The sequence below is a fragment of the Epargyreus clarus genome, unplaced genomic scaffold (assembly GCF_041222505.1).
Source record: "Epargyreus clarus isolate Ecla_fem2 unplaced genomic scaffold, WU_Ecla_fem_2.2 ptg000019l, whole genome shotgun sequence".
Lineage (NCBI taxonomy): Eukaryota > Metazoa > Arthropoda > Insecta > Lepidoptera > Hesperiidae > Epargyreus > Epargyreus clarus.
The window spans coordinates 5,701,238-5,771,008 of NW_027332227.1; the positions used below are offsets into that span (position 1 = coordinate 5,701,238).

General features: G+C 35.7%; 2 protein-coding genes across 2 annotated transcripts; both read right to left on the minus strand.

Moving 5' to 3' along the window:
- Nucleotides 1-11,947: 11,947 nt before the first annotated feature.
- Nucleotides 11,948-16,683, minus strand: LOC140750206 (uncharacterized). The gene has a single exon (XM_073083619.1). The coding sequence runs from the start codon at nt 16,258-16,260 to the stop codon at nt 15,178-15,180; it is 1,083 nt and encodes a 360-aa protein (XP_072939720.1). The 5' UTR covers nt 16,261-16,683; the 3' UTR covers nt 11,948-15,177.
- On the minus strand, nt 16,661-47,240 carry LOC140750295 (RYamide receptor-like). Its single transcript, XM_073083739.1, has 6 exons — nt 46,658-47,240; nt 45,924-46,122; nt 44,295-44,363; nt 40,585-40,743; nt 33,368-33,455; nt 16,661-16,800 (listed from the first exon to the last, which is right to left on the minus strand). Exons 1-6 carry the CDS (start codon nt 47,167-47,169, stop codon nt 16,661-16,663), a joined length of 1,167 nt encoding a protein of 388 aa, XP_072939840.1. The 5' UTR covers nt 47,170-47,240.
- Between the last annotated feature and the right edge of the window lie 22,531 nt (nt 47,241-69,771).

Sequence of the window (69,771 nt, forward strand, 5' to 3'; positions counted from 1 at the left end):
AGCGATACACATACCACACTTTCTTTCGGGTGTTCACCAAGGTATGAGCCAGTATGAGGAAATACATTTTTTATTTATAATATAGAAGTAGCAGACGAGCATGCAGTCCACCTGATGGTAAGTGGCTACTGTCGCTGGACATCTGTAATCAACCCCAGATAGGATTAGATATTCCTACCTGAGGTCGGCCACAGATGCGCCGCTACCCCTGAGGACTAAGCTGGAACGCCTCGGAAAAGTCTGTCTCCTTTACCACACCCTTCAAACCGGAACACAGCGGCGCCTAACACGCTGTTATTAGGTAGAAATAGGTGTGGCGGTGGTGCCGCCGGAGTCGAACCACAAAGGGTTCTACCACCTTCAACAACATGAAGGTAGTAGAACTATTTGTGGTTCGAAAAAATCATAAAAAAATATTTTTGTGTCCATTGGTTATTTTTATACCCAAGCTGTTTCAGCACTAGTATTCCGAAACTATTCACATAAATATTTAGTTTAGCGTGTGCTATCTGTAATACTCATAGAATCATAAATCATTGTAACATAAACTTTGAAAGATTTAGCTATAAACAGTATCTTTCTTATTCTTGCCCTTTTAGTTCATAACTTATATTTGAAATACATTCCTGTCCTATTAATGTCCCACAGCTGGGCTTGGGTCTCCTCTCAAAGTAAAATGGGTTTTAGCCATAACTGGCTGCTGTTACCTCAAAACCTTTTTAAATTTACTGTAGTAATTTATTATCAGACATTGGTTCAAATGCCACATAAAAGTTATAACAGGAATAACTATAGGTAAAATATGGCATTTTATATATATAACACTAGCTGACCCGGTAAACGTTGTGTTGCCATATAAATAAAAAAAATGTTAAGGGTGAACAACCCTATTCACTTATGGGTATGAAAAATAGATAGTAGCCGATTCTCAGACCTACTGAATATGCATATAAATTTGGTGAAAATCGGTAAAGCCGTTTCGGAGGACTACTGTAACTAACATTGTGACACAAGAATTTCATACATAAGATTTTCATACGAGAAGCTAACGCTACTCTTTTTTCATAATAAAAGATAAAGGGAAAATGGAACGGCGTGTAAATAAGTACCTAGTTACTGTCCTATATTTCAAATTGTTAAGGGGTGAAGGTAAATCACCTGAGCATCGTATATCTACATATATGAGTGAGTGGAGAATTATTTTATTTACTTATACTGGCTTAACCATTACAGAACTAAGCGGTCATACACATGTACCAGAAAACATCAAGCGAAACAAAATCGGTCCGCAGTAGTTACATGTGAATAACATCGCTGCAGGTCCTTGTACGAGTAGCTGTTTTGTGGTGACTACAAAAACGTGTTAAAGTATACGTATATTAACGTGTCATATTATAAAGTTATAATTGTAACTACATCGTAAGAACGCTATATGGTTGCTGTAGCTTTTACACTTTTGATCTGAGGGGCTAAATGTGGTAAAACTATATATATTTCCATAGAATTTGCGCCCCCACGCAATTACCTTGTAATGCGGTTGTGTTACTTGTGAATAGCGACTATGGCTCAGTAACCGATGTAGAATTGAATCGTTCTCAATACGTTCAACAAATAAATCCAAGACAGCTATCAACGTAGGTAAATATCTCAAAGACGGGAACGTAAATGGAAATTAGTACGCAACTATGATTAAGAATCTTGATTGGATGTTCTTGTTTGATCCACATAAAAGTGTTCTTTGATCCAGTAAACGACATATATATGAACACGTACAAATATAGAGATAAGAGAGTGATCGTTACTATTATGAAGGTGGTAGAACCCTTTGTGGTTCGACTCCGGTGGCACCACCGCCACACATATTTCTGCCTCACAACGGCTGTGTTAAGCGCTGCTATGTTCTGGATTGAAGGGTGCGGTACGGGAGGCATATTTTTCGTTTCATTTCAGTTTAGTCCTCAGGGGTAGCGGCGCATCTGTGGTCGACTTAAGGTAAGGACATCTAATCCTATCTGGGGTTGCTTACAGACGTCTATGGGCAGCAGTAGCCACTTTCCGTCAGCTGGACTGCATGCCCGTCTGCTACTCATATTATAAAAAAAGGTTAAAGTTACTTCAAATACAATATGATGTCGCATCCTTCCGTCCATCATCATCCATCCGTTGAGAAATTTAAATCTACGCTGTGTAAGCTGTGTATTATAACAAAAAAATAAAAGTTTAGCTGGAGATATAGAGGATATATATCTTTGCTAATATGAAGAATATGCTAGAAAGATTAAGAGAAGAGACAACTCTATAAGCTCAGGGTATTTTGAATTCCATCATCATATCTCATCACATATCTCATCACATATCTCATCTCATCATGGCATCATCATATTTCACGACACGACATCGCATCGTATCAGGATTTCTTATCGTACATCGCGTCTTATATTGAAATAGGAATATAACATCTTCGTAGAATACATTGAAAATGAAAGACGTGAGTACTTGAATAATATAGTGATAGAAATCATTAATTAAAATTGTATTCATAGATCCGAATAGGTTCGCTTAAACCCCACTTAAATAATTAAAAGGGTTAGGTATTATTTGTAATTAGTTGTAATAAGGGAAAATGTATCCGGATATATTAATGATAACTCCCGCTACATAATCTGTACCTTATTATATAATCGCTTAATAATATTTAAACTAAAATATTCCTATTGAAATATTCGCATAAATGCCTACCGTGAATCCTGATTTAGGTCTCCGGCAGATTTGCGACTGGATTAATGGACGATTTGGCAAGGTGCAGCGATAAATGCTGTATCCATACTTTCGAACAGCTACTTTGGGCTCTCGATGCAGCAACTGACCGCGAAAATGAAGCGCCAGGAAGCATCGCGATCGTCGAAGCACAACCGTCGATGGTAAAAGTAGCACATCTGTATCCTTACCAGGAGTTTTTACGTTTTGACAAAATGAGTGTTTCGGTATTTGTTTACGTATTTGCCTATAAAATTTCCAATCAGCGGATTGTGTCAGAACTTGGAAATAGTTTGGGCCAATACGTAAACAAATACCAAAACAGTCATATTTGTCAAAACGTAAAAACTCATGGTAAGGGTGGTACTGATATTTAACCGTATTAATTCTTGTCATGCTTGTGACAGTGCCGCTACGTTTTCTTTTGAATACTGAATATATTTAATCTTCGCATTACACTCAAAGAACGCTGAATATTGATCATGTAATCCGATATCCCCATATTTCTTGAACAGTAATCTGGTATTCTACCGCCATTTGCCTCAAGAATAAATGTTAATGGCGTGGTTTCAGCGGGGAATTGAACGTCGCATGCCATTTTACAGCTATATTGTAATGCTAGAAAACTATTCAAATTGTATTATTAATTTTAATTTTATTTTCTTTATTTTATGTCATTTTGATGAGGACACTATTTTTATAATAATGACGTACATTGTAAGACTTTATGAGTTAGCGTAAAAATGTGTTTTGACGTTTGAGTTGTATTTTTGAGCGGGAAATAAAAATGTTGTTAGTTTTTTGAAGAATGGTAAAAGGAAATAACAAGTGCTACATAGAATGTAATTATTAAATGATATGAAAATAGAATTTACACAATATAGGCAGCCAGACAACCCTATCGGCACTGCAGTCCGATCTAATAAACTCTAAGCTAAGCTTACGTATATGGACCAGTTAGATTATGTCTTTAATATAATAGGTGATCGACCGAGCTACGCTCAAGATTGTAGCATAAAATGTAATTATACTGTGTCTTGAGAGCCTCAGTTTAGCTAGGGATAAAATAAAAATTGTTCAAGTGCGATTCGAACCCACATTGAGGATTCCGTACAACTAATTACTATTTTTTTAATTTCCTGTGAAAATTTGAACTGGACTTTGAACGATTCAATAGATAAAGCCAAAAAAGTTGAAAAGTAGCGATTCTTGGTACGGCTTGGTACCCATTTTTTAAAGTTTATTTTTAATTTCTGAATTCCTTGTTATAGCGGACACCGTACATACATACTTTGTAAATTTAAATGTCTATCTTTTACGGTTTAAGATATAGACCTTTGTGACAGACGGGCAGACAGCGGAGGTTTAGCGGGTTCCTTTTTACCATTTGGAACCCTAAAAACCAATTTAGATACAGGTTATATTACGGTTCTTACAACTACCATTACTTTAATACTTTCCAGCTTTAAGAGCTATTTCTAAATTTACAAAAACCTCTACCATTAGAATTATTTGGAGATCAGAATATTTACTTTTCATCATATTTTACTCGTGTGTGAAATTGTAATCTTAACATATTTTTGAAATCTCAAAGTGATTATTTTAACATTTGTAATTTATACTGAACCTTTTTATATCGTGGAAGTTGCAAACGAGCTTGCAGTCCAGCTGATTTATAAATGGCTACAGCTGTCCCCGTATAGTTGAGTTTATCCCAGCTAAGGTCAGTCCTACCTGAGGTCAGTCGTAGATGCTCTTCATTACTCTGAGGTTTAAGTTTAACCTTCTCGTCTCCCTTACCACACCCTTTTACTCAGAATATAGAAGCGATTAATACTGTTTTTGTAGGACAGAAATATAACAGAAATATAAAAACCGAATATTTTGAGTCTTTATATAGGTACTTAGGCAAAGACGAAACAGTTTAATATTTTTTTTGTTTTTATTAGTTATCTATCGTTTAGTTAGGTTATCGTTTAGTTGCCATTTCTGAGCTTTTGTATATATAAATATAAAATACTAGGGTTTTAATTACTGAGCGATGTTCATTATTGTCCATGTAATAAATACGGGAATTAATTAATCGAGTTACGGAAGCTGTCAAAACTTTTGTTAACTTGTACTTTTCTTTGGCATTTTAAATTGAAGCTGTTAATTGAAGTTTCGGCCGGAGTTGTTTGAAAATTGGACAATTAATTATTTTGTACGAAAATTGGTAAAATGGTTCAGTGTTTGTTTATTATATTTTATAACCTTTGAGTATAAAAAAACGTTCTTTTTAGTTGTTACGAATATGTTACTTCAGGCTAAGGGTTTAACTTTTCAGATGAGAGATATACTTGAGAAATTCTACAAAATTTTATGCTTAAATCTTACGGAGCGTTTTTCTTCCACTTTCGTGTGCGGACGCGGTAATGCGTAAAATTGGTGTAAAACTACATATCGTTGACAACTACATATCGTTAGCCTACATTCGGATATTCTATGCGTGAGCGTTTTTCAAAATAAAAACAGCTGTTTAGCGTCCACGTGCGACGGACGCTTCGTGAGGTCTCACGTTTTTAAAATAATATGTAAAGTCTCACTTAATCTTAAACACCATAAAAGCAAGAATATAAAAAAAACAATATACTTTATTTGCAAAATCATGAAATTTTTTGGTTGTAATGTAGTAAATAAGTTGGGATAAATTGTCGACGTAACGCCATTAAAGGATTTTTTCATATATACAAAAATGAATAAACAATTCTCGTGTTATTTAAAAGTGTTTGTACATTAGCTTATATGCCGTTGTTTTTCCAAGTAGGTTCTTAATTTTGTTCAACAACTTGATTCTCAGATTCAGCTTTGGGAACGTTTTGCGAATCTATGTAAATGGGCTACATTTTTTTATGCTCCATTATTTTTTATTTGAGAAACTTTATCAATCTCTTTTTGGTCTTAGAAGTTTGTATGTAAATGAGTCACACGGTCTCAAAAACGAGACACTTGACTACGTATATCACTAGCACTTGCCGAGCAAGAGAATAAAATATTTTGATCTTTGTAATTTTGATCTGTCCAGTGTACATTTGCGTTAAAAAGAGAATCTAATAGAGATAATCTAATCTAATCTAATGTAATAGAGAGAATCTAATGTAATCTCATATATTAAAATCTAGTAAGCCGTTTGGGCTCTATGTCATCTATGTCATATCTGGGTCATCAGTTTCTGTTCTATTAATATATCTGAGGTAAGTTGTAGATTTGTATTGGGTGTAAATACTAGGGATTACATATTCTTCTACTTTATATTTATAAACAAAAATGGAAGCATGTTTTTGTATAAAATTTTATCATACTTACATACATACTGACTTGTATAAATATACAACTTGTAAGAATATCTATGAAATTTTGTTAAAGAAAAGATCAAAAGCAGTTATGGTAATGGCAGACGGGACTTTGAAGAATTATTCGACGATCATATCATATCATGAAAATAAAAAAGAAAAACGAAAATAAAAGTTTAAGTTAAAGATATTAAATAGTAATAATTTAAAAGTACTTATACCAATAATTATACAAGGAAAAAAAAACGGCTGGTTGAAAATAATTTACTGAAAAGGGAAGTAGCCTATGTTACTTTCACAATTTAGACGAATCCAACGACACCCCATAAATATCCGTCAAGTCGTTTGGGCCGTAGGGCGTGCCAAAAAATGGAACATACATATATACATGTATATGTTACAGTCAAAGTGATCAAATAGCTATTATATATCATGACTGGTTAATATGTATAATAACTGCGGTCAACCACTCTGAAGGTGGTAGAACCCTTTGTGGTTCGACTCCGGCCGCACCATCGCCACACCTATTTCTGCCTAATAACAGCAGTTTTAGGCGCTGCTGTGTACCGTTTTGAAGGGTGTGGTAAGGGAGACATACTTTTCCGAGGCGTTCCAGCTTAGTCCTCAGGGGTAGCAGCGCATCTGTGGCCGACCTCAGGTAGGAATATCTAATCTTACCTGGGGTTGATTACAGATGTCCATGGTAGTAGCCACATACCATCAGGTGGACTGCATGCTCGTCTGCTACTCCTATATTATAAAAAAATACTAATCTGTCAAGACAATGTGTAAAATTAATCACTTCATCCGGCTGTTATATATAATGGCAGGGTCCAGTTAGTCAAAGTAATAAATATGTTATTGTAAAAGCTCAAAGTACGGTAAATCATAAGAATAACTGAAATTATTAATTATGAATTATACTGTATCAACATCATCTTGTTACAGTAAGGAATTATATAGTTTAGGTCCGAATTATCGTGAATTGGACTTACCCGCTCGTGGGGTAAGCTTTACCTATGCTTCTTTTATTACTTTATCCAAGTCTTTGAAAATGTTATATATAATGGCTGGTCAATGTGATTAATTCCGTGTTATTTACCACTTTGACCAAATTGAGTAGATATTATAGGTACATAATGGCTAGATATTATGTATAATATCAAAATTTATCACTTTGGCTACATATACCCAGGTACGCTCGTAAAAAGTTATGGTCGGATAAAAACTATTACAACTTTACACTTCAGGTTTCAAAGACCTTGTTATGCTGGTTGTGCAATTATTTATTCAGTCATAGCTTAAGCCGAGCTTCGTGGACAACTTTGCTTACAATTTGTCTGTGACCAGTTTAAGTGTAACTGTCACGACGGTTGGATACAAATTCTTCAAGTTTATTTCGTCCAGTTCAGTGAAATATTGTGCAGATCTATTTGTAGATTTCTAGATATTAACTGATCTATAGCTAAGCGGGGTCTTATTTGGTTGGGAGTTGGATTGACAGTTATCTTACGGTAAATTTCAGACGAGTTTCATGTTAAATCATCGGTTCCAATGTTTGGGTAGATGGGGCAGGGTTGTAGCTAAGTCATCGCTACCCTGGCAAGAATGGAATTGTTCAACCTGTTTGATTGTCCCGGTCATCTTGAAAGGTTGAAGTTATGCGCACTTTAGAAGATTTAAAGCTTAATCTTTTGGCAACATTTGAAGTTTGTGTCCCCGATACTTTTTCTAGGATGAGAATTATGATAAATCAATCAAACTCAAAGATATTGATATTTTTATGCGGGTCACCAAAAAGCCTGAAGTTTGCGTGTCTGGCAACCGCCGTTCAGGCCAGCTGTAGAAAGGACAAAGTTATTCGATTCCAGAAAAAATATTAAAATGAATGAATTACAATTTATTACAGAATACCGTGTTTTTCGATAGCTTCGGCTTTTTTGCGTGGTTGGATATAAATAGTTAGAAAATATTGTCGAGATTTTAGTAAATATCCCGTCTATATTCTAAAGTACCTCTTACCTACGTCGGTGTATGCGGACGAATCGGCGGGCTCTCATAATAAATATAAATACGACAGATAAGATGTATTTTACAAGAATTTATTATAATGCATTTGCTGACAAGTAAATGTGTTTGTTTCGGTTCATCGTTCGGAAAAATCCATTCGCGACATCGTTACGATCTTTCTATCCTCTCGTAAATATCAATTACTTGGATAGGGTATTTTGTAGTGTAATAAAAGCCTTTGTCCAGCACTGAACGACGTAGTAAACCAAGAGCCAAAATAATTGAACGTAATCTTCTAACGATGCCGCCGAAAGCCCTTCGAGATTTTATTACAGAAATCACTTTCTAAAACAATATTTTTTTCAGTTTCGATAAGGTCGTATAAATGTCAGCCTATAAATATACTTTTGAAAATATAAAATGGTATTTACGACTATACGTATATTGTTGTGTAAGGTCATCTGCCAAGCGGCGTAAATGTGCAGCTCTGGGGAAGAGCTACATATCGGTGCCGTTTGCGGGAGATACTCTAGTTCCTTGCATATAATACGATACTATCACCATACGATAGAGAATTGTCGTCCAAACTGGTTGATCTTTTAGGAGTATCAATGGCTGTGTATCTTGGCAAAAGGACAAGTTTGACCAAACAACCAAATCAAATCAAATCAAATATTTTTTTTAATTCAAAATAGGTTCCTTATAGAGCACTTTTTGAACGTCAATACAACTACCAGCACTTCACAAGGTGTTTCGTTATGGAGAAGAAGCGGCGAAAGAAACTCCAACTACGTGGTAACGCAGTATTTATTTTTTAAATAGAAATTGCTTTGAGAATTGCTCTTGCCTTTGTATGTCCCGTTATACGAGTATATGTAAAAGTTCACATCCCACAAGTTTTGAGTCAAATCGTCGTTTTATATTTATTTATTTTGGGCCTGCGGAGACACTATCATGATGATCAACCTAACCTAATTAAAACTGTTTTAATAAAAAAATATATTTGAACTACTAGTCATCGCCCGCGGCTTCGCCCGCGTTTAAAAAAATATAACATACTAACATACATAAAACTGAAAATTCGTATCTTCAACTTTGCTAAAGATCATCACTTGATCAAATGCATAGTTTATGATTCAATCCTTACTAATATCGATTAAAATAATCGATGTTTTGGGACCAAAAGATTAATCGATCTTAGATCGCCATCCCTAGTCCCCGTGGGATTTCCGGGATAAAAACTAGCCTATGTCTTTTCTCGGGTCTCAGACTATCTTTGTACAAAATTTCATTAAAATCTGTTCAGTGGTTTAGGCGTGAAGAAGAGACAACCAGACAGACAGACAGACAGAGTTACTTTCGGATTTATAATATTAGTAAGGATTAAAACAACGCAAAGGAATATTAACATTTTTTATTGCGTGTCCTAAAACACCTTCGGAACGTAAAACATTTTAGTGGTGCCTGGGGCTAAACTACATCAAAACTTCTTAGTTCCCCTTCTGTGTGCAACCGTCTCCAAAGAGTCCGTTTCATAAACTTCAAAAGTTCAGATTCCTCTTTTTATGTACTTACTTCTAGAGACTTGTTTCAAAGCTAGGGTTTTAAAAGTTTCGGTTATCTGTAGTAATTTAAAATCAAATTAGCAGAATCTCATAGAAGTTCTGTCGTTTTTATGAGCATGCATTTATTTCTATTTATGTCCAACTGTCTGTACGCGGGTCAAGTCCGATTTGGTAGTTACTTGTGTAAGGTTACATTTTAATTGAGTTTAAATAAAACAAAACATTGATTTAAAAAATGGATTAAAAACCTTGCATTCGGGTTTCATTGTTGGCCGTATCTATGACATTCTGGTATGAAATTAAAAAAAAAAAAAATGGAAGTTTGGGCGCGAAAAAACGGAGGGAAAGGGGGCTAATATAGAAGTTTCTAGTTGAGTCGTGGCCTGTGCAGTGATTGATGTAGTAGATGTATGATTTACCATCATAATATAATAGAAGAACAACAATCTGAGTTTTGCTTTGCTGATCCGAACTTCCCAACACTTGAAAACTATTACCCAAAGTAATGCGTAAATAATATCGAAAATTTATACTTATGAGAAGTTGTCAAACATAGTTCAAAGGCCTAAATAGGCAAAATTTTGATAGGTTGAATTGAATTTGAACTGGATTTGATTGAATCTGATACTTAACTGGTATTACAAAGCGCGAGTTGAGAGAAACGTGGTTACAGCATAGACTTAGATTTTTTTCGCTACGATAGTATACAGTTCCGCATAGCAACCTGCTGTATTTGATCGCATTAAATCGCTATCAATACCAGTTAATCGTGGCATGACGTTCACGATCTGATTATGGAGTCGGTGGTAGTGTTATGTCCGCAGTAACCGTAAACTAACATTCGAAGTGGCTATTCTTACGATAAAATGTTTAACATAAAATGTTTAAAACTTTTAAAGTACTCAGGCGTGTAGATTTCATTATGTTCCTTATAATTATTTTTTCATACGCACCTAACTTCGAACAACTAGTGATCTAGAGATTGAAACCTCAATTATCCAGACTAAGAAGATGATTTAAAACTACTAAGCTATACTTCTCCTTACTTAAACGATGCATATGCCACTAAGCTGGTCTGTGAACCCCGTAATTAATAAAATCAATCTGTCCAATGTTTTGCGAATCGAAGATCTAAATTTGATAATTTATGCTTAATCGAAATTGTCACGCGTCAATCCAAGGACCAAAGTAGGTAATCATTGGATAAATTGATTATTAATAATGGGCCTTAGAAAGCACGGAGAGAGAGGAACGTAACCACAGTATATCCGTATAGCAACCCGCTGTATTTGATCGCATTAAATTGCTATCAATACCAGTTAATCGTGGCATGACGTTCACGATCTGATGATGGAGTCGGTGGTAGTGTTATATCCACAGTAACCGTAAACCTACATCCGAAGTGGCTATTCTTACGACAAAATGTTGCATCCCGAGGGTCAACGGGCGATTAGTATCATCGCGGATAACTGAGCTTACCATGAGCATTATACGTACGCCCAGGACCGAAATTGGGCCATAATTTGCACGTTTCCATTTTTTTGATAATACTGAACAGAGATGTGGAATGTGTGAGGTAGCTTTGGATGTGTGCTATATTGGGCTTGAAAATCTTACTTTACTTTGCGTTTTATTAATGAGTGCTATATACTCATTAACTGATTACGGAGTACTTATAGTATTTTTCGACCATCTGTATGTACTCGTATGTTTCATTCATTGGCACCTTGCAACCCAAACGGCTTTGGATTTTAACATATGAGATCTCGATGGATTTATCTTAATTGTCAGAGTGACATAAGTTGTGTTTTTAAGTAGACGATTATTTGGTATTTATAATAATTCTTTAGCTATCCCAAAGTTTTGCAGAACATAGCAATCTGCTCCACAATGAAGTTGCCTAGTTCAGCTAGTAAATTATATAAATTGTATTGTCTAATTTATCCTGTCGTTTACCTGTCTGGATTGCCGTGGGTAAGTCTCGTTTAATATTTGCGAGCGCAGGTACTTATTTATTTATTTATTTATTTATTTATTTATTTATTTATTTATTTATTTATTTATTTATTTATTTATTTATTTATTTATTTATTTAAGGATCATACACAAAATTACAAAATACAACAGTTCTTACAGATCTAAGTCTTAAAGTTAGTCTTTTTGTAATTTTAGTTACGTATGAACACAACATGCGTAGCAATTAAAGGTGCATTAACAAGAATCTTACTAAAAAATAGGAAATTGATGTTTATAGATAATAAATATATATAATGTTATGCATTATTAAATAGAAATATGTACTATAACAATGAGTATATGGCATGAATAACATATATAATAAATATGATATTTATGATGGCGATGCACTTATGATATACATATATATAATTGTGATTTAAAAAAAATAAAAAAAAAAAAATGTTAGTGTTTGTACATATTATAAATATTATGATATTACTTTACATACGTGCTTAGATTTTATAATAATTTGGGTTCAAAACCCTATAGATTTTATTTTTAAACACTGCAAGTTTATCGTGAAAGATGTCTAAGGTGTCGTCCTTGCTTAAAAACTCTTGTAGCAATTTACACAGTCTAGGAATGAGAGAATTACGTCCTAAGTTAGTTTTGTATATTCTATGGGTAAGTATAGGTCTTGGATACCGTGGTAAATTATTTGGAACAGCGAGTGAGAAGTGATGTAGTAGGTTAGAATTGTCGAGGATGCTATTTAATTGCTTAAACAAAAATGTCAGGTCATGCATTTTGCGTCTGTCCGACAGCATCATAAGATTAAAATTTTGGAGACGATTGCTGTACGGTTCTCGTTTATTTGATCCGTGGAAATAGAAAGAAGTAAAGCGCCTTTGTATAGACTCAATGCGGTCCTTATGAATTTGGTAGGTAGGGTTCCAAATAACAGAGCAGTATTCGAGTTTACTTCTAACGAGAGTAGTAAATAGTAGCTTTCTGGTGTTTATGTTCTTAAATTCCTTGGAGTTCCTGAATAAGAAGCCTAACATACTTCGAGCAGATTTACATATGTTTTCGACATGATTGATAAAATTTAATTTGGAGTCAAATGTTACGCCTAAATCACGTATAGTCTGTTGTTGTTGGAGTTTAACACCATTTATTTGGTATGCCATATCAAATGATTTACGGTTTCTAGTGAATTTAATAAATGAGCACTTATCAGGATTAAGGAGCATTCCATTGTTACTGCACCAGTCCGATAACCTATTAACGTCGTCTTGGAGAGCTTTGGCATCCTTTTCAGATTGTATTTGTTTTGCGATCTTAAGGTCATCAGCAAATATAAAGTACTTAGAGTTACGCATGCAGTTAGTAACATCATTGAGAAAAATGTTGAAAAGGAGGGGTCCTAGAATAGATCCCTGTGGGACTCCTGATGTAGCATAGTACGGCGATGACATGTAGCCCTTAACTACCACCTGTGATGATCTACTCTCTAGGTAAGAGGATAGCCATGACAGCAACGATCCTCCAAATCCAAAATTTGAAAGCTTCTTTATAAGTAGTGAGTGATTGACCTTATCAAATGCTTTAGAAAAGTCTGTATATATAGTATCAACCTGAATGCCCGAGTCGACGGAACTGGAGACGAACGTAAAGAAGTTAGCTAGGTTAGTCACAGTAGATCTGGAAACCATGAAACCATGTTGTTCCTCTGATATAGCTTGTTGCACGTGTCGGAGGAAAAGAGGGTGTAAAAGGGATTCAAACATTTTAGGCAAAATGGATATTATTGAGATAGGCCGATAATTGGATATATTATTACAGCCACCTTTTTTATAAATTGGTACAATTCTTGCTCTCTTCCATAAATCTGGAAAGATTACGGCTTGAAGGGATTTGTTGTAAATAATGCAAACTGGTAATGAGAGAGGCTCGGCACATTTGGCTATGAATACCGCAGGTAAGTTATCTGGACCAGCGCCTTTCCGTGTGTCAAGTCTTTTTAGTTTTTTAAAGACTTCAAACTGTGTAAAATGTACTGTGCACAGAGAGCCACGTCCAATTGACTGGATTGTATCCTTATAGGGTGGACAGTGCGTATCGAAGACCGAAGAAAAATGTTTCGCGAATAAATTGCATATACTCTCTCCATCCGTAGCCACCTGACCTTCGAGAGACATATTCGATGGATAAGAGTTAGAAGATTTTTTCAGATTTTTAAGATGCGTCCAGAAATATTTAGGGTTTTTAGATATATTTGTCTCTATAATTTGGATGTAGTTTTTATAGCTTTTTTTTATTAGTTTATCACAATAATCACGGAGCGATTCGAACTTCAGGCGATCAAGAGGGTTTTTATGAAATTTATATTTTAGTCTGTATTTATTTTTGTAATGTAATGATGAAATAAGTTTTTTACCAAACCAAATAGGATACTTGCTGCTTTTATACGAAGTTTTAGGAACATATTTTTTTATGATTACGTTCAACTTGTTATAAAATATAGCTAACATGAGGTTGACGTCCTCACAGTCAAGCAAGAGATCTAACCATGGTGTTTTATTAAGTTCGTTTATTATATTATTGTAATCTGCCTTATAAAAATTTAATCGAGAATCTAATCTTTCGGTAATTACCTTCTTTAAGTTACATGTTAAAGTTATATCTAACGGAGGATGGTGTTTATCTACGATACATATAGGATTTAAATTTTGTGTGACAGTCAGTTCATTCGAGTTTGATAATATTAGGTCCAGCATCCTTAGGTTAATGTTAGTTACTGAGTTGTACTGGTGAAGATTGTTTTCCTCAATAAAATCAATAAACATAGAATCTAAGTTAGAACTACTAGATGGGCGCAAATGATTGACGCCAGGTTGTTTTGTCCAGGCTAAGTTCGAAAGATTTAGGTCCCCTGCAATTATGACATGATCGTTTTGATGAATTATATTATTAGTGTTTGTTAAGAATGACTCCAAAATGTCCCGTTTAATGGGTGGTGGTAAATAAATGGCACAGAGAGCTATATGATTGAGTTTACCTAACCTAGTTATTTCGATTGTCACCCATAGGTCCTCACAGTTGCTTTCCCAGTGAGTCATACGTTGAGATATAAAATTATTTCTAACTGCTATAACTACCCCTCCTCCATTTTTAACTTTTCTGTCTCTCCTATAAGTTACATAACGACTGTCAAAAATTTCAGTGTCATATATGCTATCGTTAAGCCAACTTTCCGTTAAGATTAATACATCAAAATTATTGTTTAATATATTGAGTTTGACATCACGGCACTTGCTGCGTAATCCTCTTACATTTTGATAGTAAATTTTTAATAATTCCATAAAAATGTGTTATAAGTAACGTATGTCTTTGTAAATATGTAAATTTGTATATAAAGTGTAAAATAAGTATTAAATTAAGTTTACTGTAAATATATAATTGATTAATTTAAGATTCAATATTGTATAAGTGTGTTTATAATTAAATAAAATAAATATTCTAAATAATGTTCTAATAACAAACTCTAAATTCTACGAAAGTGATTCTAACTGACTAAAGTCTCGTATCATGATGTGTTCCGATGATTCTGTTTTTCTCATAAATATCCGACCGTTTTTCACCCAAACGAACTTATATTGAAGTTGTTTCGCCTTATCTCTGGCTAACGCGTGCAATCTCTTCGTTTCAGGAATAAGATGGTCAACGACATATATAGGTTTCTTCTCCCCTGCAATCCCGATATGACTGGTGTTTAGTTTATTATCCCGGTGTTTTTTGTTGTATTGTATTACGTTAGCCATAAATGTATCGCGAACACGAGGGTTGGAAAACTTAACCACAACTGAACGAGGGCGTTTATTTTCCGGATTAATTTTAGCTATCCTTGTGCATTTGTGTACATCACCTTCTTGCAAGTTGTGGCCAGTAACTTTGGCTATTTGAACCATCACATTCAACAGATTTTCATTTTTATGTTCGGGTATACATTGAACTTCGAGATTGCATAATCGTGAGTGCTGCTCCATAATATTTAAGCGGTTGCCAAGGTCTTTAATTGTTGACTTCAATATACCATTCTCCTCGGTGAGTTTTTCCACCTGATCACATCTCAGTTGAAGTTGTTTTTGTATGTCTTCATGTTGCGCATTCAGGTAACTAATAGAATCCTTTATATCATTTATCTCAGAAAATATTTCCTTTGCCTTTGTTTCCACAACTTTTGTCATCCTTCTCTCCATCTTGTCCAACAGGTCATCCATAGCTTCTTGAATCAACTCTTTAACATCATCCAAAGAAAAGTCCCTTGCGCTTTGAGTGGTTGTACTGGGATTAGCGCGACGGAGGGTAACATGAGTTGTGGGGCTCACTTCGCTGGTTGTACCAGTATAGCGTACAGGAGTATTAGAGTTGTCGCCTTTCGGTTCTTTCGAACGACATGTCGGACAAACCCAGCTGCTTTTGAAGTCTTGCGAGATTTCTTTGAATTTTCTCTTCGAGGTGTTAATACACTCAAAATGATATCTTAAGAAACAGGTATTACATTTGAGTTGTTCTAAGGTTAATAAATCCAGCGCACATCCAGCGCATTTTTTGTTTGCAGTTTTAGAACTCATAATGTATATCAGTGTTTAGTGAAGAAACACCGGAACACAGGCAATAAATAATCTGCAAGTTGCGTTGAAGTATAATTGCGTGTGAATAAGCAGTAGGAGCTTCCTTAATAAGCGGCAAGCAAGCCGATAAACTGGTTTAGCGAGCGGCGCGCGGGTAACTTAGCAGTGTGACATTATGCGGCTGCCAGCTGATAACGCAGCGCTACGAATGCAGTTTTATGCACTAAATGATGCAAATAGAAACTGTTGTTACTCACGAACCACTGGTTGGAAGTTTACCAAATAAACACTATTGCTTGCTTTGTAACTCGCACTACAGCAATAACTTAGTAATTGAGAATTTAGGTCACTTTTTACTAGTTTTTAAGCAAAAAACGTAAGGACGGGTTTACAATCAATGTTAATGCACCGACGGCGGGGTGCGGAGTGTGCACCGACGGCGGGGTGCGGAGTGTGCACCGACGGCGGGGTGCGGAGTGTGCACCGACGGCGGGGTGCGGAGTGTGCACCGACGGCGGGGTGTGGAGTGTGCGGAGTGTACTAAAGATAAGATGACAGAAGTACCTCTAAAACGATGACACAAGACAGATGTCTAACTTACGGGAAAATCCACAAGATTTAGTTAGAAATGAACAAATTCTAGAGCTAATCTTGGTTATTGTAGTTATTACTTCTATCTTTTGGAAAATATACGGTTGGATTCACCAAAATCCAATCCAGCGTCCAGATCTAGAATTGCAAGAAATATAAAAGCGATCATTTGTTATAGCACAACTATACTTTTGTTACTTGTACGCGGGAGTTTCATCATGTTTGTGTGTGCTCACAATAATAACTAATGGATTAATTATTGTTTTGAGATTACGTTACAATCAAATATTATATGATTAGACTAAAGTTAGACTGGCAGAGAATGCTTCTAGCGCATTTTATACCATTGTTATTTAAGGTAGGTATAATAAAGTTTTTTGACGACCCGCGTGGCGGAGCGGCCACCATACCGGTCTGACGTGAAAAAGGGCCCCGGGTTCGATCCCCGGCCAGACAGATACTAATTGATGAATTTAGATTTCTGTTTCTGGGTCTGGGTGTTCGTGTATTTGTCTATGTGTGTGCTCATGGCACCCATGAGAAATGGATTCTTTATTATAATCACAATCGATCCCCAAGTGGTTGAACCCTGGCTCCAAATATTATGCAAAAATAAACTTTTGTGGATAATAAGGTTTTTGTGGTTCCAGCTGAGATAAAAATTCTAACCTATAATAATATAAAGTATAATACTAAACCTATAATAGTATTAAGTTCTGTCTAAGTTGGATTGCCCCATTACAACATTCTTCAAACTGAATACTGCAGCGTAATACTTGTTGAGGCAGATATTTAAGTAGTAGAACCCTGTGTGGTTTAACTCCGGTGGCACCACAGCCACATCTATTTCTGCCTAATAACAGCAGTGTTAAGCGCTGCTGTGTTCTCGTTTGAAGAATGTGGTAAGAGACATATGTTGTTTTCGGAAGCACTCCAGCTTAGTCGTCAAGGTTGGGGCGCATTTGTGGCCGATCCAGCTAGGAATCAATCTTATCTAGGCTTGATTACAGTTAACCATGGGTGGTAGTAACTACTTACCATCAGGTGGAGTATGCTCGTCTGCTTTTTTTTTTATAATATAAGAGTAGCAGACGAGCATGCAGTCCACCTGATGGTAAGTGGCTACTGCCGCCCATGGACATCTGTAATAAACCCCAGATAGGATTAGATATTCCTACCTGAGGTCGGCCACAGATGCGCCGCTACCCCTGAGGACTAAGCTGGAATGCCTCGGAAAAGTCTTTCTCCCTTACCACACCCTTCAAACCGGAACACAGCAGCACCTAACACTGCAGTTATTAGGTAGAAATAGGTGTGGCGGTGGTGCCGCCGGAGTCGAACCACAAAGGGTTCTACCACCTTCATTCTGCTTCTGCTTATTGAAGAGCGTGATTTTCAAAAATTTAATTATTTAATTATATATTAAAACAGCACCGCTTAACTTGTCATTAATTAATGTTTTCGCTACGCTATTCTATATCTATGTACGACTGCCTATTTCTGTCTCCGAAGTCGAACGAAAAAATTTAGTAATAAAATACTTGGGAGGCTTTTGCTACTTGTCCCAGATCGTCACCGATACGATAATGCTCCATCGCTTATTGCCGAACAAACGACATCCATCTTTCGGGCGATTCAGATTGAATCTCGCCACCCTACACCCACCCCAGGCTCCTATTGACTTCATTTTTTTAAATTTTTTAGTTGTTATAAGCATGCAAAGCAATATATGAAATTCCAATAAAATATACTTACATTTAACTATATACTAGCTACAATACTTGGGGAGGAAGAGTGTTATCTGCGAGATACCAATGGGTAACATCAATCAATTCGTGATGGCCTCAAGTATAAAGCAGAATGAAAGATTTTGTTTGAAAATCTTAATCTTTGTTTGTTCCATAGCCCTAATAAAGTTATTTAATCTCTTTGTTCATAGCTTCCATCCATCACATTTTTAAGGTCCACTGCTGGATAGGCGTACCCTAATTGGCTCTAACTGGTTCCGTGCCCTTTGAATCCAATTGTTAACCGCTATCTTCTTCAGGTCGTTGGTCCATCTGGGCTGGGACGACCTGTGCTACTTTTGTGTAAATAAGGTTAAATGTATACAATGTTATGTTTTTATTATTCTACAGTGTATTAATACAAATTAAACATATTAATATAATATATATACAAAATACGATACAATACGTATTGCTCATCTCTTAGTCAGACATGTATTATAGATAACAATATGTATGTAGTTACAAATAAATACTGACATAAAAGGACTATGATTGCTTGTATTGAAACTCCGAAAGCTTTCAAAAGAAATTAAAAGATAGTAATATTTGTGAAGGGAAAGCGATATCTGTAGATTACACTCAATACGTTTCATATAATGGCGACGTCGAGAGTAAAGTAAATAAAGTCATTTCTCGCGTCTGAAATAGATAATGTTATGTATTTTATAACTGTGTTTGAAGTTTTGTGTATACATATATGCAAAAAGAAACATGAATATAAAACAACAACACATTTTGTACAAAATGTTGTTGTTATTATATACCTAGATATAAACAACAAAAAAAAACAAATGATCATACATAACACTTGAAGTTGAGTAGGAGGATACTCCAACGGAAAATATGATTGTTATCAATCAATAAAAAAACTTTTTATTTACAATACAGTCTTTCAGTAATAGGTGTAACTCGTTAAATCCAGATATTTGCCTACTGTGGAATTATTCATCCATACCAGTTACCATCCAGTTCTATTTACATAATAAAAAGAAACAGTAAATTTAACGGGACTTCACTAAAATAAAAGGAATGCAGGTTGTAAGAAAAGAAAAATAAGTAAGAACTAATGGCCTAGAAAAACTAATCACAATATTTTTAAACATTGACAAGAAAAGCGCAGAAACGGATAGGAGAAAAACAAAAAGAAAAGGTAAGAAAGGATAACATAATGAAGTTAAAGTAAGGAAATCGTAACCTGTAAAGGGGTTCTAATGGAGCATGCTTGATGGATGAGGGTAAAATGTTCCATAGCTTAACATCTCGAACCGAAACGATTTTATAGGTGAATGCGATTAAATGAGTGTTTTAGAAATGTCTTCCTGGTAGGTAACATTTCCAGTTTACAGTTATAAAAAATCCAAATAAAAACATTTTAGTTAACTTGTCTTGTTACTTCATTTGTTCGTAAAGGTTAATCTTGCAACTGACTTGCAATTAACACGGCTGATGTTATTTTGCTGAAAAAGTGATAGCCTAGTGGTTAAGAAACTCGGCCTCAAGATCAAGAGGTCTGAGGTTCAAATCCCAGACACCTTTGATTGTTCAAAGTTATATACGTACTAGTAATTAATTATCACTTGCTTAAACTGGGAAGGAAAATATCATGAGAAAACCTGGCACACCTGAGAGATTTTATACAAAAAAACGCTTGGCCAGCGTGGTGGACTATGACCTTATCCTTCACATTCTGAGATTTTTTTATTTTCGCTTATATATTTTTTTAAAACGCTTTTTATACTCACAGCCCAACACTATGATTCCCTGTGTCGTGGGTACCATGGACACATACATAGAGGAATACACATCCAGACCTAAAAACAGAAAGCTAAATTCATCAATCAGATATCTGCCTGGCCGGGGATCGACCTCGGGACCCTCTGCGTGTCACACCGGTATGGTGCGCCACGCGGTTTTAATACTACAGATTATATAAGTGTCTGAGAAAAATCCCAATTCCCTGAAATTCTCAAAGAAAAATCTTAGCTTATTAACTAAGCTCTTATTATAATAAAGATTAATTATAATGAGTCTGAGCGGTTTCGAGATTATCTCCAAGTCTTATTAGATATATTAATCTATTATTCGATGACCTTAATCCTTAGTGGTATTTTTAAAAATTGGAGCAGCAAACGAGTTTATATTCCAATTGATGGTAAATAATCACTGAAGCCCAAGGACATCCGTGACCAGTTCCATATAGAACTAAAACCGGTGTGGCGGTGGTTCCTCTTCGTCGACCCACTTCCAAATGAAAAGATTTCTGATCTTTATACATAAGTATTACATGTAGAGTCGATGGATTAACAGATGTTTTTCCATAACGTTGCAATTAAACAAAAGTGTTTTTTATCTTGTGATTTCTGCGTTACGAGAGTTATTTACTTTCCCAATAATTAAGATCAAATTAAGTTACAATGTGACTATTTGTACAGGTACTGGACTAATAAATTATATTTATTCGTACATTTATTCAATTGGTTAGGTTAGGTTAGGTTAGGTTAGGTTAGGTTTTTTTTTTTTTTTAATTTATTTCGAACGGGCTGATGGCGATCGACGTCATTTTTTGATGTTAAGAGCTTAGTTTCTAAATCGATCGGTAGAGCCGTTTAAAAGTTATTAAAAAAAAAACATTTCAAAAAAAAATTTTTTGTACTTTTTTTGAGATTTCTCAAAATCTACGGGTTCGAATCGGATAATAATAAATTGTTTGTCCAGTACCCGTATTAATAATTATAAATTATTCGTACGGTAACCGTATTAATAATTATAAATTGTTCGTACAGTACCTGTATTAATAGACTCAGCCATTAAGTTATTTAGTTTCAGTTATTATAATATTGTAAATAATTTTAATATTTTGTTCAATAAATAATCTCAGAGTTACAAGCTATGAGCGATGTGTGGGTTAATTTAGCTAATTATCTACTTACATAAGTATAGTTTGCCTACATTAAACAGTCTATATCCTCAACCTAAACTAATTTAATTACCACTTATATTTGAGGGGAGAAGGGGAAAATTTGGTACCACGCTAATAAAGTAAGCATAAGTGCATTTTATATACATTTGACAACATTATGTATAACTTATTATAATTTTGGTTATTCTCGCTTGAACTCACTTCATCGTAAGGGTCCATGTTTGCTGTGTGCAGCAAGCAAGTGTATTCCTGTATTCTGGTTGTAAGGATATGATAAGAAAAAGATGGTGGTGAAGATCACAAGCTGCCCAGTTTAGTCCTTAGGGTTAGCAACTGATCAAACGTCGGGGTCAGGTAGGACTACAATTATATTTAGCATTTATTTTAGATGTTACTGGATGGCAGTCACTTACCACCAGGCGGACTAAATGTAGTTTGTTACAGTAATTTCATAAAAAAAAAGTGTGTGTGTGTCAGCTACGACGCACGATTGGAGTTTACTCCTTACGAACGATAATTATGATATATATCGAATAGAAAAAAGGGTAAATGAACGCATCTGCTAAAATGATAAGAGAAACAAACATATATCTGTAATTATTCGGATTATTTATATTACTTCAATAATGCGTATTAAATAATTACTTCAATAATTCAATAAAGTATGTTACAAAATAATATAAATAATAATAACAAGAAAACTTTAAAATCAAAACATTAAAACTTGATGGTTAGGTTGCTGTTTATGTACGTTGTATATAGATGTATACAATAGATGCTACTATATGCATTTATTATACAGCATGCATACCCTGTACTCGGCAGCAGTATACAAGTTGTGGCAGAACTTCGTAATACGCAGGCGCGCAACACACACGTACAAACATACGCACACATTCAACTCTCAGACTGGAGGTAGTGAACTATACAGTGAGACTACGAAGTATCGCGCAAAGAGAAGACCCCGAGAATGAGATACGCTGTGTAATGTATTCCATCTCATTCTTTTACACGTTCAATCCTACAGATATATATGTTTGTCTCTTTCTACGTTACGCCTCAACTTTTCGTGTTACACTTGATTTTACTCCTCATAAAATTTCCGTACCGGGCCTTATAACTCAAATCGTTTCTTAAGGAGTAAACTCCAAAAAAACACTTGTGTTACAGAATAGTGTGACAGAGCCTTTGATCGTAAAATACACAAATTGCGTATTTTTATGGCTGTTTCTACGTCGGTCGTTTATCTACGAGTGAACGAGTTGCGATCGGATTGATAAGTACAAAATAGTGTTTTACATACTCCCTCTAAAAGGAAACTCACGTCATGTAACTGCTTACTTAACTATGCCGACATACGCTTTGATCTTTACCTATTCGTTTTTTTTATAATATAGGAGTAGCAAGCGAGCATGCATTCCACCTGATGGTAAGTAGCAACTGCCGTCCATGGACATCTGTAATTAACCCCAGATAGGATTAGATATTCCTACCCGAGGTAAGCTACAGATGCGCCGCTACCCCTTGAGGTCTAAGCTGGATTGCCTCGGAAAAGTATGTCTCCCTTACCACACCCTTCAAAACAAGAACATAGCAGCGCTTAACACTGCTGTTATGAGGCAGAAATAGGCGGCGGTGTCGCCGCAGTCGAACCACGATGCAAATAATAATGAATACAACTACAGAAGTCAATTCTAACCTGTAGAGGAAGAAATATGGAATAAAATGTTGATTCGTCTAACATTTGTTTGTATGTAGGTACTCATAAAGTTTTGGTAAGTATTATTTGCCAAAGTTTGAGGAGACTGGGTTTCTTTGTTCATATTGTGTTTCTTTTCCACCATTAATAAGTTTAGATGATTCAAATGAAGATGGAAAGTCTGCTGCGCTCAGTTATACCCCTTAGCTCCATAATATACCTTACTAAGGGATTATTTTTATAATTCCACATTATGTTATTGATAGTTTTCGTGTGAAATGTTGTTTTTGGCGGGAAAATATCCGTAATTTAGAGATCGTTCAACGAACTAAAGTAAAGTAAAGGGCGTATGTAGCTCAAAGAATCAACAAGTTGAAATGAAATAAGGCTGGCCATATTACGTCGTAGAGCGGCCAATGAAACAGACAAGTTCTTGAATAGAGACTATGAATCGGCAGATCTAGTATAGGATATACTACGGATGTAATGTCCTTTTTTTTTTTTTTTTTTATAATATAAGAGTAGCAGACGAGCATGCAGTCCACCTGATGGTAAGTGGCTACTGCCGCCCATGGACATCTGTAATCAACCCCAGATAGGATTAGATATTCCTACCTGAGGTCGGCCACAGATGCGCCGCTACCCCTGAGGACTAAGCTGGAACGCCTCGGAAAAGTCTGTCTCCCTTACCACACCCTTCAAACCGGAACACAGCAGCGCTTAACACTACTGTTATTAGGTTGAAATAGGTGTGGCGGTGGTGCCGCCGGAGTCGAACCACAAAGGGTTCTACCACCTTCAAACCTCCTCCTCCTCCTCATAGTGTCCGATGACGGCGACCCTTGTTACGTGTTTGCTCGAGCTTGTGCTCGAAGATGATTTGCAAAGCCAAACTCTGTACATTATTACACTGTACATAATGCAGCTGGCCAGAGCTATTATATGTAGGTATAAACATATGTATAGGTATGTTGGTCTCGGTTGCGCCTTTATTTTTTGGCGTTTATTTTCACGACTTTTTATGCAAGTTTTTTTCAAAGGTCTCCACACCCCTTTGAATCGCACTGTCTCGTACTGGTATACGCTTAGGCACATTAACCCAATCATCTGGTGGAATGTTTCACGTGTTTAAATGGCGCTTAATGACATCTTTATAGCTTAGGTATTGCCCGCCTTGATTTCGTTTGCCGCTAGATAAATACGTGTGTACCGACTCGCTGGACAACCTAAGTTGTGAAAGACAAAGTATTTTTACACACTTAGGTGGAGGCCTATGTCCAGCTGTGGAATGGAAAAGCTGGTGTGATGATGTCGAGTAAATAAAACAAAGCTTTCAGTTCAATGTTTTAATACATTTGTGTTTTTTACCTATTTTTTAAGTTGACAAATAAGTCCCCACTATTTTCTTTATTAAAATCTCTCATGTTATTACATATCTATCGTGTTTGTGATATAATGTTTTAAATATTTCGAAAGAGAAATATCGGTATGTTTTTTTTAGAAAGGTAATCTAAATTGAAATAATAGCATTTTCAGAGAGCATTTCAAAGAGTTATTCGTTGTATTGCATTCATATTTTATGAATATGATTTATTTTATTAAATAATTGACAGGGACTCAGTTACCAACCTGGAATCGGAAATTTGAAATATATTTAGGTAAAAAAGAGACGCATCTAAAATACACGGTTACATTTGAAAAACAGTAACAGATAAATTAAATATAACATTAGAATTGGACTTTGTTGAGCATTAATTCGAAGAAGTTTCCTTTGTCTTTCCCAGACCTCCAATAGAGTTCGAATACTGACGGAAAACGTACAAGAGAAAATGATTTCCTTCTTATGTACAGTCAGCTGTAAAAGTAGATGAGCAGATTGAATGTTTCAAAAATACATACACACCGATATGTGCGAAATGGCTAACATAACTAATATGATATGTCACTTTTGACGCTGCAGTATTCAGCTACTTTTGAAACTTTGCGACGTTTATCTAATTATGGTGCTAGTTGTGTTCGGCTACTTATTAACGCTAGCTATTTTTGAAACCTTAATCTCTTAATCTATTTTTGGAGCTGACTGTACATTTGTAATTATATGCTCTGGTACTTAATTACATACGACTACAGGACGTCTTTTCTACAAATATTCTAAAATTTATTAATAATATATTGGACAGTTACACTATAGTATCTATGTAAAATTTTGGTAGATACAATTTTGGACTATAACATCGCAATAAAACACGAAATGTGAGCAGTGTATAGATCTAGAGCCTGCTATCGTATCCTCCAAAGGCATTTATTATAAATAACAGATACTATCTTCCGAAAGTAATTATTGGAAATTCTAAACACTAGATATTTGAAGTCCTTTCATATATCTGCACAGTTAGCCCGATTCTCATTTCCAAATTATTGTTATCAATAATATAAACAGTACTAGAAATTAGATACCTACAATAGATAAGATATATTAGATAGTATGTAAAAGGGTAAATTTTCTTATTTTCTTAAAATGATACAGTCATTAAATTTACAATATAAAATACATTGTAGAGGGAAGTTTAAGGGTTAGTAGATCGATCTTTCTACATCGATTGACCTCGATCGTACCCTCCCAATTCTCCTCTGAATACATTTGAATACACTTCGACGATGGATCAAAATTCGATCGATCGTCGATCATTGTTTTATCGTAGCTATCAAGCTTTAGCAGTTGGACAGATACCACAGCGATCCTTGGACACAGAAATGAGTTACATTTACCTGTTAATTACTAAAGTTAAGTCGGTAATATAATTATATCCCTTAATTAACGTACTTACTTTATTAATTAAACTTTATTTAATAATTTCCTACGTTTCAGTCAAAGACACTTATTATAATATATTTTATTATAACATAGGTACCTATATATAATCTGGAGGCACGGCAGTGCCTCCGCCAAGTCGAGCCAAAGCCAACAAAAGTTGCATGGTCGTAGCATTCTTTTACAAATTTATTGTAATTAGAACGACTATACGAACCGATTTTAAAACAAATTTTATGGACGCAGCTTACAAACTGTTAGAAATGACATTGCACCCTTTTCACTAACCAACAATTTCTTCATATATTCACTAATCTCTCCATAATTGATGCCTGAAACTTTGTATAACAGATCAATTTGTGTTAAGTTTATCCATTCTATAATCTTTATGATTGCTAAAATACTGATATACAATTGTAAGTACCTTAATTTGTGTCTACTTAAATTGCAAATTTGCAAATTCGGAGTGTAGTAGGCAAAAATTGGTGAAAGTTTACTTTTTAATACTGGCAGGTTTGATATAAGTTTGATATAATGCTCTAATTTTCGAATTTCATGTGATAATTAGAAATAAATTATTACTATAGTGATGAAAAATACTGTGAGGAAACACCCAAAGTATATTCTAGTCTCATTTTCAGACCATGAAATGAAATGAAATTTATTTAGTACAAGAATGTACACAAAGGTTACAGTGAGAGAAATTCAAAATATTCTACCATTACTGTGTTGTGCGATCATGTTAAACTATAAATGGGTAGTCGGACCGTCGTAACATGGTTTAGAAAGGACCTCATAATGATAACAGATACGAACTTCAGGGCCTAACTGCGTATCTACGCCGTTTAAGGATCAACTGGATAGGAGTTTAATGTAGGGTTGCCAACATCAAATTTCGAAAACTAGGATTTAAAGTTGGAAAGTCCAGGACAATGCAGTTTCAAAACAGGACGCAGTAATATAGTAGCAATAGTTAATAATAATGTAGTACGTAGTATATATGAAAATAGGTTACACGAAGTTCAAGTAATAATAATCATATTTTTTAATAAAATAATTAAAAAAAACACTTAAACGAATATAACGTAATGTAAGGATAGCGTTAATATTGCTCGTAAAATACATGACTTTATTAGGGCGCTTTAAAAACCCAGGACAATACTTGAAAACTACTTAAAAACTATGTTTATATTACAGAAATTAGGAAATGTGGGATTTAGGAAAACTGGGAAACTGTGTTGTGGGTACTACGGAGACATACAACGACGAACACACAAACATCCAGACCCAGGACAGAAGACTAAATTTATCATTCGGATATCTGTCTGGTCGGGGATCGAACCCTGAACCCTTTGAGCGTCACGATGATATGGTGACCGCTCCGCCACGCGTCACGCGGCTAAAGATAGTCACAAATAGTCCAATTAGGTATAATAGGTGGTAGCTATAATAGGTATATAACTAGCTGACCCGGCAAACGTTGTGTTGCCGTATAAATAAAAAAATGTTAAGGGTGAACAACCCTTATCACTTAGGAGTATGAAAAATAGATAGTAGCCGATTCTCACACCTACTGAATAGGCATATAAAATTTGGAGAAAATCGGTAAAGCCGTTTCGGAGGAGTACGGTAATTGTAACACGAGAATTTTTATATATAAGATTATATTTGGCAATCATAGTCAAGAGACGGACTAGTTAAAGTAATTACTAAATTTGTATCCATTTCCATTTTGTAAAATAAATCAAAATCTCATATAACATCATCGACGATTATGCCTATTTTCAATCAAAATGAACTCTCGACCTAATTGGATCCCAATTCACTGATTTGAACGTAATAATTGCCGGTACACATACATAATTCATACATACAATATTATCCTCATGTTTCGTTGAAGGATTCAGAATTATATAGGATTGCCACCTACTTTGATTTTATTTATAATATAGGAGTAGCAGATGAGCATACAGTCCACCTAAGTGGCTACTGCCGCCCATGGACATCTGTAATCAACCCCAGATAAGATTAGATATTCCTACCTGAGATCGGCTACAGATGCGCCGCTACGCCTGAGGACTAAGCTGGAACGCCTCGGAAAAGTATTTCTCCCTTACCACACCCTTCAAAATGGAACACAGCAGTGCCTAACACTGCTGTTATTAGGCAGAAATAGGTGTGAGTCGAACCACAACGGGTTCTACCACCTTCAAATATAGTACTTTGCGACAAGCATGCAGTTCACTTGATGGTACGTAAGTGACTACTGCCGCCCATGGCCATAGAGGACTAAATTGGCATGCCTCGGAAAACTATACCTCCCTTACCGCACGCTTCAAACTTAGATCACATCTGCGTTTAACACAGTTATTAGGCAGGTATAGGTGTGGCGGTGGTGCCGCCGGAGTCGAACTTCAGAAGTCCACCTTCTAACTTACCACCATGTATGTTTTTTCTCTTTCAACGCACTTTAATAATATATTTAATAAGTTGTTGTACATAGTAAACAGAAAGAAAAAATAAATTATTTTGTACTAGAAAAAGGATTTCAAAAAGAACTTTTTTCCAGCAGTCCTTCGCTCTCTCGGGCTCAGTTTAATAAAGACTGACGCGTACAGAGTAGCTTAATTTTTCTGATGACCTTTTTTTCGCCCACTCACATAAATATAGGCTACAATTACGTACACTTTTTTAGGGTTCCCTACCCAAAGGGTAAAAACGGAACCCTGTAATTTTTTTACGGAGAATGTATGAGACTGGCAGACATAAGAACAGATGCTAAAAATAAAAAAAGTTAAAAATAAAAGCGCGTTGCCATACAGGAAACCGCTTTTCGACGTTTTTCGCTATCTATTGAACCGTCATAGATAGACAGTTCAAATTTTCACAATGCATTTTATTCTATGGTTGTTATGATAAAAATAGAAATAAATGACAATTTGGTGGTGCGGAACCCTCGGTGTGCAAGTTCGACTTGCACTTGGCCAATAATTTAATGATCTTTTATTTAACTCTCTGCTAATGTTCTTGTTAATGATCTTTGCAATTAACCATCGTAAATCGAAATCGAACACAGATACAAAATATTAAAAATTCTCCAATTCCGCACGATTGCCAAAAAGCAGTATAAACCGGATTAAACTTTAATTTGACTTCACACCTACACTATCCATGTGTACTTACACAAATGCAAAGCTCAGCTTAGGCCTCGCGGACTATACATTGCTACCCTCCACCACACCACATTACTTCGGCGGGGATTTCGTTGCCCCATTTATCACAGCTAGGACATGCCCTTAATAGTTCTAGAATAAAATTTCTGCGCAGGTGATTTATGTAGACGAATACAAGTTTACTGCAAAAGATGTTTATCTTTATACTTCACTAGTAGTTCCCGCGGCTTCACCTGTGTTTTATAAAAAATATCATGACATACATGTAAATGACAGTAGCACCAAAATTAGTCGTACCAACTTAGAAACCTTCGTGGGCTCATGACCAACAACCTTGCTAAAGACCATCACATGTTCAAATGCATAGTCTACGATTCTTCAAAGGACATACAGACAAACATTCATTTTTACATTATATATGATTTATTTTTATTCGGACAACAATTTATAACGTATCGTTATACTAGTCGTACGATAAGCAATCTACGATAAACTTTGGTTTGGGTCAGTGAAATATTATATATTCACCTAATATTACGTTACAAGAATGTATCGAAGAAGGATCCGGATGTAAAAGGGTCTTGGGTTCGATTCTAAGAAACCGGAAATTTAAATAATGTATTTTATATCCGATTTGGGTATGGATTTCCTTGTACTTGATTGTGTGAAAAAAGTAGGTTTAAGTTTCTTTATTTATCAGAAGCGATCGTTTAAAAGTCTTGTTTGTCCAGACCAGAGTTATATGAGTATCGTCGTCAATCCATTGAGTCCCACTGCTGGTCACAAGTCTCCTCTTACAATGAGAATTGAAGGTTACCAACGCCACACCCATTTCTGCCTCATAGCAGCAGTGTTACGGGCTGCTGTGTTTTGGTTTGAAGGGTGTGGTAAGGGAGACATACTTTTCCGAGGCGTTCCAGCATAGCGCTCAGGGGTAGCGGCGTCAGTAGCCACTTACTATCAGGTGGACTGCATGCTCGTCTGCTACTCCTATATTATAAAAACAGAAGAAGTCTCATTAGGCCAAAGTCTACGGCTTCCTGTTGCTGTCTTATTGTGGTTACGTTGTGTGGTGTTAGATGGCAATATGTGGTCCATGGTAAATAAATACATTCACACAAACCATCATTGTGGTGTAGTTGTAATATGTGTGACTAAGTGTTCACAAGTGTTGCCTAAGTAGGCACTTAGGCACTTAGTTGCGTCATGCGTGAAATAACAGTTGTTTGAGTGTCATGACCAAAGTTAGTTACAAAATCTTTTACTTAGTTAGTTAAATGACTTAGTTAAAACCCAACATCATGTCAGTCTTAGAATGTAACATTAACTCGAAGTTTTGATGTTGTCGTTGTCAACCGGTTACTGTCCCACTGCTGGGCCCGGGTCTACTGTCAGAGTGAGGGGGTTTTAGGTCACAGTCGACCGATCTGGCTTATATCAAATTAGTGGACTTAACATACCTATAATATATTTGAAGTGAAAATTTCTTTAGGCGCGTTGAGCATTTTTTGGGTGAAAAAAAATCATCTCGTCATCGTCACGCTTATGATCAAGGATTAAAGTTCAAATTGGTCTTTAATAACTTCTTTACAAACCAAAATTAATTCAAAAATAATAAATAACTAATAGCTCGACGATGCAATTCATAAGTTACTTAGATTTCACTTCTATCGGCAGTCCTCAACGACGTCCCCGTTTTTTCAGGTTTTCCTTCACCTTAAAGTACCTTTTCACTTTAAAGTAAGATAATTTATTTCTAATACACACATGATTGTGAAAAAATAGAGGTTCGTCTCTTCTGTTTGAACCACGTAACCCGATTGAGCCAATTTGCAACTACTTAGACTATCACTCCACTTTGTTGACTACATACTTATGTGAAGTGGAATTGCACTGAGAGTGCCCGAGCTGGCGGCACTGGCGCTCTGGATATCGTCGCCGGTGGCACAACCTTCGTCGTTTTTAACGAAGAGCAACTTGAGCATTTTCGTTTTGAACCCCCAAAAGAAGTAGACTTGGAGTTACGGAAGTTAGCCAATCCGCGACGTGGTTGTATCGACCCTCGCACGTCGACGAATTCTGCGGAAAAAACAATGTATGAGTTTTTTTTATATTTTAAAAGTAGCAAACAGACGACCTAATGGTAACTGGAAGCAGATGCATATACATTGGACATTGGACATCTATTACCAATCTTAGGTAGGAATATTTTCTACCTGAGGCGGCAGATTCGCTGCTACTAGTTTAGTTGGGATGCCTTGTATTTAAGTCTCTTTTTTACCACCAAACCAGAACACAGCAACACTGTTATAACGACGAAGGACTCCGGAGATATAAATCTATTTTCCCATAAAGCAAACGAAAGTTCAATCCGTATTAGGCTAACTTCCTAATGGCTGCTATTGCGTGGGCGATCGTTGCGTAGGCTTGCTATTCGCTCGAGCGTCGACAAACAGAACGTGTTTGATTTTGATCCAAAAATAAACAGACGATCTATGCATCTGTAGCTATGTCGCCGAGCAACTTCTAACAGTCGCGTTAACCATTACTACGTCGCTAAACGTACCGGATGCTCAAGCTGCGGAAAATGTAGAATGAGCTTCCTCCTGAGATATTCGCGAAACACCATCAAGCTCCTCAAGAAAAGTGTTAAAAGAGCTCTCCTTCAAAGCCGCCGATGATTGGCGCCCCTCTGGTGTTGCAATAGGCGACGTTGACTACTTTCCATCAGGTAGCATGTCTGCTTTATCGTTAGGTTTAACTATAAAAAAGCTGTAGTAGCCAGTGGACCAGCTATAGAGATAATCTATTTAAATATAACGTTTCCTATCGGCTTTCATAAGATACCAATCAAGTCCAATTACTGCGTTTAATTGGACCATTTAATCGGCTTATACGTCTATTATGAGAAGATATAAAAATATTGACATACAAATAATAGATTTGATGATGATACCCAATCCGCTTAGCCGGATCTATTGACATGAACAACAAAGATTTTCTTAGCCAACGACGCCACAAGAAGAGTAATATGACAGATTTTAATATAATATACGGCGTGTTTTTTTATTTCAATTTTATATATTTACTTATTTCATTCAATTTTATATTTATTTATTTCAATTGTTGGCAGAACCCTTTAGTGGTTCGACTCCGGAGATCAAACCACCATATCTATTTCTGCCTAACAACAGCAGAGTTAAGTGATGCTGTGTTCTGATTTTAAGGCTGAAGGTAGCAAAGGAGACATTAACATTCGAGGCGTGTCAATTGAGTCCTCGGCAGTGTGGCCGACCTCAGACAGGACTCTAAAATATGCTGTCTCATTATTTTATTTTACCACAAAAAGATGCAATTAAAATTACCTTTGATCTTATTCATACCATTACAAGTTGTTATATTACATGCAAAGTAATGATGTGGTAAGCGCAAACTCGTTATGTATTTTATAAAGACCCAAGAACCTAAATTAAAAACAAACACCAATCTAAATAAATTTCGATCAAACAAAAGTCTACATGTTACTTTCACTGCCCTGTAAAATAAATTCAAACGATGAAAAACATTGGGTAAAAACATTAAAATTATTAAAGTTAATTTTGTTGACAGTTTGATGAAAATAACTTTTCCATAATCACGAATTAGGTCGGCGAGGTGTCTATTGATCGAAAATTGTTTGTGTCGGGCTGTGAATGTTGAAAGCGTTTCCTTACCTTCCTGTGCCCTTACCATGAGTTTTCAAAACTTCCCACAATTTTACCTTACGTTTACTCAATCCAATATTCTGTTCCGTTTGCTTCAGTACACTGAGTAAACGTAACAATAAGTAAGTGCTCAAGTCTTTCTGTCTGCCTCACATGTTCACAAAAAAGAGAGACAAATCATAAAGCGCCATTTTGTCAATTTAGACATTTAATGTTACGTTACTGACACTATAGTTCTGATACAATCCGCTAGGGGCGCTGATTGGAAATTGTATGGGCAAATACGTAAACAAATACCAAAACAGTCATATTTGTCAAAACGTAAAAACTCATGGTAAGAATACTGGTAGAATCCAACTGTTTTAATTTTCTTAACTTATGGATTAATATAAATTAAATTAATAAACGTAGCTCTCACCTGACATCGGTATCCCCTCACACACACTCGAGCGGTGACATGTACGCGCCGGCTCATTTCCAATCGTACACAGCACACTCTCAAAAATCTGTAGCACACAAATTAATATGATAATGCCATTTCCATTAAAAGCTCGTACTCACGAATTATTCCCCCTTTATCGAGATGATATTAATAAGCCAATTCCGAAAAATTACGAAGGGATTTTTTTAAATTTAAGGTAGTAAGAGCCTCTGTGGCTCGACTAATAACAGCAATGTTAAGCGCTGATGTGTTCCACTTTGAAGGGTGTGGTAATGGTGTCCCCATTCCATATTTATCCAAAGAGTTCTAACTTAGTCCTTAGGAAGTTATACATGCTAACATCGGGGTAGAAATTTGATCTTATTTAAATTTGTTGATTACAGTCATGTTCCTGGTCGGCATAGCCACTTACGATCACTGTGGACTGCACGTTCGTTAGACTCGATAATGTCAGTTCAGCTTGTTTTTTATAATATGGAGTAGCAGACGAGCATTCAGTCCACGTATGGTAAGTGGCTACTGCCGCCCATGGACATCTGTAATCGACTGCAGATAGGATTTAGATATTCGTACCGGAAGTCAGCCACACATGTTACGCTACCCCTGAGGACTCGGAAAAGTTTGTCTCCCTTACCACACCCTTCTAACCCGAATACAGCAGCGCTTAACACTGTTGTTATTAGGCAGAAATGGGTGTGGTGGTGGTGCCGCCGGAGCCGAACCACAAAGAGTTCTATCACCTTCAAAATTTGCATCAGACAGCTGCATTTAGTTTCTCTCTCCGTTTCTGTGTGGGCTTTACAAATATGCAGATATAATGTATGTGACAGGGAAGGATTAGCCGACGTTTAACTTACGTGTTCTTACCGCTTATGAGGCCATAGTTGGAAGATGTTGTCTTTTTGTAACTTTTTATAATTTTACTATGCACATCACAGCAGTTACTAAACAAAAGTACGTAAAGTAAGTAAAGGTTTTGGCACTAACATCATTAATCTCACTCGCTAAAGATCAGAGTAAGAATACTTAGAAAACATTGATGTGTTAGGTGTATATTAAAAAACAATTATACTTTACATTACGATGATGAAGAATAGAACTTAACTACTTAAATTATATCTGAGAGAACTTAAAAATTCGTCATCAATCCATTAACGTCCTCGCTTGCAAAGCGCGGGTTGGCTGACTTCATACGTCTTCATAATTTTTAGTTTATTTTGTTATAAAAAGTTCTCGCTTGCCCAGGTTTCCTCATTAGGTTTTCCTGCACCATAAAAGCAAGTGATATAAATTCGAATAATCAGAATTGGAGCTTTTCATTTCTACGACTAACAATACGAGTTTCAGCCGCTAGGCACTTACTGCATCACTACTCGACTTGATTGACATATTTCAAATTTTACGAAAACCAACTTGCACCTGGCTAACATAGTGGGTTATCATAGATTCCGACTTTATTTCTACCCGACTGCCAAGGGTTAATGTTTTTTGATTGCATGTATACTTACACTCGAATACATACATACACATACATACACACACACACACACAAAGAATAACATAGGTACATTGTATGTCTGATAATTTGCTATCCCCATCAGCCCAAATGGCTGGATGGATTTTAATATACGAGGTGTCGTTGATTTTGTGGGAGTTATACAGGCTATGTTTTAAGCAGTCGGATTTTTTTAGTATTAAGACGAGGTCAGTACTAAGTTTTTGAGGACCAGAATAATTAGAAGTGGACTACCGTCTAATCTGTCTACAGGCCGTGGCCCTGGCAAGTCGAAAAAAATAATATTGTTTTGACACATTTTTATATCCGTACAAAATTTATACTAGTCAGAAACGAATTCAATTATTTTGCTATTATAATAAACTTCATGAAATGTATGCTGTAATTAAATATACAGGATACCTAATTAACTAAAATGTATACACAAATATAACCAACCACCAACTATTGCGGTTGGGTTGCGTATTACCCGCCATCACTCCGTCAGTATATCTCTGTCTGTTGGTGGCTATAAATTAATATTTATAACATAAATTAATTTTGATAAGGGTTATTTTGGTACAGAATGGATACGTCGATTATGAATATTTGAGTTTACATAACTTACCTTATACCTGCTTATAACTAAATTAGATGCTAGTAGTAAAGTACTGGTTGTTCTATTGAAGTTATAAAAATAAATGATAACTTTGAAGGTGGTTTTGAATCCGGAGGCACCACCCTCCCACCTAATTCTGCTTCAACAGCAGTTTTCAGCGCTGTTTAATTCCCCTTTGAACAGTATAGTAAAGGAGACATTCTTTTCTGAGGCATTCTTGTTTAAACCTCAAGGGTAGGGGCTCATCTGTGCTCATCGGCCGATCTCACGTAGGAGTCCAATCGTATATGGCGTTGATTACAGATTACCATAGGTGGCAGTAGGGACTTACCATCGAGTGGATTGCATGTACGTTTGCTACTTCTGTATTAAAAAAGTCTACCATCTATCATAAAATCTATCATCATACACTATTCAGCTGCATAGTACAAACGGTAAATGGATCTTGTTTGGTCACGTTCTAAATTTTTCAAGAAATGGCATTGAGTTTAAATTCTCAGTATACGGCGTCTGAGTGGCTTCTTAAAAAAACAGACTTAAACTACAAACAGACACATATTTTCGACTATAATCGTTTTTAACCGAATTCACAAAAAGAAGGTTCTATATTTGATTATTTTTTTAGAAGTAAGTAGTATTTTTTTCTGTAAATCGCTAAATTTATACATGTTTTGATATAACCCATATTTTTTTAGAGTATTAAAAATATTACAGCTAAATTCCTATTTACACTAACAATGGGCGATTGTTCTAAAAAACAATCGAATAAATCGACAATCGAATATAGATTTTTTTGTAGTTAACAAGAAACAATCGACGTTCGAATAACAATCGACGTTCGGATAACAATCGACGTTCGAATAACAATCGAGGACCGAAACACAATGCAATGGGAAGCGGCGCATGCGTACGCGGCACTCCCGCAGCGGGCGCGGTGGGGGCAGGGTGTCTACTGTGTTTCTTTTAGTAGACCACGGACAATCGTGCATCAAGGTCGCCCTTCATTTTGTCATTCGTAAATATTAAAATTACATTTTTTTAAACGCGAGTATAGTACACTCTGCCGGTTTATGCAAGTCAAGTGCAAAGTGCAGTGCGTAAGGATATTGTTCGTGTTGTGTGTCGTGTCAAGGAACCGAGAATAGAAAAACGAATTACACGTAGGGTAGATAGATTAATCTACCTAGTACATATCAACGGTTTAACCCCGCCACCGCAGTTTCGCCGTGACCACGATCCAAGAAATTAAAAAACCGCATATCGTGAGCACCCGTAACAATAAAATATCTCAACGATAGTCGTATATTATAATCGTAAATAATAATAATAAGTCGATAGGCACATAAAAATGCCTAAAGAATCAATAGTGTGGACCTTTTTTGACAAATTAAACGAAAATAGCCGCGACAAAACAAAGTGCAAATTATGCGGTCACTGTGCACCGTACCACAAGAATACTACAAACCTGAAAGACCACCTAAAACGAAAACACCCCTTACAATTAAGTGAATTAGAGCAGCAATTAAGACCACAAGACAATGTTCAGATTCCAAAAGTAGAACCAAACGTTGAAGTTACTACTGAGGAGGAAGGACTTCCTCTGCCTTCAAAAAGACAATGCCAATTACAGCTGTATGCTGCCACCCAAAAAGAAATTGACAGTGATTCCTTCGATCGAGGCTTATTAAAAATGATTGTTCAAGATTATCAGCCCTTGTCACTCGTGGAAAATAAAGGTTTCATTAATTTTGTCAACTTATTGCAGCCTTGTTATAACCTACCTAGTTGTAAAAAAGTCTCAGAAACTTTATTATTACAGGAATATGAAAGTGCTTTAAATAATCTAAAAGTGATACTAGCTAACGTATTACATTTGTCTATTACCATTGATTTATGGACGTCAGATAGCAACAAATGTTACATTACAGTAACCGGCCACTTCATATATGATTTTAAATTGAAGAGCTGTGTGCTAGGTACGGAAGAAATAATATCAAATCATAGTTCTCAAAATATTAGTGACAATATTATTAATATTTTGTCAAAATTTCCTGGATGTTTAGAAAAAATATCTGTGGTAGTGACTGATAACGGAAATAATATGGAAAAGGTCGTTACAGACTATTTAAAAAAAATTCATCATCCCTGTGTTGCCCATACTTTAAATCTCTCAGTTCTGGAGGCAATAACAAATTGTAGTAACCTCAATGCGATATTGAATAAATGTCGCGCCCTGTACACTTATTTTAAAAACAGTAATGTTGCCACATGCAAATTAAGGGAAACCCAAGCAAACATGAATTTACCAGTAACAAAACTAAAAAAGGATATGCCAACCCGTTGGAATACAATTTTAATCATGTTAGAAAGATTTTCAGAAGTAAGAAACCCTTTATCTGCGACTCTTATTTCATTAATGTATGCACCTGAAAATCTGAAAGTTCTTGAGTGGGCTGCTATTGATGATATTATTCCACTTTTAAAACCAATACATAAAATGGCAGAAGAGCTGTGTGGAAAGGAGTATCAAATTATTTCTAAAGTTATACCTTTAATACGAGGTTTGCAATATATACTTCTACAAAAGCGTCAAAGCACAGATATTGGAATGCAACTAAAAAGAAGTCTGTGCGATATTATCGGTAGAACATTGGGGAGCTTGGAAGCACACAAATCGGTAGCACTGAGTACCTTATTGGATCCCCGTTTTAAAAAAGCAGGATTCGGGTTGCCCGAAAATGCTGCTAACACCCAAAAGTGGCTTGTTGAACAATTAGCAGCTGAAATGAATGAACAAGGTGGGCAGTACGTAACTAATAGAAAGAATACTGCAATAGAAACAAATCAACAAAATATGAATATAAATGATGATATAGATGATCTTTGGAAAGTTTTTGATCATAAGGTGTTATCAGAGATAGCAGAAAAAACATCTAAAACGCCCACTTCATCCGCTTCATTAACTGTTAAACAATACATAGAGATGCCCCTTATCCACAGGAAAGAAGATCCATTTATTTTTTGGAAAACTCACCACAGAACATTTGCCACTTTACATCAATTAGCTTTTAAGTATTTATGTATACCTGCAACTTCCGTACCTTCAGAGAGAGTTTTTTCAAAAGCAGGATACTTAATAAATCAAAGAAGAAGCAGACTGGCACCAAAACATTTAAACGAAATAATCTTTTTAAATAAAAACATGGATACGTTTTGTTAACGACTCGTTTTAAAGTTAAAATTGTCTTCATTTTATTTTTTGGTTCTCGATGGGGATAATATTTATTGATATTATTTTTATTTTTAACACGCTTTTATTATCTTCGGCTGTATTTATTTATAAATAAAAGCGTGTTAAGTACATTATGATTGACAAACAAAAAAACGTTTCAGGTGTTATAATGCTTTTTTAATTTGTTACCTCTCTCAATGTAATTGTAAATTACAACTCAGTGTAAATTGACACGTTCAATAAAAAATATTAAAAATACGTTTACATTATTTTCGAAGATTTTTAATATTTACATGGCAGATAGCGACAGATATTTTTTTATTATTGTTTAATTTACGGTTATTATTAGGATTTGATTAGTTAAGTATTTTTCTTGTATGTTTGATGTCTTCGTCTTGTTAAGTATTTGGTTCACATTTTCTTTTAATTCTAAATATTTTATATTGTTATTTCATGGTTTGTCAATTGTAGCAATGTTTATTTTTAAATAATGTCTATGTGATTTTTAAATTATTACATGATAAATATCGTTACGTTATAAAAAATATCCCTACTTATAAGGATAAGTATTCTTTGTTTAAATTTCATTAATACTATAATTAATTATCTACTTAAAGTTTATTTAGATTCTCAGTCAATTTGATCTCCCAATTTGTGACTGATTTAAATGTAAGATTACTTTAGATATTACTAGGAAGTATTTTATAATTATGCAAATTGTAAAATGTATACTGTTTCCAATACTTTTTAAATAAAGAATTGTCTATTTGCAATTTTCGACAAAAGTATTTTCTCTCTTTGTTTCATTCTATCATTTTTATTGATTTATTAAAAAATAGTCGTTAATAGAAAGGGAATTGTGGCAACACTGGCTAGTTGGCCAAATGGGGTAGTTCAACCAATTATGGGTTGACTGAGGAACAAAATAGTCAACGTTTGTATATTCCATAAGCTTCATACATTCGATTAGTATGTAGTTTTGTCTATTAACCAAACCAGCTATGTGTTTGAAAAAAATTAGTCATACTTTGGACTGAATTGTTTTTGTCCACCCATTTGCAATATATTTTTTGACATATTTCATTTGATATAAAACTCGTTCCAGCAATTAACCAGCCCGGTGAAAGTCGACCTACATTGGGATCAAACCAACAATCGAAATTTTTTTGATAGTTATTCGAATACAATTGACAATGGTAACAATCGCGTACCGCTAAACTGCGCTGCTACTAATGTTGCGTATACGAAACAATCGACCAACAATCGAAGAATTTACGATAGTTATTTGAATACAATCGAACACAATAACAATCGAATCATTCGATTGTTTTTAGTAAAAGTCGCGCATCGTTAATTTACACATATCATAATTACACCTCATCACAACGCCAAAAGGTTTATAAGCAATGGTTACGTGTACGTAGCATCGCTGCAACTTCTTGCAGCTGCTGTAGTAACTACAAAGATCTGTATTTGCCATACAGGGGCCCTTCTCCCGTGCCAAGTTTTCTAGTAGTTGCGTTGTGGCTACGTTATAGTCAGTACCGACCACAGTGTTGATTTTGGCTGCTGCCGCTCATAAACATCTGTAATCAACCCGAAGTAAGATCAGATTCAGTCACGGATACCCCTCAGGACTAAGCTGGAATGGCTAGGAAAAGTATGTCTCCCTTGCCAAACCCATCTAATCAGAACACAGAAGTACTTAACACTGCTGTTATTATGCAGAGACGTGTGGCAATAGTGCCGCCTGAGCCCAAACGCAGAGGGTACGATCACCTTCTAAATGTATTATCATTGTCGTTATGGCATATGTGAATATGGACTAACATTTAAGTTATAAATACCTGTTTAAACGCTCGACGGTAGCGTGTATTCATAAAGCAGTAGATGATAGGGTTGTAGCAGGTATGCGACATGGCCAACCAGTGGCACGCGAACCACACATACGGCATCCCCGGCCACTTGATCCAGTTCTCGTCTTCTGAGTGGTTATTCCATAGTATCTACGAAAAATGGCAGTCATAGCATAAGGGAGTGATAGCCTAGCCTTGAATCTCGGCCTCTTGATCACGTACCTCTGATTCTTCAAAGTTATGTGCGCATTAAAAATTAATTATCATTTGCTTTAAAAACATCATGAGGTCACCTGAATACCTGAGAAATATATATAAGAAATTCTCAAAGGTATGCGATCTACCAATATGTCAACGCGATGAACTATGGCCTAAGACTTCTCAATCTGAGAAGAGAACCGTGCCCAACAATTATATATAGTCTGATTCATAGTTAGGTGTCCAAAATGTAAACAAAGGTGTTGACCTATCAAGAAAATACGTTTCAAATGGTAGTTTCTTATTTTTGACAATATTAAATTAATACAACAATAATAAAATAATAATCTAAAAAAATTAAGATCAATTCAAATTTTCTAATATTTATATTACCTCAATTTCGTTCCATACAGTAATAATATTAAAAACAAGGTTTATGGTAGAAAATTAAAATGTGATAATGGTAACACAATCGGAACCCAAAACATTTCTTGTGCCGTCATTTTTAAGTTTCGTAGCTGGTGTTATTCATTTTCGTGATTGAAATTGAACTCGAATGTATTATCGTTTTCATAGCGCATTTGTTAAATTGTGTTTAATTGTAAAGATTTGTTTTTTGTTGAGTTTGTTAAAGTTTTTGTTTCTTGTTAATTTTGACAGTAACATTTGTTTGTTTACATTTTGGACACCTAATTATGAATCAGACTATATATAATTGTTGGGCACGGTTCTCTTCTCAGATTGAGAAGTCTTAGGTCATAGTTCATCGCGTTGACATATTGGTAGATCGCATACCTTTGAGAATTTCTTAGTAATGGGTTGACGACGACATCTAAGAAAAAAACATTAAATGACAGCCTAGTGGTATATATTTCAATCTCATGAGATCTATTCCAGTGTTACTCAAAGTGAGGGCTTACGCCTTCTCGTAGTCTCCAGAGGCCTACAGGGGGCGCTGAAGACAAAGAAAATCGGAAGGCGTGTTGAGGCGATAGTTGATCTGTGCGAAGGTCGGCGATTTGCGAAGCTTCGCTTTTTTAGACGGAAATAGGATCTTTATTCGCAGACTTCAGCGACAGTTTAGTGTTATGGGATATTCTTCTTTATTAATGGTTCGCTAAAAATAATTAACTTTAAAATTAGGTCATATATATGTAAGAACGCTTTCCAATCGCGCGTGTTTAGGGCAACATGCATGTCCAGACTGCACGCATGGCTATTGCATCCTGTCGTTTCGTACATTTGTGTTATTGGACTCGTCTAAATTGTAGGAATGACGTTACTTCCCCCTTTCATTTCTTTTATTTTATAAAAATCACGGCCTATACTCACACCTCACATTCTTGTGTAGTGGGTGCCAAACAAGACCCAGAAAAGATATCCAAATTCATCATTCAGATATCAGTCTGGCCGGGGATCAAACCCGGAACCCTCTGAGATCGGTATAGAGACCGCTTCGCCACGTGGGTCACTAATTATTTAATTCCTCACACACGCTTAGGAAAGTTTTTTTAAAGAACTTTCCTGCGTATAGGTTTTGTCACAATGTCTTCTTTCATGGTTATAACAATTGATAGTTAATTACTAATACGCACATGACTTTTAAAAGTCAGTAGCACTACCATGAGTTGGTATAGAAACGCCACTATAGAAATTGTAAATAGAAAACTATTGTCATTTTGCTAGTGAATAACATAACTACTATCGTTACGGTATTTCTTGACAACGTCTGTCAAATTAATGACTCATGGGACCGAATTTGTTTGGCAATAGATCATAATGACATTCGCTAGCGATTTGATTTCGATAGGTTTTTTACGTATCGAGTTACGCCACTACGGATTTTAGTTCTACGAGTAACCACCAGAGGCGCTGTACAATTTTTCATACATTTATTTTAGGCAGTCGCTAGCGAGTAATACTTTTGTAAACTCATGGTAGTGCTACAGAGGTGCGTAAAGTGTAACTGTTACTACTTATCGTCAGGTGACTGCACGCTTATTTGCTATTTCCATTATGTAAAAAGTTCCATTATTCTCCATTTAACTCTACCTTAGGTCACCCTCTAACTCTTAGTTAGTAGCCGTTTAGTTCAACGGTAGCCTAAAATTAAACGGAAAAAAAATCGCATAGATGTATTTGAACTACCTGAAAAAATAAATCCGCTTAGTTTTGTTGCTTGTCGGTAAAATAGATCCGAGCGTTCCTGTTATTTGAACTACGCGGATTTGCTTTTTCGCATAGTTGTACACTAATAAACTTTATTGATTACGAGCTTTTGCCTGCGGCTTCGCTCGCGTTACGAAGTAATATTTTCATCCCCTATTTTATCCCTTGAGGGTAGAATTGATCAAAATCCTTTCTTAGCGGACGCCTACGTCATAACTTCTACCTGCATGCCAAATTTCTGATGCCAAATTTCATGCCAAATGCCTGATTCGTCCAGTGGTTTGGGCTGTGCATTGATAGATCACTATGCCAGTCAGTTACCTTTGAGTTATATATATTTAGATTCATCGTGCGTACTGACGTGCATACAACGTTGAATTTGGTCGTGACAGAAACTGTGAAACTTTTTTTTGTGTATTGATAGATTTAAAAACTTTTTTTAAGCACACTCAAGCAGTGTAGGATTAATCACTTTTTTCTTTATTGTTAAAGCAACTGATAATTAATTACTAATACGCATATAACCTATACTCTGATTCATAATTAGGTGTCCAAAATGTAAACAAAGGTGTTGACCTATCAAGAAAATACGTTAGAAATGGTAGTTTTTATTTTTGTCGATATTTAAGTAATACAACAATAATAAAATAATAATCTAAATAAATTAAGATTAATTCACATTTTCTCATATTTATATCACCTCAATTTCGTTTCATACAGTAATAATAATAAAAAACAAAGTTTATGGTAGAAAATTAAAACGTGATAATGGTAACACAATCGGAATCCAAGACATTTCTTGTGCTGTCATTTTTAAGTTTCGTAACTGATATTATTCATTTTTGTGATTGTGATCAAACTCTAATGTTTTCTCGTTTACATAATGCGTTTGTTAAATTGTGTATATTTGTTAAATTTTAGTTTTTTGTTGAGTTTGTTAAAGTTTGTGTTTCTTGTTAATTTTGACAGTGACATTTCTTTGTTTACATTTTGGACACCTAATTATGAATCAGACTATAGTTTTTCTGTTCCGTGCGCAAAATTTTGACAAATCAGAGGTGCGTGGAACTTTTGAATTTTCAAAATCTATAAAAGTCAAAATTTCATATGTTCCATAGTGATAACATACAGTTTAAAGAAAAAAAAGAAAATAAGAGTGGTACAGAATCATGTATTGGCGAGTTCGATTCACTCTTAGCATTATAATGTTTTATATAAAAATAAATAAAATAAATAAGAATAACTATTTATATGACAGGCGGAAGCCGGAAAGCATTATTAAATTTGTTTGTATAAAAATACGTTAAAAGTAGATATGCAATAACGAAACTTACAATAAAAATATTAAGGGGAAGCCAGCAAATCGTAAACGCTGCTACTACTGTCACCATCATTTTGACCATCTGAAACAAAATATTATATTACATAATCATACTGGTGATTACTCTCTAACGTTTTCGTATTTCACTTATTCAACACGTAGTTTTTACAACGCTACTTTTAGAGCAGGCTTATTTTTCTTAAATATAGATGTAATAAACGAGCGCGGAGGCCGCCTTATGGAACGTAGTTACTACCGCCCACGAACATCTGTAATTGCTCCAGATGGGATTAGATATTCCTACCTGAGGTCGGCCACAGATGCGCCGCAACCCCTGAGGACTAAGCTGGAACGCCTCGGAAAAGTATGTCTCCCTTACCACATCCTCAAAATTAGAACACAGCAGCGCTTAACACTGCTGTTATTAGGCAGAATTGGTGTGATGGTAGTGGTGTCGGAGTCGAACTATAAAGAGTTCTACCACCTTCATTATTTTATATTACCTGAGGTCGGCCACAAATGTATTGCTATCTCGAAGCCTAAGCTAGATCGTTTCAGAAGTATGTCTCTCTTACCAAACCCGTTAAATCGTAACATAACAGCGCTAAGCAAGAAGGTGTAGCGGTGGTAATATATTAAATCGCATGAATTTAAATTTGTATAATCGGAAGTTATAAATCTAAAACCTTTCACCTTCTATTACTAAGCGCGACGTGTAAGATTTACGACTTGAACTGTACTCTTAAAACTTGTAATGGGTACTTAAAAGAGATAGATGGAGGGATGGAATAAATAAATACGTACATTTATCTTAATTCTTAGAGTAAGGGAGGATACACACGAGCGTCGTTGAGTCAATATATAAACGATAGTTTTTATCGACGACAGTTACCGATTGTCGTCACCTTCCTATTTTTTTTATTTGTTAGATAGTTATGGAATTGTGTCTAACAAAAAGCATTGAAGGTGTGTCTTTTGTTGTGTGATCTCAGTACAATAGTCAAGTGCTGTAAATACAAGTGTCAAGTGCTGTTTTATTTGAGTTGATAAGCTACCTACTACTTTGGGTCATATGGACAGCATGTTCATTTACTAATCACAACAAAGTACTGTGATTAATGTAGCTTTGACCTTTCGTTTCGACGACTGCATGCGTAGGTCGCGGTCAGTTTGCGCCTCGCCGGGCGGGCGGACGCCCCACACCACGTACGCGATGCGGGTGTACGTGCGCACTAGGGCACTCAGCGGCAACACGGACTGGAGGGTGAGCAATGCGCACGTGTACTGGTGGCTCTGTGACGCTTAACGCGATGAAAATGGTAGAACGCTTAGTGAAACGATCCCGGTTGCATCACTGCCACATATATTTTGTCTATTAGTGTTAGGCGCTCTTGTGTTTTTATTAGAAGTGACAGGAGATTCAGAGGGACTGGTCAAGGAGACACTTATATATACGCGGCATTTCGACTTACTCTTTACGAGCGTAAACGCATTTGAGGTCGATCTCAAGACAGGTTCTAAACGTTACCTGAGGTTCATTACAGATTCATGGATAGAATTCCCTACTTATCACTTAGAGGACTGTATATTGATTTGCTAAATACACAAAAAATGCTATTTTTATGATAGTTGTAGCTTTGACCTTTCGTTTCGACGACTGCATGCGTAGGTCGCGGTCAGTTTGCGCCTCGCCGGGCGGGCGGACGCCCCACACCACGTACGCGATGCGGGTGTACGTGCACACTAGGGCACTCAGCGGCAACACGAACTGGAGGGTGAGCAATGCGCACGTGTACTGCTGGCTCTGTGACGCTTCCGGCCACTGCTCCCCGCAAATATTTCTAGGAAAAAACAACAGATTAAACTAGAAAATTAGTATAAAAAAGAAAAATCCTGCTTGTAAACATAATTTACGTCACCCTCTTAATTTAGTTGAGTATAATGACATCTCATAAGGAAAAATTTATCCAGCTGTTTTTTCTGCAGGGCGTGTCAAAGAATGAGATATACATTCGCTCGTAAACATTACCTACTCTACGCAGTCGGGTACTAAGTCCTGAGTGTATTTACATAGCCATAGAAGTAAAATTTCTGCGGCGTATTCAGTGACACTATTGCAAAAGAAATAAACATCAAATGATTTTACATTGTTTTTTTACAAAATACTCATATTTTATTTTTATAACATTGAAGTAGCAAATAACCCGGGTACCTGATGGTATGTGGTTACTATGCTCATGAACAATATAGACACCTATAACCAACTCCTGTTCTATTTAGACAGGAGTTCATAATGAATCTGATTAGATACGTTATTACTTCCAAGAACGGACCTTTAAAAATAAATTACTCTTTTGATTACTTTTACATACTCACTCTTGACAAACTTCGTGCCATAGCGACGGCCTGTAAAGCTGAGATACGATGGGTATAGGAGCCGCTGTACAGAGAGCACCAAACCAAACAGCAGCCACTACCAGCTTAGCGGCAGTCGTCTCCAGCCTTGGTTTCATTGGCCGGGTTATGGCCATGTATCGATCAATGGAAATCGCGAGCAGAGTGTACGCGTTAACAAGAACTGACACTGCCTGCGAATAGTTCACCACCTTGCACATCACACCACCAAACGGCCAATATCTTAAGATCAGTGTGGATACGAAGGAAAACGGCACACAAAAGACTGTCATCAGAATATCACCAACTGCCAAGTTAACTATGAAGTAATTGGTCACTGTCTTCATACGAGGGGACTTATAAACCACTATACATACTAATCCGTTCCCGAGAAAGGCTGTGAAGAATATAATGCCGTACATCACATAAACACATGAGTGGAATAGCGTTGATGCGCTGAAAATATCAGGTGATGGTTCGAATATGCATTCCATTCCATAGTAAGGCCACGATTCGTTGTATAACGTTCCATTATAGTCCCAGGAAATATTGCGGCACTCAGTCGACGTACACGTTTGTAGGTGCACGGTATTGTCTGTGGACGTGTCACCCACACGGAACATCCTTCGAGGTCATCAGACACTGTCGTAACGATTTTAAGTACCTGAGAACATAAAAACAAGATTTTATTAATATCATGGCTACAGTCACATTACACTGATTGATGTGATCACATAATATATGGTTACTAGCTGACCCGGCAGACGTTGTGTAGCCTTATAAATAGGAAAAATGTTATGGGTGAACAACCCTTATCTTAGGGGTATGGAAAATACATTGTAGCCGATTTTCAGACCTACTGAATATGCATATAAAATTTGGTGAAAATCGGTAAAGCCGTTTCGGAGGAGTACGGTAACTAACACTGTGACACGAGAATTTTATACAATATAAGATTGATAATTCATGTCAAGTGTTTAAAATAATTTTCCTATTTTTAGTTAGTTATGAAATGTCATCAGATTTTTGCATCGTCCCTTGAAAAGGAAGTGTGATATATTTGTCAATAAAGATGTAAATGTTGATGATTATGGAAGAATAAGTTGTATTTTTGGAATCCCCTCTGAGCGTTTTAAATTTTAATGCAAGATATTTATAAGTCTCTATAATACATATAGAATATAGATATATAAAAGCCCTTATAATACTGCAGGTTTTCCAATCACGACGTATGAAATAAAATTTCAAAAACAGTATTTCAATACAGAAAGCACGTTCAAAGCTTTATTGATGAACGAAACTCAGTATCAAATCCGAGTCAGTATTCTTAGAGTGAGTATTTTTAAAATAAAACCTTGATAAAAATTGTACAGAATAATAAATCTATCAATGTTATACAAAATATTATACTACTTTTTTAACTGAACTTTTAAACTGGATGTCTATCAAAACAAGGTTGGAAGGTGGTAGAACCCTTTGTGGTTCGACTCAGGCAGCATTTCATTTCATTTATTTTGCTAAATATAGGTAAATACAGTTGTTATATCCTCAAAATTGTCCTCTATATTCCACCTCTCAGCACCACCGCCACACCTAATAACAGCAGTGTTAAGCGCGGCTGTGTAACGTTTTGAAGGGTGTGTAAGGGAGACATGCTTTTCCGAGGCGTTCCACCTTAGTCCTCAGGGGTTGCGGCGCATCTGTGGCCGACTTCTCAGCCACTTGCCATCAGGTGGACTGCATGCTGTCCGCTGCTCCTATACTATAAAAAAATTAGAGACTAATCACTAGTATGATTGAATAACATAATGTTTTGTTTCAGGTGGTCAAAATTATGGTGGTAGTAGCAGCGTTTACGATTTGCTGGCTTCCCCTTAATATTTTTATTTCGAATTTGGCCCTGAAGACCCATTTGCAAAAGTCACCCTGTATAGGTATTATGGCTTATTAGCTAATTAACTACTAACTAGTAGTGACATGATATCAGGTTTTCAATCCCAGTGGCCCGGGATAGACACCCAAGCTCGGATTATGTCAGTTATGTCCGTATTTGAAATTAATTATCACTTTCTTGAGCGGTTACGGAAATCCTGTAAAATATATATGCGTAAGCTTTCAATAATATTCTCAAATGGTAAACATAAATAAACTTGAATCATAGTATAAACGATCTTTTTAAAAGAAAGTTATTAACATTATAGTCATAGGTATATTATCCTACTTAATATATCTATGATTATAGTACTTAAAACCATATTTTAAAACAACACGCGCTCTCAATGAGCGTCACGTACTTAATTGTAACCGAAGTCTCTGGAGCCCTGAGTTTGACAGATATTGGACGGAGACTTAAGCCCTATAAATCATGACCTTTTCAGTTTGGCATTGATATAATAATTTTATTTTATAGTAGCAAACGATCGTTTCGTCCAAATGCCGTTTATGAACATGTATAATCAATCCTAAATAGGATTAGAGTTCTAAAACCAGAAATTTACCATCCGTATTAAGCGCCTTTACGAAGTATATCTTCATTACTTACACCCTTCAAATGAGCAATCTTGCCTTTATAAGTCAGTAATAGTAGTTTGTCTACCAATTTGCACTTCGCTAGCACAGTGGACTATGCCTTAAACCGCTTTAGCTAGTCCGACGCGAAGAGAATTCCGGGTTCGATTCTTGGCCAGATAGATATCTGAATATAGATCTCTGTTCTGAATATCGGAATATAGATTTCTGTTCTTGGTCCAGGTATTTGTGTATTCGTCTATGTATTTAAAAGTTACTTTTGAACATTTAAGTTAATTAAAATGAAGTTAGTTAATTAAAGTAAATAATTTTACTTAATTTAATTCTCTAAAAAGACCTAACTTTAGGAAATTATGCAATCCAATCTATTAAATAAAACACTGACTTATTAAAGCCCAATGTATAATAGTAATAATGTATAATAATACAACATAACAGGAACATATGATTAGGTATGTATACCAAATCAATAGATAATAGTTTTGTTGCTGTACTTATTAGTCCGTCGGCGTCAAGTAAACAGATCATTAGTGCTAAAAGCTCTATCTCATAGTAGTGGTAATTCCATTAACAAATTAACCTATTAACTTGTTGCAATTTGCATGGAACTATTGGCTCATGTTGCCGATTAATTGCGGAACTCGAATGATGTATTTATTTCGTTATTTAGGTGGTAGAACCCTTGTCCCTGTAGTCTCGGGAATAGAATAGGGCTACGGTATCCCCTGCCTGTCGTAAGAGGCGACTAAAAGGGGGCTTCCAGGGCAAGAGTGGGAGCCTGAACCGTCCAGCATGCTACCCCGGAAGAGACGACGGTATGTGTGGTCGCATATCGTCGTAAACACCAGATGGTGTGGGAGGAGCCAAAAGTGCTCCCCCAGGGCAGAGCCCGATCGGGGCATCGCGCTTGGAGGGCTCCGGTTCTCCGGTTCCCTCGGAGATCCCGGAGTTCTCCAACAAGCGTTGTGGACGACCACCGGGGGGGTTTTAGTGCGATAAAAATCTGTCGCTCCCACGTCGTCGGGTACCTTTTGAAGGTTTCCCCCTCGTAAACAAAAAAATATGGTGGTAGAACCTTTTGTGGTTAAACTCCAGCGGCACCACCGCAACACCTATTTCTGCCTCATAACAACAGTGTTAAATATTGCTGTGTTCTGTTTTGAAGGGAGACATATTTTTTCGAAGCGTTCCAGCTTAGTCCTCCGGGGTAGTGCTACATCTGTGGCCGACCTCAGTAGGCAGTAGCCACTTACCATCAAGTGGACCGCATGCGCGCCTGCTACTCCTATATTATAAAAAAATGTATGGATGATGTACGTATGTATGATGATGATGTATGAACCGAAAGGCGAACCTAGATGTTTGATGCATAAATGAAAATTTATAACTGAATATTAATTTTATTGGCAAGATTGTGCTAATTACGAGTCGCCAAATAATTTGGACCTATTTTCGATATTGGAATTTATCTGTATTTTAATGTTTTTAACTTCGTAGTGCTAAATAAAACTAGAATTACATTTTCATACTAACTTTTGTTAAACATTTAATATAACTAACCTAAGGTAATTATTTTTACCTCGACAATAAGAGAAAACTAAAAAATTAAACAATAATTAAGTAGATATGCGACTTGTGTTGGAAACACAAGTTCCGTGTTTGGTGTTGTGTTCCGATCCGGTTAGTACTTTAAGAAAAATATTGTACCTGACAATTTGTAAGTGCCGTCGTTGGCCTATACAAAATAAATATATGTCATTTCATTTTAAACAAACGCATTACACGTTTTATTATAAATATTTAAAACTTTTTGTTATAAATATCTTTAATTTACGCCCCAATATATATGTCCGAGAAAACGCAATTAAGACATCAAAGGGACACGTCAATCAGTAATTCAGTAATAATAAAATAAGTTATCATAGTCAGTCGGTCAAGTATATAGCAAAATAGCCTGTTGAAACGAATAGCGATCAAATGCGTTACTTAAGTAAGCCGACAGTTTCGCCTTGGAGATGTGACCGGGTCCGTGTCTCACAGTAAACTGCCTCGGCATAGCCCTCACTCTCCAATACGACTCTGCCCACATGGCGCACCTTTTTTATACCAAAGTGACCTCACGGCGTTTACTTGAGGTATCGGTACTAAGATAATTAAATTAGCAATCTTATTAAACAACGATGTCGATATCCACGGCATATATATTTTTTCATAATATATGTACGAGTATATGTATGACGAAGAAAAACACAAAATTAGAGACTGACTGCAACTGGTCACTGTTGGCTTGACCAAGTGCTGTTCTCGTTTCGGCGTAGTACTTTAGAATCCGATCAGCAGAAAGTGAAGATCTCTTGAAATTGACCGGTTTCGTTGGACGTAATTCACTTAGTAAATTACGCTTACTTACACCGGGCAGTCTGCCGCTATCATCAAACTACTTTATTTGTTGAAGATATCTTCGAGAACTGTCTATATTTGTATTATAAAATAAAAGTTGTAAATGGGCATGCAATCCGCCACAGTAAGTGAACACTGTAGCCCACAGTATATGTATGTGTCCACCTCCATATTGAATAGGGTATATGAAATCGGTCATAGATGCGCCGGTACCCCTGAGGACTAAGCTAGAACACCTCGGAAAAGTATGTCTCCCTTACACAACCTTCAAACCAGCACACAATAGCGTTTAACACTGCTGTTATGATGCAGAAATAGGTGTGGCGGTGGTGCCGCCGGAGGCGAACCACTAAGGTTTTCCACCTAAAAATTATATCCATATTGAAAACGGTATATGAAATGGATCATAAAAGCGTTGTCACTCCTGAATACTAACAAATGAACTATTTACGCTAGAAATAATTGCAGTGATTTCTAGACTGATAGAACCACACTTTCCATTACCTTTTACAGCAGAATACACTCGTATACAGGGCCGGATTTAAGGGAGGGCAACCGGGGCGGCAGCCCCGCGGCCTCCACAAAAAAAAATCCGACGTCTCTATTGTGTGGGCCCCTCGCCCACACAATAGAGACGTCGGATTTTTTTTTAATTCCGACTAGTAAACTAGTGTTTACTAGTCGGAATTAAAAAAATATATCTTTTCCTCTGATATTTTTTTTCGCTGTTTTACCTTCATCTACAATACTTTGTACAAACATGAATATTAGAAGAATCTATCTGCGTTTCGTTTAAAAAAAAATTCATTTTATTCGGAAAATAATTTGGGGCCAGGGGGCTTCCACTCCTTTGTTGCCCCAAGGCCTCTAGACCTCTAAATCCGGCCCTACTCGTATAATTTACCTTACTCAGTAGATAAACTCAAATAAAAGTCTGAGTACCCGTTTAATTTATTACCTACTAAATATTATAATGTAATTTTGTACCAAACTTCTGAAAAGGGAAGTACACTATTATACAGTCACAATTTAGACAAATCTAACGACACCTCATATTATGTGCAAATGAGGCAAAGCGTTTCGGCTGTAGGGAGTTCCAGAGAATTGGATATAAAAATAGTTATATACTCCCAAAAAACATAGCCGTCTGCAGTCGGTAAAAATATATTTGTGTGTTCATAACAATATTAGTCGTAGCCCCATTTCTTCTAGGGCGACATATGGCGCACATTTTTTTTTTTTTTTTTTTAAAAACCTCTGTTTTCCCAAAATTATGCGCTTAGAAATTAATTATCTCTTGTTAAATATTGCGAGGATAAAAGAGGAGCTTGAAAATTCTAAGTGAAGTTTTCGAAGCGTTTTCATACGAGCTAAAGCCTTTTCATTCTGGGGCTATAGCGTAGAATAACAGTAATGGATTACGGATTATGAAACTACGACCTGTGTCCAGCGGTTGCACCCGCATTTACAAATGTAGATACTCGGAAGATTTCTGGGATTTTATGTGCACTGAAATGAATTCTTTTTTTGAAATAAAAGTAGCCTAAGTAACTGCTTATAACATTAGCTAACTGCTTTTTTTTAACGCGGAGAAATCCCGCCCGGGGATGCGGAAGGGGTATGTCGGACTCTCATCAACTAAAACTCTAGACGCTAGATATGAATAAAAATACTTAATGAACAACGTACAAACGCACTAAAAAAACATCAAAATCGGTTCATAAACGACGAATATACAGAGTGATTTTTTCAAATAGGCCTTCAGGGCCAAATCCGAAACTATAAGGATTAGCGAAAAATGCTGAAAGGAGTTACGAGGCCGATTTTGATAAAAACTAAAACTGCATCGTTAGTTTTTTAAAATATCCTTTTCCCTAGCCGGGAATCGAACGAGTATAAATACAAAAAACAAGTACCTACTGTAGATGAAATTGATACGAGTATATTGAAACAGAAAAGAAAATAGATTATGGTACCGCAGGTGGAGACGGACCTCTATTACAGAAACAAACTACTAAAACTAAACAGCCCGTCAAGTCCGTGAAAGGACATATGGACAAACAATCTACAAAAATAAATAATATTGAAGTGTGCGCGTGTGATGTCATCATAAAGTCTTTTTACTAAGTACCTACGTACCAAAGAATGGGACACACGATTCCATTTATACATTCAAAAAACACCCTCATTCTGAAGCCGTCGGGTAAAAATAACAAATATAAGTCGAATTTAATCCTAAAAATAAATAGGGTTCCTACGTTAACAAAATAAAACCATGCTGGGAATCGTTAATATTACACGTAACAAACACATTCTAACTCGAATTTGTTCAAGAGTCAAGGGAACATGAAGGGTTGGTACATTGTTGGATAAATTAATGATTAATTAGAGGGAACACTCTGAACAACGTTAACTTTTGCGTAATTTCACAAAACAAATGAGATTGGCAATTACCAACGTCACGTCAATCTTGATTGCCTTATGATTTGTTTAAATATCGCAACAGTTTTCAATCTGAAAAGTGATATTTGGTTTTCAAATTTAAATAAACATATTCATAGGTCTTATTGAACTCTATCCCTGTAGTCTCGGGACTAGAATAGGGCCTTCCTGTCGTATGAGGCGACTAAAAGAGGGCTTTCGGGGTTGCGAGCGGCAAGAGTGGGAGCTCGAACCGTCCAGCAAGTAACCCCGGGAAGGACGGCGGTGTGTGTGGCCGCATACCGTCGTAATCACTCTGGTTGTGTTCCGTCGGAGATCCCGGAGTTCTCCAACAAGCGCTTAGGATGGCAACAGTGGGAGGATTTTAGTGCGGTAAAAATCCCACATAACCCGGTGTCGCGGGTACCTTTTGAAGATTTCCCCCTCGAAAAGAAAAAAAAGGTCTTAGTGAACTTGGTATAATGAAGTACAAAAACAAATTTCTTGTAATGAAACAATTGAAGTAAACATATTAGTTAAATAAGGTTGTAGAACACTTTGTAGGTCAACTTCGGAGGCACCAACGCCACTTCTACTTTTCCCAATCACAGTAGTAATAAGCGCCATTGTATTCTCGTCGAAGCAGAGTGGTAAGATAATACTCATATAAAGCGTTCTGGCTTAGCCGTTATTACATCAGATATGTCTCTCCAACTGAAAATAGGTATACACGTAGCCCGTGTTCATTTATAGCCAAGTAAGCTAAATACGCGTTTGTCACCTATAATAATGCCACATATATGATAATTATATTATTCTTACTTATTATTCTTACTTCTGAAGGTAGAACGCTTTGTGGTTCGACTCCGGCGGCACCACCGCTACACCTATTTCTGCCTAATTCCAGCAGTGTTAGGCGCTAGGTGTTCCGCTTTGAAGGGTGTGGTAAGGGAGACATACTTTTCCGAGGCGTTCCAGCTTAGTCCTCAGGGGTAGCGGCGCATCTGTGGCCGACCTCAGGTAGAAATATCTAATCCTATCTGGGGTTGATTACAGATGTCCACGGGCGGCAGTAGCCACTTACCATCAGGTGGACTGCATGTTCGTCTGCTACTCTTATATAGTGGCTATTGTCGCCGATTAAATCGCCTAAGGTCGGCTACAGATGCGCCACTACCCCGTGAGGACTAAGCTGGATCGCCTCAGAAAAGTATGTCGTCAGATAAGTAAAAACGTAATTTAAATTCGAATATACTCGAATATTCGAATTAACATAGATGACCTTTTCATTTTAAATCGATACCTGAAACGTGAAATTGCTAGTCTATCGTCAAAGGCATAGTGATATGACAATATCCTATTAGGACATGAGCTTTGACAAATTAACTAACGAAAGGGCATTATGACAGTACTGTAATTGCTTATTAGCTTTCTCTAGACTTCATTAGCCCAGTGATTAAACTCGACCTATATTTCAGGGGGCCCCTGGTTTGATTCCCAGGCCAAGTCCCACCAAAAAAATCTGAGGTACATTAACTTCTGCAAGTTTTTACGTATTCAAAAATAATTAACCATTTATTTAAACAGTGAAGGAGAATACCATGAGGAACGATTGAAAGTACTAAAAAAATCTCAAGGGTGTGTGAAATCACCAATTCGCACTTTGCAACCTTTGTTTCGGTAGGGTTGCCCTAAGTTCAATTAAATTACGATTGCGTTAATATAGTAACCCTTAAACTGTAGTATATTTTTAAAGTCTTAAAGAATAAAACTGCGATTTCAAGTGCATTTTTTAAGGTTTGGAAAATCAATCATAAGAAAGTAAAAATATACTCACACAAGAACTTCTTAACAATAAATATTTTTTTACCTGCTACAAATATTTTATAAACATTTTCCACTATAACAACTAACAACTTTAATTGTTAATAAAACTTTAAAATAATAAACTTGCAATTGCAAGTGTGTACACATCAATGGTCAAAATTTAAATTTAAGTGACTTGTTGAACTTAGCCCTCCAATCGTATTTTACAGTTGAATGACAAAGTTCATTGGTCAGAATTCAATTAATTGAATCCAATTTTAGTCCAATGTTAGTGTTTATTAAATTTGCATTCTCCAGGGTTAGAGAGAATTAGAGAACTTATTAAATTTCTAATGTTCATTTTATTAAAACTTATTTACAAACTTTTATCGAATAAAAATGTTTTTATTTGTATAGTAGATAATTATACACGGGTAAATTTGAATCTCTAAAAATAAGCATTAGCATAAGGGTATTAGATCATCCTCACATTTGACAAGAGACCCACGCCCAGCAGTGGGATATAAAAAGGTTTGTAGACTTGTGGTTAAATCCCTAAATTAGGTGTAGTATGTAATTAAGTAAAATGTTTCTGTTTTATATAATAACTAGCTGACCCGGCAAACATTACCGCCTCAAAATCTATTTATCAAATATATTTCATATAAAATATGGCCTATGTTACTCGTAGATAATGTAGCTTTCGAATGAGAGAATTTTTAAAATCGGTCCAGTAGTTTATGAGCGTATTCGTTACAACCAAACAAACAAACCAAGTTTTCCTCTTTATAATATTAATGTAGATATCTATAATATTTTACTTAATTTACTGCCGGGCCAATGCAAAAGCATTGTATTACTTAATATGTTAAGTAATATAATGTAAAGTACAACATGCTAATGGATTCGGAGAAACCAAAACGTGATATAATATTATTTTAGGCTATATTGTGATACAGGAGCTAATAAACTATATGCCTGAAGGTACGAGGTAGGCTTGCAAGATTAGGGTGTTTCTCTACACTGAATGAGAAAAATAGCTTTTTTAATAATAGGCGTATTTCTTGTCGCACGTGTCTCACCCCCACGCATATCATATGCATTATATTGTTTCATAGTTGCTTTCCTGTCATGCATGTTACAGTTGAGATTGGAACACGAGTGTACACACTCGTGACAAGAAAAGGCCTTTAGTAATCGAGAAAACTAATGAAACATTTGCTGAAAAACTGCCTGGAATAGCGGCGTATTCTCGACCTGAATTGAATTACAAATTAAGAGCCTTCGTGTCCAAGATCGTTAGTCGTAAGCTGTAATAGTGACAAAAACACTGATTTATAAAGTCAATTTAAAATTGTAGGTAGAATGTGGGAGGCCATTTTTTGTTCGACTTCGGTAAAACCGACCATACACACCCATAACATAATCAAAACAATATTATAGTGGATACGAATTCGTATTCGAAATCACGCGGTCTGGGTTTAGAATCCCAGGCAAGCACTTAAGATTTTTAAAGTTTTTAGCGAATTAGAAATTATGTGGTACTTAAACGTGCATTAGAGTTCATAAAAAATATGCAAGGGTGTGTGAAATATACAAATCCGCAATTGGCCAGTGCGGACTAAACAGAACAGAACTTTTTTCATTCTAAGAGAAGACCTGTGGCCAGGGGTGGGGTAGTAATTGGTTGATAACGAAGCAACGGTGTTAAGCTGTTGTGCTGTGAGAGGTGCGGTAACGAAATACAACTTTTATCCCTTCAAAAGCTAGAATAATATTGTCCATAAGAAATACAAAACCACGATTTATTACACTCAGATCTATTTTTGAATTGTCTGTTTCTAAATTTTAAACATGATAATAGAAAATTCTAGTGACAATGAGGTTTCAATACTTTATAAATATATAAGTTTTTTTTTTTATAAATAACTAACTACTTACATTATTTTAAAACTTATAGACTACAATACAAGAGAATGAAGAGTGCCTCGGCTCAGGTTTCCGGAAGTGTATTATGAAGTCTCCATTGTCCTTGCTTAGTTTCAAAGGATTGCAACTATAAGTAAAACAACAACTAGAAACAGTTAAGCCACTTTAGTCAGTTAGCCACTTAGACTGTTCAAGTTTGTACACTTCTTAAGTTTTAGAAGTCATTGTGGCGAACTTCCTACTTAATTCACTGTTAAAGAAAATGAAAGATAAAATAAAAGAAGGTCTTTTTTAACCGTCGATGATGATGATGTTGTTTTGTAAGTCTGTTTATCCATCTGCCTGTCTTAGAAGAATCTTCTAGGAATAGGGTGGAAAAGTGTACATAAACGGGTAGGCTATTTAGTAGTAGTAGTTAGGTATACGACTACAAAAGTGATAAAATCCCCAAATGCTCCAAATGTTTTTTATAGCTAATAGTTGGTGAGATGGGCTCTTCTACAGTTATAAAAAGTGTTCCTCTTTTATGTATTTCTTTTACTACGTACTTAGTGGCAAACTTAGGGAAAGTTTAAGGTAGTAGAACTTAAACACTAACAAAGTTTGTTTGGAATAACATAAATGGTTTAGTTGTTAACTTATTTCACTGGGAGGTACAAAAATACTTCTTAGAATATTAAATATATAAAAAAACACCTGCGCCAAAATGGGAATAAGGTTTTTCGCGTATGTATGTATGTCTGCAGGTCTGTATGTCTCATTCTTTTACTATACGAGGCCCTGTTGGGCTAGTCTTAATACTCTTAATTATGGACAAATGTAGTTCTTTCTGTAATTGTTAGACCATGCCTGCATCATACGCAATTTTCAATTTGCAATTCAATTAATATATTAAGTTGTTTATTGTTTATCTTGTCTTTTTCTCAGGTAATTAATATTAAGAAGTCGGGAATTTTGTTTGGATAATTATTGGATATTTACTTAAAATTAATATTTTGTGATATTGGGGAAGGGAATCGGGATGCATCGAAAATAAAATAATAAGACAACAATAATAATCACGTGTACTACACATGGTAGGGGAAACATAAAAAATCATTACTCTTCTTTTTCTCTGTAATGTAATAAACCGAAAGATAGATAGACCGGTATTATCCTATTTGTGGTTTTGGGGTTGAGGCGTTGCGTTAATTAGCGAACCCTGATTTTACACGATATCGAAACAAACCGAAGTTAGTAAATTAGTTTGCCCCGCTAATCTTGTAAACTACTGAATATATTTATATTGCAAAATTAAATGTGTAAAATAAAATAGTGTTGACTTTTTTATAAAATTGGTGTAGTAAACGACCATCTATACCTCTAGTATGAGTTTTTATGTTTTACGTAAACAAATACAAAAACATTCATTTTTGTAAAAACGTAAAATCTCATACTAAGGGTTTTTTATATAATAATGGAGTTGCAGACGAGCATGCAGTCCACCTGATGGTAAGTGGCTACTGCCGCCCATGGACGTCTGTAATCAACCCCAGATAGGATTAGATATTCCTACCTAAGGTCGGCCACAGATGCGCCGCCACCCCTAAGAACTAAGCTGGAACGCCTCGGAAAAGTCTGTCTCCCATACCACACCCTTCAAACCGGAACACCGCAGCGCCTAACACTACTGTTATTAGGTAGAAATAGGTGTGGTGGTGGTGCCGCTGGAGTCAAACCACAAAGGGTTCTACCACCTTGTAGTGATGGTAAGTGAAATTGCCGCCTATTGACACCTGCCATCTACCCCAGATAAGATTAGAGTTACCTGAGGTCCGCTACAGATGCGCTGCTACCCCTGAGGACTAAGTTAGTACACCTCGGACAAGTATGACTTCCATACTCCATATCGAAGCACAGCAGCAATTAGCGATACTATTAGATGGATATAGACGTGGCGGTAGTGCCACCGGAGACGAGACACAAGGGTTCTACTAAACTAACACTAAAATATCTAGGGTTCCGGTGGTTTAATGAGCTGTATTACATAAAGGTAGTTTACACGTAAGTAATTTACCCGGATTACTCTCAACAAGCCCGGGTAGAGTCCATAAGCCTATTAGTGAAATTATTAGGGCTTTCCGGAATTAGACTTCCAGAATAATTAACTAGTACTAGTACTTGACTGTATTACGAATATTTATTGATGAAATGACCTGGGTGACTTTTTTCTTTTAAACTGCTATCACCATAGTCAAAGATAGAAGATAAGTAAGTAGGAAGGAAAAAATAAGATTGCCTATTTAACTTAATATGTATATAATTATATGATGTCTAACAATTAGTACTTGGTAAGCGCGGAAGACTATGGTCAACCCCTCTTACTCTGAGGAGATCCGTGCCCAGCAATGTGACAGTAATACCTTGACGATTAACTACCGATACCTACAATATAATATACCTCTCGGTGATGTTCAGCGGCTTATGTTATTTTTTGTTCGCAAATCAAATTAACGTTATACTAATCAAACCGATTAAAAGTAGTAATATATAGACCGTGAAGTTAACTTACACAGCCTAACACGTGTTGATAACGGTGGTGTATATTCTAATTTCTTGGATCTGCACGCATCTTTTATGGGAGTCAAGGTGGTACATACTGAATGGTTTAAAATATATACCATCATACATTTTGATAGCGAATTGTTGCGAAGTAGTTTGAATCGTAACTAATTAAATTTAAATGTTCACGAGAAGTTGCCATTAACATCGTCCTATAAAATAAAAAGGTCTGTTTTAAAAACACGATTATAAAATTCTAAAGCAAACAAATTTAATAGGTACAAGCAGCACGTTTGTACGAACGAGAAAAAGTTCAACACATTAAAATGTTTCTATTAAAATAAGAGAATGAGATTAACATGTACATACTTAGCGGCATTTCCTTGTTGTTCATTAGGGACGACAGTTATTTGTTTTATTTGCAAGGATTTTTCAGTTAGATTACGATTTAATTCAACATCAAGAAGTGCTTAATTTTTTTGAGTAAATTATCTGAAGGTAGTAGAACCCATTGTGGTTCAACTCTGGCGGTTTTAAGCGCTGCTCTGTTCTGGTTTGAAGGGTGTGGTAAGGGAGACATACTTTTCCGAGGCGTTCCAGCTTGGTCCTCAGGGGTAACGGCGCATCGGGGGCTGACCTTAGCTAGGAATATCTAGTCTCATCTGGGGTTGATTACCGATGTCCATGGGCGGCAGTAGCCACTTACCATCAGGTGGACTACATGCTCGTCTGCTACTCCTATATTATAAATAAATCGGGTTTAAAGATTCTGTTAGGTACATAGTTACATACATACATATATTCATACATACATACAACCCAAGCTAATAAAAGCGTGTTAAAATACCTCTCCCTTTCTTATACAAATTACCTATTAGGTTTTGACGTGAGTGTCTAACTAATTAGACTTTCCTGTTAGGTCACAACATAAAAGTAAATATGTAACCGAGTGAGCGCGTGGGTCTAATTTAGCTTGAGCTAAGTGGTTTCTCCTATCAGACTTATGTCGGAGATATTTAATCTTTTTAGTTATATAAACAGCTAACGACTATTATATCAATGACCTAAGCAATGTATATTACTACACACTACGGCTAAATATTATTTGGAAGCTATTCGTACTTAAACGGCGTTTAATAAAGAGGCTAGGCTGTTAATTAAAGTATTAAATAAATATAGTTAAAAAACTAAAAAACACGCTTTTATGATAAAATCAACTACACAGTATAAAATAATTTTCAATCTAGGAATCAATTAAGGAACAGTAATTGTATAATTGTGGAAAAAGCGTGGAGTGCTCCGTACAATGGTACAAAATTATTAAAATCGTGTATTGTCATCGGTTTTTGATAATTTTTCAAAATTTAGAATTAAACTGAACGTTCAAAGTGGATAGAAATCGGGTTCAAAGATTCCATTACTGTTACGTACATACATACATACATACAACCCAAGCTAATAAAAGGGTGTTAATAAAATAAGTCAATATCTGCTTTAAATCCACGGTATTTCGTACATATTGCATTTTCAGTATCTACGATCCGCTGCTTAGAGTTGCAATCACAGTATACATAGGTCTGACAGGGGGTTCCGGGTTCATCTCCGGCCAGATCTTAATGGAAAGATCTGTTTTGGATGTAGAAGTCTACGAGTATATCATAACACAGGGAATGTGTGTATAAGCGAAAATAATAAACTAAACGTATAAATAAAATAAAATAAACGTAGATATGTATTGTATAAAATAAATATGTAGGGTATTGTAATACATATATATTTTGGTCCTACCATTCGTTCTAATTTCATTGTCGGATTCCATTCCCATTTATTCTATTCGTTCATATGTAAAGGAATCTCATTGTTTCCGTGACGCAATCCTCAATATTTTCCAATTAGGTTAACCAATAATGCGTGATATTCGACCCTAAATCCTTTTCAAAGATGTCTTTTCCATGCCAAAGACGGATAGTAGGGCACCTAATCGTATCCTTATTGACTATTTTTAACCTCACATAAACCCTAAAACACAATGTAAAGATTTAATGGTCAGCGAGTATTCGATTAGGAGATTGGTATAAGTTACGAAAGTCATTAAAAATTTGACTGAGAATCAATCTAAATAAATCCATCGACAAATTTTGTAAAGGGTTTAAACCTATAGACATAATACAACCTTGATTTCTTGTTCATCCAATTTTCTTTATAATTGAAAACTTAATTAAAAGGCAAATATTAAACAGTCATTTCTGCTATTTCCGAACCTTTGTTTCACAAAATGGTTTTTAAACCCCGAAAACCAATTGATATTGCTTTCAGCGTTTGACTATAAATTGAGATTTAAACAACATCACAACAAAGGCTTATACGCATTACAGGAAAAGTCTCTCCAGAAACTCCCGATACTTTATCCATTGCAAAATAAAAGTTATAAAAAGGGAGTTAAAAGTTATAAAATGTTAGGAAAAAAAGGACTTACTTAAGACGCTTAATCATCATCTCATAATCCGTGGACTATATAATGAAAACACCATCGGTCGGAAGCAAAATCAAACTGACAAACCAGTGCTTAATGTAACGTCATCCAAAAAATACGATATTCATTAGGAAGGGGGAAGGAAACATAAAAATAACATCTGCTACATAAGCAGAATCACGATAATATGATGCGGCTACAGGATTGTTATTTTTATTTATCAAATTGAAATATCAGATATTCATCCCGCGTTTCTGATAATAAATTGTAATACTTGCTTGGATGTTTCTAATTAACCCCAATTAGGATTAAGTTTTACTTCAGGTCGGCTATCTACGCTATACTACTTGTATTACTTAGAAGAAAATTAGAATGGCTCATATAACCTGTGTATCGTATCACCACTACCTTTACGTCAGAAGATAGTAACTTTTAACACTACTTTTATAAAAAAAAAGTACCAATTTATACAAAACGTATGGTTTAACTGTTTTTGTGTTAGCTACTTACGTAGTGACGATAAATGGCAAGCCATAAATAGTACCTACACTATTATAGTAGCAACAAGTGTAGCATGTTGGGGCAAATGTTCTTCGCTACTTAATTGTACCGACATTATTTACCACCTTAATTAAATTAGTAAAGCATTTATGATCAACTTAAGACGCTACTTCGATTTAAGTTGTTTGCAGATGTCTCTGGGTGTCACTGAATATTAAATACGATATTAGTAGCATGTTTGTTTCCAACTTCTGATTCACAAAAATATCTGTGAATCCGTTGTAATTATCAAAAGGTACTTTATATATATATATATACATACATCAAAAGGTACTTTATATATATATATATATAAAGTACCTTTTGCTTAATTACTTTTGCTTTTGCCCGCGGCTGCGCTTGCGTTACGAAGTGATATTATTAACTAAGAAGATATATACAAACTTTCATCCTCTGTTCTATCCCCTTGGGGGTAGAATTGATCAAAATCCTTTCTAAGCGGATGCCTACGTCATAACATCTACCTGCATGCTAAATTTCAGCCCGATCCGTCCAGTGCTGTGCGTTGATAGATCACTATGTCAGTCTGTCACCTTTGAGTTATATATATTTATATATATATAAATATATATTAGTGTGTCGAAGAAAATTTTAACAGGAGAAACGAACAATAGATGGAAGTAAATACTATAAATAAAGTGTGTGTTACGTCGACCGAAGCAGTTTCGTTATTTAAAAATTATGTGTTACGTAAGTACGCGTAATTTCCTTCGCTACGAAACGTCCTCCGCTTAATATACACTCCGTTCCGTTTTTCCAATTCCCCCGAAAGAAGCATTACAACAAAAATACGTCCTGGATAAAGCTTATCTAGCTAATAATACTGGGAATGTCTCAAATAAGCAAGCCGGCTTCACATTATTAATTAAGATAACTGCTATTATGAGGCACACAAATGGAAATGCGGTGAACCGTTGGACTACAAAGTTCCACCGCCAATAAACTCTTTAGTTTTCTCTTCGAAATCCTTTTCTACTTGAAATATTTGCGAGTTATGAAAAATAAATTTGTGTTTTGCAGCATCTGTTACCCGGTGTAACTTTAAATAGAATTCATGGACGAATAATCTTACTCGCAGAGGTACTTATTATATCTTATTCCCACGAGTCAGTACAAACTCATTTTAAAATAGAAATATATTTTAGCGTATATATGTAAATTTACGGACCTAGCAGACATGCTACGTTTAGTATCGGCGATTCCTATTGGCGAACGATCGATGCTGCATCACGTTTTGATACTTTCAGTCACATCCATGCAGATTACACATTAATCACATTTTTGGGTCACTTTTCAAAGGTAGCAGAACCTTTTGTGGTTCGGTATTAAGCTAAAATAAAATACAAAATAATAATGAAAATTTTAACACAGTTTTCGCAACATTTATCCCGTTGATATTTTTGGGGCAAAAAGTACTATATTTGTTGTGTAACATTTTCGTGGAAATCTCTTTTAGTAAATCAAATAGGTCTCAAAATTTGTGAATGGGTTGACACATTTCGTTTAAAAACGGATAATACTCGCCTCATAGGCTGAAAATTGCATGAAACAAGATATTCATACACATTTTTCATCTGAAATAAATATGTAATATGTAATAAATATGCCTATAACAAAGTCAGAAAATTGAAATGTGAACGAATTCACGTGAATTGAATATAAAGTCGGATTTAAGAGGTTCTAGTGCGAATACGACATAACAATTCTGCGTTTCGATGCAATACACAAATTGGATTACACCAATGTTACTCTGCTAGCGTAGCGAAAAAATTCTATGTCTATGTGCGAAGGTGATACAAACGAACGATATAAAAAAAAAGTGTGTGTGTGTCAGCTACGACGCACGATTGGAGTTTACTCCTTACGAATGATAATTATGATATATATCGAATAGAAAAAAGGGTAGGTAAATGAACGCATCTGCTAAAATGATAAGAGAAACAAACATATATCTGTAATTATTCGGATTATTTATATTACTTCAATAATGCGTATTACATAAAGTATGTTACAAAATAATATAAAATAGCGCCATCTAGTGGCAAGTTTATCAATCTATGTATTTTGGTTCCAAATATTATAATGGTAACTTAATATAATTGTTTATATTAAAGTAAATTTTAATATAATATAATTATTTATATTTAAAACAATGTTAAACGTTTTATAACTTAAAACTCAATAATTATAATTTCTTTGCCATCTATAAAATATCCTTGTTGCAATTTACGGATGAAATTTATATGAGACTCAATAAACATGTTATTATATGTAATTTGGATTGTTTCTGAATGTTTTATAATTCTAGAATTCATTTAAAACGTATTGCTAATTTTATATAACTTATTTTGAACATAATTCATTAGCAATAATTCTGTAATAAATATTAAATAATACTGTTTTGATTTTGCCCGTTTATCGTTGATAGATGGTGCTGATTAATAATGCATCCATTTTTATAAGTTAAATTAATATATCAGTAACTTACAAAAGCCTCTTTATGTTAAAAACTTATTTTGCTAATATTATATCTTATTCAATTGCTTACTGATTTTATATGTTACTCTTCTTTAAAAACGTTCATAAAAGATTGTTAATCATATTATGGCGCCAATGTTCATATTTTTCACAGTGTTTATAAATGATCAAACCTATAACTTAATTTATGCAAAAATGTAAACAAATTAGTTAATGACGTTTTAATGTTTTATATATTGCTAATTATTTTTATTGTAATAATTACTTTCATATGGGATTTGAACTTACTGTATTTTAAATTAATAAAAGCACTCTTGATTCATATTTTGGTTACCGTTACGCCTCAACTTTTCGTGTTACACTTGATTTTACTCCTCATAAAATTTCCGTACCGGGCCTTATAACTCAAATCGTTTCTTAACACGTTCCCAGCGGCACAGATTTATCTGTACTTTCCATTACTGCGTTACGAGTTGTTTTAAACCTCGTCCTATACCCGACATTGTGGCGGCACGAGGCGTATTAAATCCCACCGCCCGAAGGAGACTAAAATCCTTTTTTTGGCGCCAAATAAGATAAAATGGACGGCTTTTGTCCTGATTATTATTAACAATGAGTTGATTAACATAGATCTGCCGCCGCCCTTGGTCAAATTAGTTAGTTTAGATTCTATGGGTAAAATAAAATGTGGGGTCTAATGCACCTCGGCCCGCACTGAAAAATGGCAGGTTTCGATATAATTTAGTGATGGGAAAATAAATATCGATTTTATTTTATTGTTTTTATTTATCAACGTTATGGACAGATTGAATACAAAAACGGGAAAAGTTATGGATGTTTTTCATTGAAACATTTCAGACAATAAGGTTTTTTGCAAATAGTGCATTCCGTGAGATTTTTTTTTTGGTTTTTTTGTCTGCCTCACGACATGTCAAGAATGTGCGGAGTTTTTCGTAGCATCCGACACATCTCTTCTTCTTTGGACCCTTATCGTGATGATGTGCTTTCTTTGCAGTGGAAATTAGGAGGAGGTGGAATTCTGAAAAGTAGGAGCGAGTAGAGTAGGGTAAAGAGTAATCGGAATACTCGGTAACGATTTTGCCTACGTTTCCTATATCAATAATGTAGCTACTTAACTTTTGTTTGAACCATAACAGGAAACGTAATTATCTATAATGTAATTTCTTACTGTACGGATATACGCTTAGCCTGCCAAGTCTCACTACTGGACTTTCACCTAGACAGAGTATATTTGTGACTTACCTGTTTTTGAAATATCTTCCTGTATTCTGATTTTAGCTCAGATTTTTCAACCGGTTTTTCTTCATCTTCCTCCATGATCAACTTTTTTTGGCAACGTTTCGACATGATAATTTTCAACACAAAGACAGCCTCGACTGCGTTGCACAACACTAACCACGTGAAGCTAGCGTGGGGTGCGGTACGAGGTGCGTGGGGAAACGAGGCGTTCGCAACCTCGTTCCGCACTGTGTTAGCATTATTATTTGTTCAGTGCGGCACGAGGTCTAACAAACCCGACATTAGGTTGGTGTACCATAGAACTAGGAATCAGTAGCACATCACAAACATATAGTTATCACTCTCCTACACTGAACCAGACGGAAGTTATGCCTCTCGCACCACAGAGAAGTTAAAGTTTTTTCTTACCGCCATAACGACCAGACATGGACGAGGTGTTTTAAGCCGCGTTCCGCAGCGAACGTGTTAAGGAGTAAACTCCAAAAACTTTCAAATGTGATAAGTGGAATTTATCTATCATAAATGTTAGTAGCTTCATAACGATCATGCACACAGAATCACAATGTAAAGCTAGTTAAAGACTACGAACGTTCGGTACGCGGTTTTTAAGATCGCAAACTTACTAGGCTAGACGTCGATACCACACGGAAAGCTTGCTCACCCTGTATTGCGATATTGTCGGCTGAAGAAGCTTTGTGTTATTTAAGAATTATATCATATTGCATTTTATAAAAAAAAATACAACCGACTTCTATGTCACTACAAAGTAAAAAATAATTGAAATAAATGTTGGTTGATTACATAGTTCTGAAGTCGGCGCTCACATTGGACACGCTGTTTACGCCGTTATCCAACAAAATTTATAGGTTGTATTTTTTTGTTAATTTTTTTTTCAGCCTTTTTAGTGATGACATATCACTAAAAAGGGTGAAAACATTTTTAACTAACGTTTACATTAATATAATATACAATTAAAAGTATTTAATGAAATAAACTTGCTAACGCACTGGTTACCCCTACTATTTCTGTAAGTTCCCCTCGATTTCTCTGGTCTGCCACCATCAGACTCTGATTTCCTTATAACGGAACTATCTTGGAAATGTCTTCTTTCCCACGAAATAAAATCATCATAATCGTTTCATAAACGACGAAGTAATCGCCGAACAAACATAAAAAAAACATATATACGGTCGAATTGAGAAATCTCCTCCTTTTTTGAAGTCGATTAAAAATAACAAACATAAATGAAAATGACGGCTCGTGGCTCGCGCTGCTGCCACGTACGAGCCGAGACTAGCTATGAGTAGATATCAAACACGTTGGATCGCCGGCGATATGCGCGCCGTTTTTAAAGCACGCGTACAAACAAACAAGCAAGAAAGGACGACCTGCCCTAAGTACACGTATACTAGTCCATGTATCATATCAGTATCTTAACCACACGTATGTGCTAATGGATACTCAATTTTGCGTGTTGTCTTGCCACGTGGTATTTAGACGAGGTAGACCCCCTGTGGTTCTCTGTCAATGTCTCTAGTAGGTATTATTATATTGAAAATGTTTTTTTTTATAATGTAGGAGTAGTAGTGCCTACTGCCGCCCATGAATATCTGTAGTTAACAACAAATGGGATTAGATGCGCCGCTACATATAAAAGTATGTCTCCCTTACCACGCCCTTCAAATCAGAACACAGTAGTGCTTAACACGGCTGTTATGAGGCAGAAATAGGTGTGGCGGTGGTGCCGCCGGAGTCGAACCACAAAGGATTCTACCACCTTCAAAGCTAAAGCTAGTAGAAGCTGATTCTCTTTTTACAAATTTTGAATAAGGAAACGGACATGCAATCCATCTGATATTAGTGGTAAGCTCATAGACATCGGTAACCAACTGCAAATAGAACAAGCTACGTAAAACATGTTTCATTGGTTGCTACTCCTAAGGACTAAAATGGTCGCTGTTAACTCAGTAGCCATCCAGACACCGAAACGTAAGGCTAATCAAATCAAATCAAATCAATACTCTTTATTGTACCCAATAAAAGAAGATACATATAAAAAATAAACAACTAATTTAAAAGACAATACAAAAGGCGGTCTTATCGCTAACCAGCGATCTCTTCCAGACAACCTTTAGGTAAGGAGTTATAGTAGGGATGAAAAGAAAAATAGGTAGGGTTCAAATAATAATAATAAATATAATTATAGGACTAAGATAGCATAAACATGTTGGAATAAATAAAATAATTATTAAGTAGGCTAAGTAATTGTTTCACGCTAGAAATGCAGAGGTATCGTTGTTATACCTCTCAAACAGAAACATACTTTTCTACCTTGCGGTGGTGGTAATAGTAGAAGTGAATCTTCAATAATAACTAATTGTAGTGTAATTTAAAAATTCATTCAAGATATTTACGAATTAAAAGTTACAATTACAAGTAGAAATATCTCCGGTTATAAAGTGCGCATAAATTAACACGAATTCATTTCTTCAGGATTACAAGTAAGCTGCTAAATTATAGCTCCTGAATGAATTTAGGATTTACACAAATGAAACGTAAGGCTCAATATTTCATCTCTAATGTATAGGAAGAAATTGCCTCTCTCCCTTTTGTGGGGAAGTCAATTAAAAGAAGATTTATAATAAGTATGGCGTTATTCTTCCCGGAAATATAATGAGTAGTGACTTTTTAGGGACTT

What these genes read in the sequence shown, in the direction of transcription:
- LOC140750206 (XM_073083619.1), bottom strand. Translation starts at nt 16,260, where the DNA reads ATGAGTTCTAAAACTGCAAACAAAAAATGCGCTGGATGTGCGCTGGAT.
- LOC140750295 (XM_073083739.1), bottom strand. Translation starts at nt 47,169, where the DNA reads ATGGAATGCATATTCGAACCATCACCTGATATTTTCAGCGCATCAACG. An exon ending in TTCCCCTTAATATTTTTATT is followed by an intron (nt 40,744 to 44,294) that starts GTAAGTTTCGTT and finishes CATTTTTCGTAG; the next exon opens with ATACTATGGAATAACCACTC. An exon ending in ACCGTCGAGCGTTTAAACAG is followed by an intron (nt 33,456 to 40,584) that starts GTATTTATAACT and finishes TGTGTGCTACAG; the next exon opens with ATTTTTGAGAGTGTGCTGTG.